The 52,281-nt window shown below is 50.0% G+C and overlaps 1 protein-coding gene across 2 annotated transcripts; it reads left to right on the forward strand.

Moving 5' to 3' along the window:
* Positions 1–8,708: 8,708 nt before the first annotated feature.
* Positions 8,709–51,004, forward strand: Iqgap3 (IQ motif containing GTPase activating protein 3). 2 transcript variants are annotated; one of them, NM_001191709.1, is given in 38 exon segments: positions 8,739–8,775; positions 10,510–10,597; positions 13,568–13,724; positions 14,441–14,518; positions 18,026–18,102; positions 18,912–18,979; positions 19,067–19,180; positions 19,359–19,537; positions 19,935–20,013; positions 20,683–20,846; positions 21,872–21,959; positions 24,546–24,709; positions 26,320–26,477; positions 27,814–27,935; positions 28,180–28,343; positions 29,934–30,024; positions 31,011–31,178; positions 31,264–31,403; positions 31,484–31,654; positions 33,783–33,866; positions 34,011–34,082; positions 34,175–34,244; positions 36,768–36,976; positions 37,626–37,778; positions 38,116–38,279; positions 38,556–38,780; positions 39,694–39,834; positions 42,039–42,123; positions 42,324–42,556; positions 42,832–42,964; positions 43,081–43,183; positions 43,679–43,805; positions 44,654–44,741; positions 45,443–45,655; positions 46,257–46,423; positions 46,678–46,779; positions 47,170–47,278; positions 49,995–51,004. In NM_001191709.1, coding segments are annotated over 38 exon segments (4,899 nt in total). In that variant the 3' UTR covers positions 50,109–51,004.
* The last annotated feature ends 1,277 nt before the right edge of the window (positions 51,005–52,281 follow it).

Consider the following 52,281-nt stretch of genomic DNA (forward strand, 5'->3'; position numbering starts at 1 on the left):
CCATCTGCTACAGGGTGACTGCAAGGTTTTTTTTGTTTTTTGGTTTTTTTTTTTCTTTTTTTCGGAGCTGGGGACCGAACCCAGGGCCTTGCGCTTGCTAGGCAAACGCTCTACCACTGAGCTAAATCCCCAACCCCAAGTTTTTTTTTTTTAAGAATCATTTATTTTATGTATATGAATACACTGTGAACTCCAGGTTCTGTTTGATGAGAGGACAGGAGGCCCTGCAATCACCAGGACTCACAAACCCCACCAACCCAGGAACCTACCACCAATGGCTGCATCTAAATGTAAATGTTCCCATTTGCCTAGGGAAAAAGCTTTTTAAGTAGAAAGGCCATTCCCAGAAACAGACTCCTGAAGTAGATGTGCTGACCACAGTTGCAACACAGGCTTTTGTGCAGGCCTGGTACCCAGGGCCATATCCATGCTCCAGACAGGCTGAAGCTTCTGGTCTGGCTTGGCTTTCAGAGGTGCTAGTACAGCCTGTCCAGGCCAATTAGGCCACTGAGTGGCCCCAAATTCAGCAGGCTTTCCTTGAGGATAATCTGGGGTGGGGCAGGGCCTGAAAGTGTTTTATCCAAGGTCCTAAGGAGGCCCCTCCAGGACCCTCCATCATTCTGAACCACTATCTGGTTCCCTGCACATCCACCACATCCTTACAACTCCTTCCATAACTAATAAAACACAGAACATCATGGGGAGAATACAAACAACACCGACAATCAACGTGATCACAATTAACACATACATTTCAATAATAACTTTAAACGTCAGCGGACTCAATTCTCCAAAAGCCACAGACTTGAACTGATCAAGAAAAGCCAGGGGCTAGAGAGGTGGCTCAGTGGTTAAGAGCACTGACTGCTCTTCCAGAGGTCCTGAGTTCAAATCCCAGCATCCACATGGTGGCTCACAACCACCTGTGATGGGATCTGATCCCCTCTTCTGATGTTTCTGAGGAGAGCTACAGTGTACTCACATTCATAAAATAAATAAATCTTAAAAGCAACCAAAACCCAAAATCCACCTATCTGTTGCTGCCAAGAAATACATCTTAGCTTTTTTTTTTTTTTTTTCCGGAGCTGGGGACTGAACCCAGGGCGTTGTGCTTGATAGGCAAGCGCTCTACCACTGAGCTAAATCCCCAACCCACACATCTTAGCTTTAAGGATAGGCACTGCCTCAGAGTGAAAGGCGCTCCATCAGACGGAACCAGGGAGGAGCAGGGATCGCTAATAGCTGACAAAATGCAGCAAATTAGAACAAATCAAAAGAGATAAGGGGACACTTCCTTCCAGCCAAAGGCACAGTTAACCAAGAAGACGTCCCTATCCTAAACATACATGCACCCAGCTCTGCGGTGCTCAATTTCATTTTTTTTTTTAAATCTACTGCTGTATTTAAAGACAGAAATTACCTTCCATCCATTGAGAGTTGATGTCAGTACCCTTCTTGTGTCCTTTGGACAAAAAATAAACAGGAACATAGTTCACCGACATCACATCAAGTGGACGTAGCAGATGTCTGCAGACCACCCAGACATCAAAGGATACACATTCCCCTCAGCTGGACACGGAAACTTTTCTAAAGTAGACCATATCTGGGGCCCAAGCATTTACAAATTGAGGAAGATGGAATTAACTCCTGGAATCCTGTCAGAACACAATGCAATAAAACTTGAAATTGACACCAAAAAAATTCTAGTCGGTATGCAAACTCATGGAGATTAAACTACTCATTACTGGGGTCAATGGAGAAATAAACAAACAAATATTCCTGTAACTCATCAAACTCTGGGACACGCAGATGGGAGATCTACAAGGGGAATGTATAATGTGCCTATATTAAAGAATCAGAAAGAGCACAAATGAATGCTCTAAAAGTTAGGAAGACAAGAAGAGCTAAATAAAAAAATCCAAGGCCAGATGGATTCACAGAAGAATTCTATCAGACACTCAAGGAAGATCTACAGTCAGTCCTTCACTACTTGCCAGTGATGGGCCACACAGAGGCAGAGGTAGGCTGATCTTTGAATTCTAGGCCAGTCTGGTCCACAGAATGAGTTCCAGGACAGCCAAAAATACAGAGAAACCTTGGCTCATAAAAGAGTAAATAAATAAATGAAAGAGAAAGAAAGAAAAAGAAAAGAGAAAACAGAACTACTCTCAAATTTCTACAAAGTCATTCTACAATATCCTAAGCAGGTAAAGACTCAATTTAAAAAAGAAAACTACAGGCCAATATCTCTGATGAACACTGACTCAAGAAAATACTTGCAAACAGAATGCAGACATATATTAAAAAAGACCGAGTTGGCTTCATTCCCAATGCAGAGATGATTCAGCATATTCAAGCCAGTAAATGTAAACACCTAAGTGGACTTAAAGATAAAAAAAATGAGCTCAGTGAATGCAGAAAAGACTTGACAAAATCCAACATTCCTTCATGACAAAGATCCTAGAAAATGTAGGGTGAGCGAGGACATACAACACGAAAGCTGTATATGAGCAACCCACAGCCAACACCATCCTAAACGGAGAAAAGCTTGAAGCAATCCCACTGCAGTGAGGAACGAACAGGGATGTCCACTATCCTCACTCCTTTCAACATGGGGCTTGAAGTACTAGCTGGAGCAATCAGGCAAGAAAAGGAAATTAAAGAGATACAGGGGTTGGGGATTTAACTCAGCGGTAGAGCGCTTGCCTAGCAAGCGCAAGGCCCTGGGTTCGGTCCCCAGCTCCGAAAAAAAAAAAAAAAAGAAAAGAAAAAAAAAATAAAGAGATACAAACAGGGAAAGAAAGTCAAGCTCTCCCTGCTTGCAAATGACTATACATTAGAGATCCCCAAAAGTCAAAGAAGCAATAAACAGACTCAACGTGGTGGCAGGAAACAGAATCAACTGGCACTTTTCTACACCAAGAAACATACAACAAGATCATGAGTGGGCACCCTCCCATTCATTATAGCCTCAAAGAAAACAAAATGTCTAAGAATACACATAACTAGGGGCTGGGGGTTTAGCTCAGTGGTAGAGCGCTTGCCTAGGAAGCGCAAGGCCCTGGGTTCGGTCCCCAGCTCCGAAAAAAAAGAACCAAAAAAAAAAAAAAAAAAAAGAAGGAATACACATAACTAAGAAGTGAAAGACTTCTACAATAAAAACTTTAAACCTCTGGAGGTGGCAGGGGAGAGAGAGAGAGACATCCCATGCTCATGGATTTGTAGAATTAACGTTATGAAAATGACTGTTCTACAAAAACCCATTTACAGACTCAAGGCAACCCCAATCAAAATCTTCATCTCATTCTTCACAGAAATAGAAAGATTTTTTTTTTGAGGAAGGTTTTGTGTGTGTGTGTGTGTGTGTGTGTGTGTGTGTGTGTGTGTGTAACACCTTCGGTGTAATGGAATTTACTTTGTAGACAAGACTGGCCTGGAACTTGCAGAGATCCACCAGAGTACTGGGGATTAAAGGTGTACTCCACTACACTTGGTTACTTAAATGTTATCTGGAACCACAGAAGACCCTAAACAGTCGAAACAACCCTGAGTGAAAAGAACAGAGCTGGAGGGGAGGGTACTACCATTCCAGATCTTACGATATAGTACAGAGTCATAGCAAAATAAATAAACAAACAAACACACAAAAAAACAAACCAAAAGCCCATAGCAATAAAAACAACTAGTCACAGCTTGCATCAAAACAGGTGCATAGGCGAAAGGAACAAAACTGGAGACCTGAACGTCAGTACAGAGGACTTCAGCCAAAACCACACATTGGAGAAAAGATAGCATCTTCAACAAATGTTGCTGGGATGATGTTAGACCCATGTCTGATATCTTGCACAAAATTTAACTCCAAATGGATCCAAGACCTCCATGCAAAACCCAAAACTGCTGGAAAAAAACACAGGCAGTGCCTGGATGACATAGGCGTAGGAAAGAACCTCCTTAAGAGAGCTCCATTTGCTGGGGTTGGGGATTTAGCTCAGTGGTAGAGTGCTTGTCTAGCAAGCGCAAGGCCCTGGGTTCGTTCCCCAGCTCCGAAAGAAAGAAAAGAAAAAAAAAAAAAAAAAAAAAAAAACCAAAAACAGGGCTGGAGAGATGGCTCAGCGGTTAAGAGCACTGACTGATCTTCCAGAGGTCCTGCGTTCAATTCCCAGCAACCACGTGGTGGCTCGCAACCATCTGTAAAGGGATCCGATGCCCTCTTCTGGTGTGTCTGAAAACAGCTACAGTGTACTGGTATAAATAAATAAATCTTAAAAAAAAAAAAAAAAAAAAAGAACAAGTGACCCATTCAAAAAATGGGTGGGCCCGGAACTTGCATAGAAAGTTCTACAATGAAGGAAAAAATGGCTAAGAAATATCTCAAAAAATGTTCTTTGTCCCTAGTAATTAGGGAAATGCAAATCAAAACAACTGTGAGTTCATCTTAGCCTAGCAGAATGGCAAATATCGATAGCACAACGAACAACACACACTGGAGAGGATGAGGGGGAAGGGACCCCTCATTCATACCCACTGTTGGAGATTGTAAACTGGTACAGCTCCTGTGGAAATCAGCGTGGAGAATTCTCAAATAGCTGAAATTAAATCTACCATGTGACCGAGCTATACCACTTGGTGTTGGCTCAAGGGGCCTCAACATCTTACTTGAGACACTCGCTCAGCTATGTTTACTGCTGCTCTAGTCACAAAGGCTGGAAACAGGAAGAACCCAACCGCCCTCGACCAACACTTGGGTATGGAAACTGCGCATACACCATGGAATACCTCTCAACAGTAAGGAAAAGTGAGATCACGCATTTTGCCAGTGAATGAATGGAACTAGAGAAGTTCTTAGAGGGAGGAAATCGAGACCAGGAGGGACAAATGTGTGCGTGTCCTTCATCACTGAAGGCTCCTACGTCCAGATCTACAGACGTGAGTACAAAGTCTGAAGTGACTGCAGAAACCAGGAGAGTAAAATGGAACCACAGCCAGGATGGGGGTGGGGGACAATAGAGAGAGGGAACAGCAGGGTACAAGAGATCTGAAAGGGGGCTCTTTAGGGATGGAGAGAGAGGTAAAGACACAGGAAGGTGGAAGGAGGCCCTGTTGTTGTAAAAATATAAAAAATAAAAAAAGTAGGGTTCTTTTATCCCCACTAGGTCACACCGCAGTGCCCCAAGGTATCTGCTAGACATCTTGGTGGAAACACATCCTAACTCTCACAGCGGCCTAGTGTCTCCGGCCACCGCACACTTTCCTACACTCAAACCGTCACATAAAAGAACACACAACACAATAATCTTTGACCCAATTGGTAAGATATAATTGCCCACTTAGACATACAAAGCCTGGTGCCATCCATCCCTTAAGAACATTGATAACAGGGTTGGGGATTTAGCTCAGTGGTAGAGCGCTTGCCTAGCAAGCGCAAGGCCCTGGGTTCGGTCCCCAGCTCCGGAAAAAAAAAAAAAAAAAAAAAAAAAAAAAAAGAAGAACATTGATAACAACCTGTAAATACACAGAGCGGATCTGAAGGAGAGTAGTGGGGTATATAGAAGGGATAGGGTGGAGGAAAGGAAATAGATGATTCTTGTTATTATATTACAACCTCAAGAAAGCATTCATATACTTAACACTGGCAACTTAAGCGAAAGATGGTTTATATTAGCTCATGTTTGAGGAATGACATCAAGGCAACAGGAGCTTGACATAGAGTATCTACAACTGGAAAGGGACGAGTACAGTGCTTTCTGGTCAGCTACTCTCCTCCACTTTGTATACTCTAGGGTCCCCTGACCAGGGAATGGTCCCACCCCAAATTAAAAATGAACATGACAAGATAATCCCTCACAGGCTTCCCAGAGGCCTGCTGTACAGGTGACTCTAGGTTTTGTCAAGTTGACAATTAGCAGTAACCATTACAGAGCCTTTTCTAATGTCTGCCATGAGGCTTTGAGTCTTGGCCACCCTGCTGCTTGCACAACGTGTGGAGAAGGGAGAAATGCAGATCAGAAAAGCAGATCTCATAATATGCCCCCCCTTTTCCCACCACAGTTGTTATCATTGTCATTAGCGAAGCCTGTATCATCTCCCCTCTGTGCCACTGTGAGGCTTCCCAATTAGTCTGCATCCAGTCTTCCTCTCTCCACTTCCCTGCTGTCATATTTTCTAAACTGTAAGGCCGCTCTGACCTGCTTCTAAAGGGCTTGTGGTTGCTTGTTAGACCCAGTACCTTAGCAAAGTGCCTAAGATGTGTAGTAGAATGTGTCCTCCCTAGCTGACCTGTTTTTCACATCACTAAGGCAACTTTAATTTCCCTAATATTTTTTTTTCTTTTCTTTTTTTCGGAGCTGGGGACCGAACCCAGGGCCTACCACTGAGCTAAATCCCCAACCCCCTTCCCTAATATTCTTACACAAGCTGTGTCCACTGTGTGGAACGCCCCTCCCCTTTGTCTGGGAAATTCTTCAATCTTCAGCTTCAATTGTCAGGATCCAAAGACACAGCTTGGGCTGGGGATTTAGCTCAGTGGTAGAGCGCTTACCTAGGAAGCGCAAGGCCCTGGGTTCGGTCCCCAGCTCCGAAAAAAAGAACCAAAAAAAACAAAAACAAAAACAAAAAAAAACAAAAAACCAAAGACACAGCTTTATGTTGCCACCTGTAGTAGCCCGAGAGTTTTGGTTTTTTTTTCCAGAAACTTCTACTAAGTGAAACCAGGATTCTGAATTTGCTGCAGAAAAGAATTTCAGGACATGTCAGAATGAAGAATTGGCATTTATTAATAAGAGTTTTGAATATAGATTTAAGCACGTGTATTAGTAGAGAAAAAGAGAACACACACCCAAGCTGGGTGTGAGCTTCTGCATGAGTCATGCTTTCTGTACCTTTGTAGTAACCGTGTATCAGGTTTTCATGGCGTCTGAAGTTATGTCTGAGAAGACTGCCAAACAACCTTAGTGGGATCCTATAGTGGCTGTCAGAGTTCACAGGACAAGATCGTGGTAAGAAGGGGAGGCCATAGGCAGACAGGAAGGTTGCACAAGACGGTAGTTATGTTTTTTACTGTAAACAAAGATATTTTTTTATTGTGCAATTCCCAGGATTGCATATGAGGGTCTGCCCAGAGCACGGCTCTGCGGGAGCACGGCTCTGCGGGAGCCTGTAGCAGTGAGCAGGTAATGTGTGTGTGTCTGCTCTCTTGCTCTGTAATGCCCTCGAAGAGCAATGTTCTTAATTCCCAGTTCTGGGGCTCCAGGATCAGAAGAATGTCGATGACTTAGATGGCTCCTTAAAATTTAGCAGTTACCATACTTGCCAAAGGCTACCACGTGATGGGAACCCTAAGGAACTTGGGGAACCCTAAGTCTTTCATTCCACATTGCTGGTTCATATGGCCAAATCAGAAGGCACACGTGTGCTGCATGGTGCACTGTAATCTTAACATGATTTTCTTTTCTTTTTTCCTTTTGGCAGTTTCATATGTGTATATAAAGTATGGTCATGTTTATTCCTCATATTGCGCGTCATTCTTTTTTTTTTTTCTTTTTTTCAGAGCTGGAATATTGCATCATTCTTATTTGAAATATTTCAGTATAAAAAGAATATTGTCTCTATAGGTAATCTTCACATCATCGACTTTGTTAGTTGTGTAGGAAGTCTGTTGTTTGCTTGTTTTTCGAGACAGGGTTCCTCTGTGTAGCCCTGGTTGTCCTAGAACTTGCTCTGTAGACCAGGACCGGCCTCAAACTCACAGAGATCTGCCTGCCTCTGCCTCCCCTAGTATTAAAAGAATGTGCCACCACCCCAGGTGAAGTCTTTTTTTTTTTTTTTTTTTTTTTTTGGTTCTTTTTTTCCGAACCCAGGGCCTTGCGCTTCCTAGGTAAGCGCTCTACCAGAAGTCTTTTTTTAATGACTTATTTAGTTTCTCTTATTTTATGTGCATTGGTGTTTTGCCTGCATGCATGTCTGTGTGACGTTGTCAAATGCCCTGAAGCTGGAGTTGAGGCAGTTGTAAGCTGTCATATGAATGCGGGGAACTGAACCAGGATTCTCTGGAAGAGCAGCCAGTGGTCTGAACCACTGACCCATCTCTCTAGCCCCAGTAGGAAGTCTTAACCCTTAGCTGGCGATTTCAGTCAGACTCCATGGTGTGTGTGTGTGTGTGTGTGTGTGTGTGTGTGTGTGTGTGTGTGTGTGTGTGTGTGTGTGTGTGTGTGTGTTGGGAGGGGGGAGGCTCCATTTCCTTCCCATACCCTTTTAATTAATCTGTTTTTCTCTCCTGCCTCAAGATTTGCTGAAATCTCTACTAGGAAGGTCTCTACCCTCCGCTGCAGTGGATCTTTCCCTCCGTGCGGCACAGACTTCCAAGCTTTTTGACTACGTCTATCTCTTGTTGCTATAACAGCACTGATCTAGAACATGTATAACCCTGCATTTGTCATCCAGTTCAGAGTATAACACCAAATAGCACACAGGGAGTCCTGGGAATTCTATAGGAAGTGGGACAGGCTAGTGAAAGGAAGGGCAGCGGCAGGGACTATTTGTTAAAAAGCCAGCTGGGCAGCGGGGGCCTTAGAGAAAGAGCAAATCAAGACACTGCCCTAAGCTATGGCCCCCAGCTCTAAGAGGAACTACAAAACCCAGGATTCCCTGCGGCACGAACGGGAAGCGTCCCATCCCAGCGTGACCGTAGTGAGGGGCGGTGTCCCAGCGGCGGGAGATTCAAAACTGGCAGGAGAAGGAACATGGAGTCTTGCACGGCAGGCCAGGCTCGGACAGCCTGTGAGTGCGGGAAGGATCTGAGGGTGGTGCGGGGTGCTGCTGGTGGGGCTTGGTCTTCGCGGGAGTTGCTGCCCGGAGCACAGTTCGCTGGGGGAGTTCGCCGAAGTGTGCGCAGGGTAACCGAGCGGCAGAACCATCAAAGGGCGCTCCCCCTTATTCCCAGGTTCTGAGGCTCTAGGGTCAGGGGAATGTAGATGATCTAGATGACCCCTTAAAATTCATTAATTACTATACTTACTAAAAGTGCCACGGGACGGGATTCCTCATTGAAACATTGCCTCCCAAATTACTTGATGCCTGATCACCTGGCTGTTTAAAATGCAGAACCTGGAGGTCCGGTTTGGCGGTGCACTCCGGTAATTCCAACAGTTGCAAAGTGGAGGCTGAAGGTCAAAAGTTCATGGTCATTCTTAGCTACATAGTACATAAAGAACAGCCTGGGCTACCTGAAACACTGCTTTCTTAGAGAGAAACTCAGGTTCATGGGAAGGGCTGAAAGGATTCCACCCTATCATCTGAATGAAAAAGAAAACCTGCTTTCTTTTTACTCCTTCTCCACTAGGACACAAAGAGCAAAAATCTGTCCATCCACCTCATGAAGGAACGAGAGTTCCAGGAAAATCATTTTGTGGTGGTTGTTTTGTTTGTTTGTTTGTTTGTTTTTTGAGACCCTTTGGTATGTGGACTTGTGTGCGCAGGAGGCATACTCCAGGCCGCTGTCCTTGTTTGCTCGAGGCCCCTCCCATTCCATCTTGCTGAGTCCCCAACTCATAACTCGGAGGTGATGTCACTCACTTACTGGTTTATTTTCCATGCTTCAACAACCAACTCTTGTTCCTTGTAAACTCCCTCAGACCAACCCATGGATTTTCTGCCGTTGGCCAGCACTTTCAAATCTGTATTTGGTTGTGTGTGTCTGTTGAACTGCCAATTCAAATAAGCCCAGCCCTTCCTGAAGTCATACGGCAGGATATCGAAGATGAGGAAATAGGATAAGGAGTAAAAATGACTGGAGTGCCCAGTCAAAGACAAATCGACCATGCTCTCCTGCATATTTGTTTGTTGCTCCTGCAAAAAGTTGTCCCGCACCCTGTGTTTATTTTTATATTGTGTTCCCCGTGAAAAACAGATGGAGAGGTAAAAAGACCATGGCTAAGGCAAAACAGGAATGCTCACCAGCCCAGGGCCTGGCAGAAAGGTATCGCATGAATGATTGACTGTGCTAATGGTTGATCATGTCAGCTGTGCTCCCAAGGGACCACACGTGATAACACAACTTTGAGAAGTTAGCATCTAGTGAAGGCTGCGATGTGAAGCTACACTCCTAGCGGAGGAAAGCTGTGAAAGGTCTGGCTGGGGCCACTGAAGGAGGTTCATGAGGTAGACTTGAGAAAGAGGAGAAAGATGGGAAGATGACTCCATAGGAAAGAAGGAAATGTCTCTGGCACAGAAGGATGCTCCCTGACAGTGGGAAGAACTGGGGCACAGAGAGTGTTTCTGTGCTCTGAAGGGGCTGCTGAGGGAATTTGTTCAGAAGCAGCTTCAGAGCTGAGGTCTTCTTTTATTTTTTAAGATTCATTTTTCTTTACATGCATGTGTCTGTGAATATACACCTTGTGTGTATGGGTGCCCACAGAAGCCAGAAGAGGGCGTTGGTAGTTTCGAGCTGCCCAGTGTGGGCGCTGGGATTCCTATCTAATGCACACTCCTTGCCTATCTCCCCTCACGATTTAGATGATCGTCTCACAGCTGAGGAGATGGATGAGCAGAGGCGACAGAATGTCGCCTACCAGTACCTGTGCCGGCTGGAGGAAGCCAAGCGGTAAGCAGGGTCCACTTTCCCTATCTCTCCTATTCCAGTCACCTGTCCCCAGAGCAAATGCAGACAGGGGCTGTGCTGCAGGAAACGGCAAGTTAAAATGGTTATGTCGAGCTAGGCATGGTGATAAAAAGTTCAAGGTCAGCTGAGAAGGAGGTAGCTCAGTAAAGTGCCTGGCATACAAGTGAAGACCCGAGTTCAGACCCACGGCACACAGAAGAAGCCAGCTGCAGCAGCATGTACCTGGAATCCCAGTCCTGGGGAGGCAGAGGTGGGCAGAACTATGGAATTTATTGGCTGGCCAGCTTAGCCAATTAGGGAACTTTAGGTTCAATGAGAGACTCTGCCTCAAAACCTAGGATGGCAAGCGATCAAGGAAGATACCTCACATCGGCCTCTGGCCTCTGCATGCACGTGCACACACATGCAAAAGGGTTCCCATAAGAACAGGCACCCCACCCCCACCATTCCCACACACAGAGTTCAAAGAAGTCAGCCTCAACTACATAGCAAGTCTAAGACCAGCCTGGACTTCACGTAAACCCTATCTTGAAAAGGCTGGCAGTGGTAGCACCCATTTCTAATTCCAGCACTCAGGAGGTAGAGTCAGGTGGATCTCTGAGTTCGAAGCCAGCCTGGTCTACAGAGTCCCTGACAGCCAGGGCTACACAGAGAAACCCTGTCTGGGGGTTGACGGGGGGTGGGGATAGGGGGTGGGGGAACAAACATAGTCTTGACTAGTTTCAGGTTCAATAGAAGACACCTTATTTTCCTTAGACAAGGCCTTTCACTGAACCTGGAACTAGGCTGCTGGGGTTACAAGTGTAGCTGTGCCTGGGCTTTTATATGGGTGCAGGGGCTTTGAGCTCAGGCCCTCATGCCTATGTGGCAAGCACTCTGACCTCTTGAGTGCTTGCCACTTCCCCACTCTCTTTTTCTTTCCTTAAGAATTTTTTTTTTTTAGGGCTGGAGAGATGGCTCAGCGGTTAAGAGCACCCGACTGCTCTTCCAGAGGTCATGAGTTCAATTCCCAGCAACCACATGGTGGCTCACAACCATCTGTAAAGAGATCCGATGCCCTCTTCTGGTGTGTCTGAAGACAGCTACAGTGTACTTATATATAATAAATAAATAAATCTTTTAAAAAAAAAAGTTCAGCAAAGATTAATACACAACAATCAATTAAAAAAAAAAGAATTTTTTTTTAATTTAACTTAATGCATTTGAGTGTTTTGCCTGCATGTTTGTCTGAGGACCACGTGCATGTCTGGTACCCTTGAAGGCCAGAAGAGGGTGTCAGATCCACTGGAACTAGAGTTACAGATGTTGTGAGCTGCCATATGGGTGCCGGAATCAGACTCAGGACCTCTTAACTCTGAGCCATCTCTCCATTCCCCTTGCGAGAAGCAAGGTCTGCTTGACTCTCCTTGGAAACATACTATTGTAGAGCTCAGTATCTGGAGAATCTACCCCAGGATTCACTGTGCTTGACTTATATGGCCACCAGCAGTAAAATGCATTTATAGTCAAAGTGTGCTCAGAATCAGCCCACTGAAGCCGGCAAGACCATTGATGTTGGCCTCGTTTCTGCAGAATGCAGTTGAATTTCAGAGATGAAGTGAGGGAGATGGGTTGGGAAGTGGGAGTGAGGCTTTTCTGTTCCTTGTCCTGTCCTTCTTCCATCAAACCACAGGGCCCCTAATACTCTTATTATCCTCAGAACTGCATAGTGAGCTGTGGAGGTCATTCCATCAGACATGAGCGTTCTGTACCTAAGTTCTCAGAACTGTAAACAAGGAGAGAAATGGCAGAGTCCATTTTGTTTGAATCTGGTATGTAGCCAGACAAAGTGAGCAGTTACCTTACACAACAGGGTAAGAGTCTGGCTACACCTGTCCTTGAAGACAGGCTGAAGTGACAGTTTTGGAATTTTGGGTCTCCCTCCCTCTCCCCCTTCCCCTCTCTTTCTTTTTTCTTTTTTTTTTTTTTTTTTTTTTTTTTGGTTCTTTTTTTCAGAGCTGGGGATCGAACCCAGGGCCTTGCGCTTCCTAGGTAAGCGCTCTACCACTGAGCTAAATCCCCAGCCCCTCTTTCTTTTTTCTGAGACAGGGTTTCTCAGTGTAACCAACCCTGGCTGTCCTGGACTTGCTTTGTAGACAGACTGGCCTCAAATTCACAGAGATCCACCCGCCTCTGTCTCCCGAGTGGTGGGATTAACGGCGTGCACATGATGCCCAGCTGGTTTCCTTAAAAATACAGAAATATTGTAAGAATGTGTTTTTTTTTTTTTTTTCTTTCTTTTTTTTGGAGCTGGGGACCGAACCCAGGGCCTTGCGCTTGCTAGGCAAGCGCTCTACCACTGAGCCAAATCCCCAACCCCATAAGAATGTGTTTTTGTTTTTAACCCCAGGCGTAGGGATATGAGGTTGCTTTAGACTGCCACAGCGACTGTCTATAATTTGCTCCAACAAAGGCATGGTTTTTGCCAGCTGCAGATAGTTACTGTATGATGTTTGGAATTTTGGGACCTTTTTAGAGGGTATATAAATGTGAGGGTTGTAAGAGGCATTGGTGATGGTTGCTAAGGGGGTGGGTGGGTTTATTGTAGTTTGTTAATAGCCATAGTCAAAAAGAAAAGAAATTAGATTTAGAGATCTCTTTCTCCTCTATCAAACAAGGGATTTAAGGGTTGGATAAATCTTTAAAGGGAGGGGAAAAGAACACATAAAGTAGCAGAGACCAGCTACAACAGGCAGGTATGGGAGCCAGTCAGGGAGGCTTTCCAAGGTGAACGAGGCAAAGGGTTGGCTTATTTAGGCCTCTGTGGCAGTTTGGGGAAAGTGGGGACTCTAGGAAGAGAAGGGAAGTTAGGGATGGCCTGGTGTGTTAAGTCACTTGAGGGATGGGCAGGCCCTGCAGGTAGCAGGACCTGTATTACCTGCCAGTGGGTAAGACATGCTCTCCTGTTCACAGCTGGATGGAGGTGTGCTTGAAGGAGGAGCTTCCTTCCCCTGTGGAGCTGGAGGAGAGCCTCCGGAATGGAGTGCTTCTGGCCAAGCTGGGCCACTGTTTTGCACCCTCTGTGGTCCCCCTGAAGAAGATCTATGACATGGAACAGCTACGATACCAGGTGGACACAGTGTAATTAACCCCTTATAATTTCTCCCTCCCAAGACGCCCCTTCTCACAGCTATGAGGGTTTGGTGACCATGGAATTTAAGTGCCATAGATGGACCAGGTGTGGTACTCGTGCCTATCAGGTGGATATCTGCCAATTTGAGGCCAGCTTGATTTACAAAACATGTCCAAGACAACCAGGGCTGGCTATACTGAGAAGCCCTGTCGCTGCCATTTTTAGGAGGAAAAGTCTATAAATAATTGTACAGACAGTATCTATTCACTGGCATCTCTGCCAGGTGAGTGCTCCCCTAATAGCAGGGAGCCCTGCTGCCTGGGCCATAAGGTGCCAGGGGGTGAGACTGGCCTGGAGGTTCTTCTAGCCACAATGCACACTCCAAGGCTCATGGGCTTTGCCACCTTGAAGGGCCTTACTGGTCCTGTATCTCTTCTCCATGCTCTAACCAGCCCAAGCATCTTGTCCAGCTTGGAAGCCTTACTGCGCTGCCCTCTCTGTGCCTGCCTTTCCACTGTCTAGTTGGATCTCTGTTCCTGGTGGTTTCGGCCATTTTTCTCTTCCATGATGCAGAGGATCCACAGGCTCCTTTGTGGATCCAACAGGGTCTGTTGGCTCCTCCTACCCTTCTTCCCCACTTAAGCTGACATCTGGGCTCCTCCTATAGGGAGCCCTGAGACCTGTAGAAACATTCCCTCTTTCCTCCCTTTCAGGCGACCGGCTTGCATTTCCGGCACACGGACAACATCAACTTCTGGCTTTCTGCGGTAGCCCACATCGGTCTGCCTTCGGTAAGACTCCATTTGATCTAAGAGGACAGTTCTTTGAGGCTCTGTGCCTTTGAACATGGTTGCCTGGTCTCTGCCTTCGCCTCCCTGTGGATGAAAGAAGGGAAGGTCTCCTGGGCCGAGGCACATCAGTACTGTCATGTGGTGGCGCCCCCGTGTAGTATATATGGGGCTTGTTTAAGCCAGGCATCTTTCCACTGGAACTGCAGAGTAAAGCAAGAGCCTACCATATCCCCAGGTGGGAGACTTCAGGCTGGAGCCTTGGGCTGAAGACCCCACAGTATTCATGTTACACGTCCTTTCCCTCTGTGAATCCCAATTTGTTTCTTATCTATAAAGCAAGTATAGTAATTCTCATCTATAGTGTTAGCAGGAGAATTGCATGGCTTATGTAAATTCCCTTTGCAAAGCACTATACAAATTAAGGCCTGGCAGGATTCTACAGTGTATGGGTCCGTTGTGTTTCTTCCCTGTACCAAGGTAACTATAAAAAGATGAGGTAAGGGGTTGGGGATTTAGCTCAGTGGTAGAGTGCTTGCCTAGGAACTGCAAGGCCCTGGGTTCGGTCCCCAGCACCGAAGAAAAAAAGAACCAAAAAAAAAAAAAAAAAAAAAAAAAAGACAGTAACCAAAGATGAGGTAAGATGGCTTAGCAGGTAGAGGAGCTTGCTGCTAAACCTGACAACATGAGTTCAATTCCCAGGCACCACATGGTGGAAGAAGAGAACCAACTCCTACAAGTTGGCATCCATTCACATTTTGCTGGGTGTGATGGTGCAAACCTGTAATCTCAGCACTTGGGACGCTAAGACAGCATGATCATGAGTTTGAGGCCAGCCTGCATTATATAGTGAACCCTTTCTCAACAAAAGAAAAAAGGTTGTCTTGATGCCACATGCCTTTAATCCTAGCTCCTGGGAGGCAGAAGCAGGCAGATCTTTTATAAGTTCAAAGCCAGTCTTGTCTACATAGTGAGTTCCGGTCCAGTGCTCTTCCTGTGGGGGTGGGGCAACTTTACTAAATGAGTGGCTGGATTTGCCTTTTCCTTAGTGGGAGGACAATCAGAACAGGTGCTCTGGGGGCTGGTTCAGATTTCCCCATGGGGATGAGCCCCGATGCCCACAGTGGTTACCAGTCCATGGAAATCTTTCCTCCCTTCATCATGGTTTGCCAACTTTAGCCTCCTGGGGTCTTTTTCAGTATAGTCATGGAGGATAGAGTCTTGGTGACCTGTGGGGACTGTGAGCAGGACTCAGCTGGCATTTGGTGGCACACTGCCCCGTACCTGCAGTCTTGCAAGGCACACACAAAACAGGGTTAGAGAGGAGAGAGAGAGAGAAAGAGAGAGTGAGCCCCACTCCCCCCCCAAAAAAGGAAGGGGTAGGCAGATTTAGAGTGTGGACTGCTCTTGCAGAGGATCCCAGGTTCTATTCTCACAACTGTCTGCAGCTCCAGTTTCAGGGTATTCAATTCCCTCTTCTGTCCTCAGTGGACACTTGCATACAAATGGTGCTCATATAGATATGCACGCACACATACACACACACACACACACACAAAATAAATAAAATATTTTAAATTTTAAAATAAAATAAAATTAAAATAAATAAAAAAGAAAGAGGAGCTGGAGAGATGACTCAGTGGTTAAGAGCACTGGCTGCTCTTTCAGAACCTGGGTTCGATTCCCAGGACCCATACAGTGGCTTACGACCATCTGTAATCCAGTGCTGCCTTCTGCTCTCCATGGGCACCAAACACACAAGTGGTTCACAAACAATGCAGGTAAAACACCCACACAGATTAAAAAAAAAAAAAAAAGGAATAGGAAGGGAGTCTCAGGTTGCGGACACAGCTCAGTGGTAGAGGATTTGCAAGATTGTGAGACCCTGGACTCCTTCCAGTTTTATAGAAGAAAGCAAAAGGTTGAGCTTAGTGGTACAACTCTGATTTTGGGTTCAGGAGGCTAAGGCGGGAGGGTTGGGAGTTTCTAGACAGAGCCTGGGTTACTCAACAAAGTGGATGGCAGCTTGGGTTACGTGGTGGGACTTTTTCTCAAGAGTGAAAGAACAGCAGGAGAGATGGCTTTAAAGGCTCAGTGTACTTACTGAGTCTGCAGAGGATCCAGGTTCAATTCCCAACATCTACTTGGTTCATAACCGTCTGGAAGTCCAGTTCCCGGGACCCCAGTTCCCTCTCCTGATCTCAGCAGGCCTGTGGTGCATAAATACATATAAGCAAGGCATTTGTACACATAAAAGAAATAAACCTCAAGTTTTAAAAAGATTTATTTTATGTATGAGTGTTCTATCTGCATGTACAACTGCAGGCCAGAAGAGGGCGCCAGATTGCTGTATGTGAGCCACCATGTGGTTGCTGGGATTTGAACTCAGGGCCTCTGGAAGAGCAGCCAGTGCGCTTAAAAACTGAACTCTCTCTCCAGCCCCATTTTTTTTCCATTTTTTTTTTTAAAGAAAAAGACATTTTGGTGGGAGAAGAAGCAGTGAAGGGCATATGCTGTGTTGGTGTTGGGACATCCTTAGCTTTGGTCCCGTCTTAAGAAGCTGAATGTGGCATAGGATGTACGAAGCATATGTTTCGGTTCTCTCTCTCTCTGTTTCGGTTCTCTCTCTCTCTCTCTCTCTCTCTCTCTCTCTCTCTCTCTCTCTCATGTTTTATGATTTGTTTTTTATTTTATGTACTCTGGTTTTCTGTCTACATTTATGTCTCTGTGAGGGCGTCAGACCCCCTGGGACTGGGATTACACAGAGTTGTGAGCTACCACGTGGGTGCTGGGATTTGAACCTGGGTCCTTTGGTTGAACCTCTCCCTTTGGAAGAGCATCAAGTGCTCTTAACCACAGCACTATCACTCCAGCCCCAGGTTTCATTTCTTTTTTTTTTTTTTTTGGTTCTTTTTTTCGGAGCTGGGGACCGAACCCAGGGCCTTGCGCTTCCTAGGTAAGCACTCTACCACTGAGCTAAATCCCCAGCCCCCAGGTTTCATTTCTTAAAGAGGTTTTTACAGATCAGAGGCCTTTGGCTTGAAAATGGTGGTGTGCCGGGACCTTTGTGGGCCGTAGCAATGCGTGCCCTGTTGGGGCATCCTAGGCGCATGGTCAGCTCCCTAGTACGTTATCTCTGTGGTGGAAATCTCAGGTCAAGGACCATACTCACTCAGGCCGAGTGCCTGGGACCTGATTTTCCTCCAGGAGACGGTAGCCTGCATCCTGTAGCTCCCGAGGTCCCACCAAGTGGCCAGCTGACCCTGAACACTCTGACTATGTAACTGGCCCTGTCTTGGCTTCTAAGCCTTTTTGGCATTGGTCTGAATGGGAATGGTTATAGGAACTGACGCAGAAGCCTGGGCTTCGGGCACTCACAGCTCTGGTTGGAGAGGGATATGTTGCTTAGTGTGATTCCTCCCTTCCTGGACCAGCTTGGAAGCCTTGTTGCACAGCCCTCTTCTGTGCCGTCCTTCCCAGCGTGCAGCAACTGTGTGGTTTCTCCTCTAGACCTTCCTCCCAGAGACCACAGACATCTATGACAAAAAGAACATGCCTCGGGTGATCTACTGCATTCATGCTCTCAGGTGAGACGGCCCTGACTTTAGTCCACCAGGTTCCTCTGCCAGGATCAGGCAATAGCGATAAATGCAGTAGAAGGGAGGGAGGGAGGGAGGGCAGGCAGCAGCCGAATGAGCAGTTTCGGGAGAGCGAGATTTTATATCTGCGTTTGTATTTGCGTTCATGAGTTTGCAAGCACATTTGTGTGTGAGCCTTGTAAACGAAGGGACAGCACGATAAAGCCCTTAGTTTGCGACTGAGACATGAGTGAGTCAGAACCAGGACCCATCAAGAGATTGAATGCAGGGGTTGGGGATTTAGCTTAGTGGTAGAGTGCTTGCCTAGCAACCACAAGGCCCTGGGTTCGGTCCCCAGCTCGGGGGGGGGGGGGGGGGGGGGAGAAGAGATCGAATGCAAGCCACTTAGTGCTAGCAGGGAGGCTATTTGGTTCTATTCACAGGCAGGCATTACAGTTGGCCAAATCATAGAATGGGAGTGGTCCGTTCCCGGGTCCACCATGTCACCTTTTCACACCTTCCCTTTCGGTGTCCTTCTTTGCCTCCATTCCTGGCCTCAGTGGCTTTGTTTGCCGTAATCTTCCCCTTGTCCATCTCTACTGTGACTTCCACTGCAGTGTGCCTTCCATGGAGCTGTCACAGCTCCAGAGACTTCTATGGCTCTTGTCCCGACTGACTCTTCCTGTGTGCTGGAGTGACTGCAGGGCAACTGCTAAGTGCTCTTCACCTCTGGGTCTCCAGTGTCATTTTGCCTGTTTTGGACAAGGTGTGGAAATTAGTAGACCCCAGTGTGTCCTAATACCTCCCATTCTTCTCAGTCTCTTCCTCTTCCGGCTGGGATTGGCCCCTCAGATCCACGACTTGTATGGAAAAGTGAAATTCACAGGTAAGCCAGCTCCTTCCCCTCGTCCATAGACTAAGCGGGGGCTTAGGGGTTCAGGCCTAATGAAGAGCATCTCTGGTACCTTTGCAGCTGAGGAACTCAGCAACATCGCCTCTGAACTGGCCAAATATGGCCTCCAGTTACCGGCCTTCAGCAAAATCGGGGGCATCCTGGCCAATGAGTTTTCAGCCGATGAGGCTGCAGGTAGGGCTGGACTCTGCCCTGGAGTATGAGGTGGGAGCAGCAAGGGGGCCACTGCAAGCTTTATAGTCCTTGGGTGGCCTCATCCGTAGCAAAGGGGTCAAGCTCCCTGGCGCCACAGCTAACTGCTCTGCTCTGGACCCTTTCTGGCTTCTTGACCTTGCTGTCCTGCCCCTCCAAGTCCATGCAGCTATTCTGGCCATCAATGACGCAGTGGAGCGAGGGGTGGTGGAAGACACTCTGGTGGCCTTGCAGAATCCCAATGCTCTTCTGGGGAATCTTCGGGAACCTTTGGCAGCTGTCTACCAAGAGCTGTTGGCCCTAGCCAAGATGGAGAAGGCTGCCAATGCCAGGAATCATGTAAGAAGAAGCCTTGGGTTATAGGGGCCAATAAGTTGAGAGACCTGGGGATTCCTCAAGGGGAACTAGGACGACAGTTTGTCCTGCCTTGGGTGACCGTTAAGAAGGAGCAGAGGAGCTGGAGGGTGATTTCTGTGAGTGAGAAGGCTGGAGAAGAGGCTGGAGGGATGAGCCTCAGGCAGCTGAAGTGGGTCTGGAAGGAAGCATGAGCTGGAGACCAGACTGCAGAGTCTACAGGCTGACTGGCTTACTTGTTGGAGTCTAGAGGTAAACCCTATGTTCTCCTCAGTCCTAAGCAGGCTGGTTTTGGTCTGGCTGTCGGTCTGCCGAAATGACAAGGATAGGAAGAGATTGCACTGACCCTCGCAAATCTCTCTCTTCATCTCACTTTTTGCAGGACGATGGTCAGGACCAGGACATCTATGAGTCCTGCCTCACCCAGGCAGAGATCCAGGGCCACATCAACCTCGCCAATGGTAAGAGATGACTGAGAGAACCTGGAAGCTTGACTAAGCCCGGGGCCTTATGTGAGCCAGAGCCTGCCGTAGGGAAAGATCATAGGCCAGGGACGCTATGTCCTGCTCTCTGGCCTCAGCAAGGAGGTTCTTACCAGGGAGATCCTGTGGGGATGGAGAACTATTAAGACAGAAGCTAATGGACAAGGCTTTCAGCTCCCAGGGCTGGGGTGGATATTTGGATTCAGGTCTTTGAGGAAGGAAGTATAGGTGGGAGTAAGACCACACACCTGTGATCCCAGCAGTCAGGAGGCCAAGGCAGGATGATTAAGAGTTCAAGACCTTACAGGGTCACATTGTAGGACGTTCTCAAAAGAAAAGGAAAGAGAAGAAAGAAAGGGAAGGATGAGGACAGGTGGGGTAGAGAAGGCGGTGGGCAGAGGGGCAAACTGAAGGCTCACACTGAGGGGACGTTTGTCCGATAGGATCAGAGTGTTCTCAGGGTCTGTGACAGTGGGACAGGAGTGCTAGGAAGAGCAAGAGGAAGATGTAGGCTGTCCCACATGGCCCTCTGTGTCAGAGGTCAAGGACAAGGCAACTTTTGGGAGGCCGGAAGAAGGAAGATTTCCAAGAATGGCGGGGGTTCACAGGAGTAAGCTTCTGCACACTTGGAGATTTTCTGTCTTTCAGTCCAGGGGGCTCTGGAAGTTGTTGATGACGCTCTGGAGAGGCAGAGCCCTGAGGCCTTGCTTGAGGCCCTTCGTGACCCTGTCCTGGCCCTACAAGGGGTGAGACAAGCCTTTGCTGACTGGTACCTGGAACAGCTGACTTCAGACAGGGAGCAGAAATCACAGGTCCGCTCTGGCCAGCACCCCTCTTCCTGTAGGCTGGGAAATGGCCTCTTGCATGCATGTCATCACTGACTCCATGTTTAAATGGCTGAGTCACCCCACAAAGCCTTGTGGACCCAGCGGGCCGTCTGGGTCTGCTTAGAGTCCCTCAGAGTGAGACGGAAGGACCAGGCCAGTCCACTGGGTAACAACAGTATGCTTCCCATTGCTGAACTGGGATCTTGATTTATCAATTTTTTTTTTCTTCTTTTTTCTTTTTTTTGGGAGCTGGGGACTGAACCCAGGGCCTTGCGCTTGCTAGGCAAGCGCTCTACCACTGAGCTAAATCCCCAACCCCATCAATTTTATTTTTAATGCATTGACTCCTCTCCCACATTTTTCGTGTATATGTGTCCATAGTGTGAGTGTATGTATATATGTGTGTGCGCATGAGGGAAAGGCAAATGTATGAACGTGTGTAAGAGGCATCAAGAGTCATCCGCAGTCACTCCTCCACCTTATTCACTGAGACAGGTTCTCTTAAACTGAACCTAGAGCTTACAAGTATGACTAGTCTCACTAGGCAGGAATCTTGCACTTACTTATTTCATGGATGTGGATACCCTGTAGCTGTCTTCAGACACACCAGAAGAGGCCATCAGATCCCATTACAGATGGTTGTGAGCCACCATGTGGTCGCTGGGAATTGAACTCAGGACCTCTGGAAGAGCAGCCATCTCTCTGGCCTGAGGCTAGAGTCACAGGCAAGATTTGCATGGGTTCTGGAGATTCAAACTCCAGTCCTCTTGCTTCTGTGGTAAGCACTTTAGCAAGGAAGCCATCTCTCCAGCCCTTAATGCTGACTTAATGTCTGATGCTCTCATCTTGTCTGTTGTTATTTTAGATGTGTGCAGGGGAAAAACAATTAGAGCGCCCGAGATAGGTGGACCAGGACCTTCTACCTAAAGAGAGGCGGGCTGAGGACTAGTGGTTCCTAATACATGTTCATGACCTGGGGACTCTTCTACTGCACCTCTGCCCTCTTGCAGGAGCTGGGCCTGGTGAGGCTTCTAGAAAAGGAGGAGATCCAGGCTGGTGTGGCTGCAGCCAATGAGAAGGGTGATCAAGAGCAGGCTAGTAAGTCATCTCCAGGTGGGGGCTGGGGGATTTGCTGGCTCTTGGGAGTGTATCTTGGCCCTTTACTAGCATATGCATCGGACAACACAAACTCCCATCCAGCACCAAGCCCAGCAAAGAACCTTTCAGGCCCTCTGTCCTCTGCACCCGCTGGAGGGACACATCGAAGGAAAGATCGTGACATCTTGCTGCCAATCAGGATTTAGCCTCTAATTTTGTTTATGCCTGTTTATATTTCTTTGGCTTCTAAAATGTGATTTCTCAGGTGAGGGAAGAACACACTCTAATTCAGGGTCCTTTACAAAACCATGCAGGGCCGGAGAGATGGCTCAGTGGTTAAGAATGCTTGTTCTTGCAGAGGACCTGGGTTTGGTTCTTAGCACCTGAATGGTGGTTCACAGTCATCTGCAACTATGGTTCCAGGAATTCCAAACTGAGTCTGATGCCTTTTCTGACCTCTGCAGGTACGAAATACATGTGGTATACACACACACACACACACACACACACACACACACACACACACACACACACACACACACACACACACAGGCAAAAAAAATCCCACATGAGTGATAAAAGAAATATAAATAATTAAAACAAAAATTTATGCAAATTTATGTCTCCAGGGTGTAAACAAAGACAACTGCAGGACTTGGGCAGCCATGGGGTCTGTAGCTAGGCCTGACCTGGTTCAGTTTTGTCTCCATGTCAGGTTTGAAGTCACTTGAACAGTTTGCAGCCTCCCTTAGGCTGCTCCTGGCTGCTGCCTGCCCTATAAGCCCTATAAGAGGAAGTGTCATTCCTGATTGCCAGAGTGATCTCTGCAGATCTCTCAGTAGTGCAGCTTCTTCTCGCCATTCTTGGTTAGGTTTTGTTTTTTTGTTTTTTGTTTTTGAGATAAGATCAGCTTAAGCTAGCCTGGAGCACAAGTGAGCTAGCCACACTGTTAGCTGAGCCTCCTGCGTGCTCCTGCTACAGGCGTGAGCCACCACACCCAGTGGGCTCATCCACTCTTTCTCTCTTAAGGTTTATCTATTTGGGGGATGGTGGCCCACGCCTTTAATCCCAGCATTTGGGAGGCAGAGGCGGGTGGATCTCTGAGTTCAAGGCCAGCCTGATCTACAGAGTTCCAGGACAGCCAGGGCTACACAGATATCCTGGGGGAGAGGGGGAGATTTGTTCGTTTTTATATATTTATGTCTGTGAGTGATTTGTTTGCACGTATGTCTGCCCACTGTATGCGTACAGTGCCCGTTGAAGCCAGAAGATGGTATCAGACCCCTGGAACTGAAGTTAGGGATGGCACAAGCCACCATGTGGGTGCTAGGAACGGAATCCTACCCTCCGCAAGAGCAGCAAGTGTTGGGGGCTGCTGAGCTGTCTTTCCAGCCCTGGCTCCTTCCTTTCTTTCTTCCTTCCTTTCTTTCTTCCTTCCTTCCTTTCTTTCTTTCTTTCTTTCTTTCTTTCTTTCTTTCTTTCTTTCTTTCTTTCTTCCTTTCTGATTTATTTTATTTTATTTCAGACACTCCAGAAGAGGTCATCTGATCCCATTACAGATAGTTGTGAGCCACCATGTGGTTGCTGGGAATTGAACTCAGTCAGTGCTCTTAACCACTGAGCCATCTCTCCGCTTCTTCATTCTTTATCCTGCACTTTGGGCTTTCTTTTCATTTTTTATTTGTTTTGTTTTGTTTGTCATGTTTTTCCAGACAGGGTTGTTTCTCTGTGTAGCCCTGGCTGTCCTTGAACTCACAGAGATCTGTCTGTCCCTGTCTCCGAGTGCTGGTATTAAAGGTGTGCACCATCACTGCCTGGTCTCCCTTGCTCTTCCTTGCTTCCTTCCCAGCCCTGGCCTCTGGGCCTCTGGATAACTTTCCCCCCGTACTTCACCTGTCAGAAGCAGGTGAGACATCTGCAATGCTGTCTCCGAGGTCTTTGTAAAGTCATCTGCTTGCTCCCAGTCAGAATCCCCTCACCTCAGCACTGCCAAAACACTGGGGCGGGGCCCACTTCTACCATGGCCTCTAGAGCTGGCCACTGGGTCTTTTCCTATCTTTATTCCTCCTGGGTGCTCCTTGGAGCCAGTATCCATTTCTGCTGGTATTTTCCTAGCCCCCGAGTGTGTAAGCTCTAACCACACTTGTGTGCTATGGCCGCTTTTAGCCTCCACCACCTGCTGTGGTGCAAATGGAGCTGGCTCTTTATTTCTCTGCGCTGTCACTAGGGTTTGGTCCCCAGAGCCCTTTGACTCACTTCATCTTAGTTCTGCACCATTGCCACCTGTCAATCTTGTTCTCGCTGCCTTAGGAACTCGCCTCTGCTGTGACAGTCACTTTCTGCTGCATTCTGAGCTGCGCAGCTCCTGGGCCTAACACATTGCCTTACACAGAGCCTCTCTTTGAAAGTGCCCCATCCCCCTTTCCTCCGGAACATTTAGAAATGCATTTTTGAATCTAGTAGAATGGCTTTCTAGAAGCATCACAAAGCCATTTCCCTTAGAGGTGCCAGCAGAGCCTGGTTGGTAAGGACAGCCGAGATGACAGGGGACACTCAGCCTGTGTGGCTTCCTGCTATCCTCTGCAGTGCTCCGAGCTGTGTGGAAGATCAACAAAGCCATCCAGAGGGGAGTGGCCGCTGACACCGTGAAGGAGCTCATGTGCCCTGAAGCCCAGCTGCCCCAAGTATACCCCTTTGCCTCTGCTGTGTACCAGCAGGAGCTGGCTCTCCTCCAGAAGCAGCAACAGGGGGTAAGCAAGCTCTGGGGGTCCCAAGCAGCTGTTGGGACAGGGGGTTGGCTGGTCCTTTGATGGACAGAAATTAGGGTGTTAGAAATGATTAGAAACCATGCCAACAACAGCTTCACCAGGTAAGCGCCAGCTTTCCTGCTTTAGAGGTAAGAATGGGGGACACAGGCATTGAGTACTTGCCTGCTCAGCTGACTGGCAGGACGTGCTTTAACCACCAGGCTGCCCCACCTCAGCTCCCGTCCACACGGCTCTTCTGATAGCAAGGCATGAACTTTCCTTAGGGTCATCCCTCTCAGCTACAGAAGTTAGAGTGCACCGAGGGGGTCAGACAGAGGTGGAGAGAGAATGATGTAGGTTGAAGATGTTTTCACAAGGGCCAGTAAATTAGAGCAAGCAGTGTTAGAGGAAGTCTGGGAAGGCTTCCTGGAAGAGACTCCACAGTGAATCCCTCCATAGAACATAGTATAGACACGACCTGCACATAGCACTCGTCTTCAGAAAGGGCATGGTGACAGCAGCCGTGTGACAGGAACACAAGGGTTGACTGCAGAGTGCTGAGGGTTGTGGACTTGAGAGTTCAAGTATGACATGTGACACTGGCATTTCGCTTCTTGGTTTCTTCATAATAGTAGCGACCTCCCAGGATTGTTCAAGGACTCTGTGAGTTCTCTATGTGCCTAGAGAAGCACCTAGCCGAGAAGTCTTAGCAGTCTTTATTGCTATTTGCAGCTCTCCTTGTTGAATATAGGTAGAGTGCCCCAGACAAAGAAGAGAGAGAGAGAGAGAGAGAGAGAGAGAGAGAGAGAGAGCAGCCCAAGCAGGTGTTTGAAGAGAAGCAGGAAGAGAAGAGAAATGGGAAATGGGGCCAGGGCCTCATGGTGTATAGCGTAGCATGAGATAGCCAAGCACAGGGCCTTGGGCAGTTCTGTCTCTGTCTGACTCCCTTCCTCTCCCCCGACCCCTCTGTCTCCTTTTTGACCTTTTCAGACATGATCTCACATAGTTCATGCTGGCCTTGAACTTATTAACTTGTTATAGTTGAGGATGGCCTTGAACTCCTGATTTTCCTGCCTCTGCCTCCTGAGTACCACAAGCCCCCATCCCTACAAGTAGCTTAATGCAGTTCTTGATGGGACATGGGGACCAGAAGGGTGCTGGCAGAAGTCATGTGTTGAGTGTGGGCTCCGTAGCTCCATTTAACCTATGTTCCTAGCGATGGGTTTGACTGGGGGAAGGGGACATGAATGGTACCTGCCTCATTTAGCTTGTTATGGAAATTAAGATGATACTATGTGTGAAGTCTTCATGATGGTGTTCACAGTAAACATCCACAGGTATAAAGTATAAATGTTGGTGAATGAATGCATCCTTGGTGTTGAGCAAGTGTACTGTGGGCGGAGAATGTAGCCCAGGTGCGGCCCAGGTGTGGCCCAGGTGTGGCCCAGGTGCGGCCCAGGTGTGACCTAGGTACTGCCCAGGCTGTGAGCATGAATGGTGGTGCGGAGTGAATGGAGCTCCTAGCCCTTGGGAATGGAGATGGGATGTTGGAGAACCAGGGGCTGACTGACTCCACCAGTCCCCCAACTCCCCTCACATCTCTTCCTCTCTAGGAACTGGACCAGGAGGAGCTCTTTGTGGCTGTGGAGATGCTCTCAGCCGTGGTTCTGATTAACCGTGCTCTGGAAGCTGGAGATGCCTGTACCTTTTGGGACAATCTGGTGAACCCCGCAACTGGCCTGGCCCAGGTTGAAGAAGAAAATGCCCAACGGTGAGTGAGAAAGTCTAAACTACAGGTTAGAAGTGAAGGGATAGCATGAATGTGGCTGACACCGGGCAGACAGTAGACTGTGTCCAGTGCCCACTCTTAGTCCCAGATGCCTAGTTCTGCTCAAAGTTGCCCCTCCTGTGTTTCTTCCCCTGTGGGGGAGCACAAGATCATCCCCTTCATTTCCATTTTTTTTTTTTTTTTTTTTTGGAGCAAATGTTTGAGTGCCTACACACTGTCGGGTGCCACTCTAGGTATTGAAAACAGTGACCAAAACCAAGGGTATATAAATGCAGGGATCATAATTGGATGGACACAGCAGTATTGGATGGGCCAAACAGGACAGGATAGAGTGGGTGTGGGCAGTTTTCCTAGCCACATAAGTTATAGATGGCTTTTGAGGAAGAGGGTCATAATGAGCCTGAGTTAGTCCCATGATGCTCTTCAGGACAGGAGAGTGCCCTAGGGGCACTCACAGAACATCAGGAAGGGCTTGGGAGTAGCTCAGTGGGAGAATACTTGCATTACATGCCTGAGGCTCTGTGTTTAACCTCCCAGCGTTGCAAAAATAAAAATAAAAACAAAGACTACCAAGAAGCCAGAGTGGTGAGAAGCCAAACAGAGTGAGGCAGGGAAGGAGTGGGCTAGCAGGAACCAGCATGTGTCCTCAGACAAGGAAGGAAGCTGTGGACTGTTTGGCAAGGAAGGAGCCCTTCTGACCTGCTTTGCCAAGATCATCCTGGCTGCTGTGCTGAGACTCCACCACAGGGCCCAGGCCCAGGCAGAACGGCAAGGATGCCTTTAGTCACGCTGCAAGATCCACAGTGGGAACAGCAGGAGCGGGAAGAAGGTGGCAGCGTGTGAATGTACGCTGAAAGCAGATCTGACAGGGCTTGGTGGCAGAGGGAATGGAGTGGGAAATGACCCAACAGATGTTCATCCAGAAGGGACAGGCTGAAGCACAGAGACAGACCAGGGCGATTGGGAGTTCAGATGTGAGCTGGGGTGTTTCAGATCTCCACTGACATTCAGGTGCGGATCCTTGAGGGTCCCTGGGGGGCTGTGAGGGATGGAAGTATGCTTTTGGGGTTCATTAGCCTAAGTCACTAAAAGCCTGGAGAGTGGGTGAGATCTGGGGTAAGAGCATGAATGGAAAAGGGGTCTGTAACTCGAAGGGCTCCATGTTCCACACAGGGGGCTTGGAACTGTCTGTGAAGGGAGAAGAGACCCTGGAAATTACAGTGGTCCAGGGTGGAACCAACTCAGAGCTTTCCCCACTTGGTGGCTGTGTGCTCACCCCACTCACGTGACTCACATCACTCCTCTTCTTTGCTGCTAGTTACTTTGATGCCCTGGTGAAGGTGCAGCAGCTTCGAGGAACGCATAGAGGCTTCCTGAGCTGGAATGACCTGCAGGCGGCTGTGAGTCAAGTCAATGCACAGGTCCAGGAAGAAACTGATCGTGAGTACCCCCTCAGACACTCCCTCTCAGACAATCCCCCTCAGAGAGTCCCTCTCAGACAGCCTCCCTCAGACAGCCCCCCTAGACAACTCCCTCCTTAGACAATCCCCCTCAGACAATCCCCCTCAGACAACCCCCACCTCAGGCAAGCACACACACACACACACACACACACACACACACACAGACAGCCCAGTTTTTCCCTTAGTTTTCTGTTTGGAGTTCATCTGGCTGTCTTCCTCAGAGGTTCTCGCCATCAGCCTCATCAATGAGGCTCTGGACCAGGGCTGTCCTGAAAAGACTCTGTCTGCCCTGCTGCTTCCTGCAGCTGGCCTGGAAGATGTCAGCCTTCCTGTTGCACCCCGGTACCATCACCTTCTTGTGGCTGCCAAGAGGCAGAAAGCACAGGTAAGGTTAGGGGAGAGATGGCTGAGTTAGGCACTAAAGCAAGAGGATCAGCCTTGAGCAGATCTGTGCCAACATGAGCTCTGAAACTGTTCCAGGCTAGTGGGTACAGACCCTTCCCGGTGAGGCACAAGCAGGATTTGGCCTGTTATGGGAAAGTGGACTTCATTCCAGGACGGGGGTGGGGTGGGGGTCAGACCTGAGTGAGAATCGGGTGACTGGATTCGCCATTCTGGTCCCCAGTAATCACCTGCTCTTGAGTAGTCCCTCAGTACCCCTGGGGTGTGGAGTTATCTGTAAAACACTACATGCTCTGCCCCAGCACCTCGTGATGCAAATCCAGTGAGCTAAGGATGGACCAGGGATTTGAACTGACACACCCCTGAGTTGTGTGGCAGCAGAGTGAGGCAGAGCCATGTGGTTGAGCTACAGCCTGCAGTCTCACCCTGCACTTACTGAGTTTTCATTCCGTCTTAAGTGTTGCTTAACGTGCCTCACAAGTATTGATTTGTGAGGCTAGAGAGATGACTCAGTGGTGAAGAGTGCTCGAACGTGAATTCAGTTGCCAGTGCCCACATCAGGCTGCCCCAGCCACCTCTATTTCCAGATACAGGAGATCTAATATACTCTTCAGGGCACTTACACTCACATGTACACACCTCCACACAGATACATACATACATACCTAATTAAACAGTCTTTTTTTTTTTTTTCTTTTTAGTTTAAGAAACATCTTAGGAACAGTACCCAGTAGCTCACACCTGCAGAGTGAGGTTGGCTTGGGCCACAGACTCCACTAGTAGGATAAGACAGGGCTAGAAAAGTGGCTCAGTGGTTAAGAGCACCGGCTGCTCTTCCAGAGGTCTTGAGTTCAATTCCCAGCAACCACATGATGGCTCACAACCATCTGTAATGTGATCTGATGCCCTTTTCTGGTGTGTCTGAAGACAGCGACAGTGTACTCATATACGTAAGATAAAAAGAAAGAAGAAAAGAAAGATAAAACAGTCACCTGACACATAGTTGGTGTTCAACAAAATGTTAGTTTACATTGTTGGTTTCCGATGAGGAGAGCCGGGAGTTGGGTTGGGTTTCAGACTGACCATAGGAAGCACAGGCTTACTTGACCTGTGTACACACAATTTTCCTATCACTTTTTGGTGATAAGAAATGTGTAGCCAGGAGAAGAACAGTCAGGGCCAAGATCTGGCTGAGGGCTGTGAATGATGTAGCAGGATATGGGGAGGGCTGTGGGGTAGGTGTCCCAGCCATGGCTAAGGCACAAAGGCTAGCAATAAATCGGTTAGAAGGCACTGGATACTGAGGGTATGAATGCCGTAGAGGGCCCTGAGGCCAAGTTGAGTCGACACTCAGGTCTTGGACAGCAGAGTAAGAAAAGAGCCTTAGGTGCCTGGCAGCCATCCAAGGGAGCCACAAGGTCCTGATCCACGGAGCAGGAGGAAGGGAACAGAGAAAGCCTTCCCTGTTGCTCCAGTGTCTGCTTGTACTTTGGTTCCACCACTGGGCTTGCAGGAGCCCAGAGATACCAGTTGGGGGGGTCTTGTCTTTTTTTCCTCTCTTGCAATTTGCCAGAAAACGGGAGATCCTGGAGCTGTGCTATGGCTGGAGGAGATCCGCCAGGGAGTGGCCAGAGCCAACGAGGACACAAACACAGCTCAAAGAAGTAAGGAGCCTGGCAGTAGCAGCTGGGCGCTGGGAGGGGAGGGTGGAGCTCAGCAGCATTGCAGGGAGGGGCCTCCACCCCATCTTGCCTTAGCCATTCGAAGCATATTAGTTAGCTTTCTACTGCTGGATAAACACCATGTCTAAAGGTGACATGGAGAAGACAGGGTTTATTCAGCTTACACTTACATCACTGTCCACCATTGAAGGAAGTCAGGGCAGGAACTCAAGACAGAAACCTGGAGGCAGAGGCCATGGAGGAGTGCTGCTCACTGGCTTGTTCCTCGGGGCTTGCTCAGTTTGTTTGTTTGTTTGTTTGTTTTAAAGACTTATTTATTTATTTATTTATTTTATATATAAGTACACTGTAGCTGTCTTCAGGCACACCAGAAGAGGGCATTGGATCCCACAGATGGTCATGAACCACCATGTGGTTGCTGGGATTTGAACTTTTGAACTCAGAACCTCTGGAAGAGCAGTCAGTGCTCTTAACCACTAAGCCATCTCTCCTGCCCCTCGGTTTGTTTTCTTATACACCCCAGGACCACCTTCCCACGGGTAATACCATCCACAGTGGGTTTCCACATCAATCATTAACCAAGAAAATGCCCCGCAGGCTTGCCCATTGCCAGTCGGTGGGTTCATGGTCTCAAGAGTCCCTCTTCCCAGATATATCTAGATTTGTGTCAAGCAGAAACCAACAAGCACAGGGAGGTGGGACAGAACTGGAGCAGGAGGGTGCTTTGACCATAAGGTAGATTTCCCAGCACACAGCAGGACAGGCGCCCTTCCCTGGCTGCCACCTTTCCTCGGCGCAGCTCCCTGCTGCTACCTCATGTGCAGCCCTGTCACTCTGCACACTCCCCCTCCCCTCCATCAGCCATGGTGTTTTGTGTGTCTCCTGAGTCCAGCCTCACTGGACAGACAGGACAGGGCTCAGAGGAGGGACTCCAGAAGGACTGACTTCTCTCTCCTGATGCCCATCAGTAGCCCTTGGTGTGGCTGCTATCAACCAGGCCATCAAGGAGGGCAAGGCAGCCCAGACAGAGCGTGTGTTGAGGAACCCCAATGTGGCCCTCCGAGGGATAGTTCCTGACTGCGCTAAAAGCTACCAACAGGCCCTGGAAGGCGCAGCGGCAAAGAAGCACCGTCCTGGTAATAGCTCTGGCGTAACCTCCCTGCATGCTGCCTGCCTCTGGCCTCCTCCGAGCCTGCTTGGCTCACTTGAGTTTCTGCTCAGGGGACACAGCCTTCTGGGTTCCACGTGACATGAAGGATGGCACCGCCTACTACTTCCATCTGCAGACCTTTCAGGGGACCTGGGAGCGTCCTCCCAGCCGCCACCTCAACGCCTCCCATCTCACCTGGGAGGAGATTCAGGTTGGCAGGGTTCCTGCCAGGGTGGGGGCGTTGTACATGGGAAGAGGCTCCTTGCCACAGGAGGACTGCTGTCTCCACAGTCTGTCATCACCAAGGTCACCGCTGCCCACGACCGCCAGCTGCTCTGGAAGGCCAACGTTGGCTTTGTCATCAAGCTCCAGGCTCGCCTTCGTGGCTTCCTCGTTCGCCAGAAGTTTGCTGAGTCTTCCCACTTCCTCAGGACCTTGCTGCCAGCCGTCATCAAGATCCAGGTACCACCTTGGCTTCCCCCCAGGCCTGGAAAGATCAGGATTCCTGGGCATTCACCTTCCTCCCTTGCCCTGGATGGGGTTTGGATGGTCCTTGGACCTCTGGGCAGTAGTGACATAAGCTGTGGACTCTGTAGCCAAACTGCTGTGGTTTGAAGCCCGACTCCCTGGCCTGTTAGCCCTATTGCCTTGTAAGCTTTTCTTTCTGTTTGTGCCTCAGTTTCTTCCCCCCAAAAGATGGGAATGGCAGTACTGCTTTACGGGGTAGTAAGGAAGGTTTAGTAGGAATGCTCTAGAATTTCTGTACAGTAAAAACAGGACCTAACTTCCAGTTACTGGTGCCATTGTCACCATCCAAGGAAGCATGAACTAAGATTCAAACATCAGGAAGATGCTTTCCCTGGAGCAGGATTTGTGAGGAGTGGCGTGGGCTAGGCAGAAAAGGGAGTCTACCCTTCCCTGAGAGATGTTAGTAACTAATCTGTGGTCCTCTCCCATGGGCAACCCATTCAGTTCTTCTGGCCTGGGTACCTTTGGAGCTGACCAACCAGTAATTGGAGCAAGAGAGTAGCTAGGAGGGCAGCCAGAGCACTCTGTGAGGTAGAAATAAGGAAAACCTTCCCTGGCCAGGCATGATGTGGAGAGCCTCACAGGGATGCTGACATTGTAAAGATAGCTTTATTTAGTAAGCCTCCCTGGTACCCAGTACCTACAAAGCAGGCCCCAGTACACAGGGCAAGGTTGGGAAATGAGTGTAGAACCCACAAGTGAGTAGCCACATCTGTCCCCTTCAAGAGCTAGAGTATGGTTGGCATTCGATGGGACAGGAGAGACACAAAGATTGGTAGCCCTGGGGGCCCCAAGGGAGAAGCATGAGGCTGTGGGTTGGCATGACCTAAGCCTGCAGTACTATGTAAAGGCTCAGACTCTGGAGTTGGCCTCCTGGTCCTGCTTCCCTCTGGTTAAGGACTGTGCATCCTACTCAAGTCCTTGCAGCACTCACTTCCTCTGTAAGGACACTTGCTTAACGTACTAGCTGAGGAATTAGGAAGTTCCATGTGCCTCGAGTGTGGCAGAGGCTCCCTTAATGCTGGTGTCAGCACTGGCTCAGTCACGCAGTGTGGCCCAGGCCACAGTCTCCTCTGATTCCAGACTAGGGTCCGCATGCACGTAGACAGAGGTAGCCCGCTACCCTGGCCACTTGCCTCAGCTTTGAGAAAGTGAGGCTCAGAAGTGAGGAAGCCTAGATGCCCTGAGACTTTACTCCGTCCATTGTTGGATCCCCACTGTTCTCAGCACTTGTCTATATTGTACTGGGGGGACAGGGCATGGCATGGCATACACTGAGGTCAGAGGATAACTCAATAGGAGTTCTCTCCTCTCACCATGTAGATCCTGGAGATTGAGCTCAGGTTGTCAGACTTGGCTACAATCACCTCAACAGCCTGTGAAACATATTTTTAGGAGCCTTGTCAGGGCTGGCAGTGTATGGGGACATGGTGCATCCTCCGGTGAGCAGGGACTGGGAGGGGCATGGCACATTCTCTGGTGAAGCTGGTGAGCATTTGTGCTTTATTAGTTTTGAGTCCACGTCTCACATGAGTTTCTTAGTCTTTCTCATAAAGCCGGCAGACCTCTGGGAACAAGGCCAATTTCTCTTCCCCATTCTTTTGTCTTAGTTTCTGTTCTATTGCTATGAAGAAACCATGACAAAGTAACTTAGGGAAGCGTTTACCTGGGGCCTTGCTGAGACTGTAAGTTCCAGAGGGTTAATTGATGGTCATCAGGCAGGAAGCATGGCAGCTGACAGGCAGGCAGGCAGGCAGGCACTGGAGTAGTAGCTGAGACTCTTACATCCGTTCCACAGTTTGGAGACAGAGAGAGACTAGACCTGGTGTGGGTTTTTGAAACCTCAAAGCTCACCCCTAGTGACATACCTCCTCGAACAAGGCTATACCTCCTGATCCTTCCTAAACACTCCATCACTGGGAACCAAACATTCAGATATATGAGCCTATACAGGCCATTCTCATTCACGCCACCACAGCATCCGAAAGGGCCTGGAATGAAGCTGTTGCCACTGGCCTCGAGCTCCAGGACATCTGCTAGGGTTTCCTCTTCTGCTTGGCAGGCCCACTGGCGGGGTTATAGACAACGGAAGACTTACCAGGAGCGGCTGCAGTATTTTAAAGCAAACCTGAATGCTATTATCACGGTAACTATGGTGGTTTGGGTAGTTCCTTTCTCTTGAGGGGTCCTTAGAACACTTTTTCATTCTGGCCCTGGAGTTGGCCGCATTGGCTAGGGCCTGAGGGTGGGTCTCAGCCTGAGGTCCTGAAGGTTGTGTCTCTCCTCTCAGATCCAGGCCTGGGCCCGAATGTGGGCAGCACGAAGGCAGTACCTCAGGCGTCTGCGATACTTCCAGAAGAACGTGAGCGCTGCCCCCATCACGCCCATCCGTACTCTCCTAGATCAGATCAAATCGAATAGGACACCCACCCTGTTCCCTTGTGTTCACGATAGGTTGACTCCGTTGTGAAGATTCAAGCATTTTTCCGAGCCAGGAAGGCCCGTGATGACTACAGGATGTTAGGTATGCTGGGAGATAGAAAACCAGAGCCAGACACAGCTCTGTGTCGCCCTTGGGGATGCACAGCAGGAAAGAGTGAGGTCATCATCAGGTTATCTGAGGAGCACAGAGTCGGCACCTCCCGGTAGCACATAGTTTTGTCATAGACAGGGGTCCTGTGTCCAGGTCTTTTCTGAGCAGGCCTAGCATGTCTATTCCCCTGTGGTAGGCTCTTCTCCCCTCCATGAGCTTCCAACTTTGCCATTTTCCTTGGCTCATGTGCTGGCTGTGAGACCCCCAGGATCCTCCTGTTCTTGCCTCCTAGCCTGAGATTACAGGCACGTACCTCCATGCCTGTCCTTTCGTAGTATTCAGGTCCTTATGCATGTGTAGCAAGAACTTTCTGGTAGAGTCAGTTTCCCAGCTTAGTCCCTGTCCTGCTAGTCCAGGATTCCAGCCTTGGGCGTGAACTAGCACTCTGGTCTATCTCTGTGTTCACCTCTTGCTCTGGATTCCTGGAGCAGGAGGGCTCTTTCCTTTCTGTGCTTCAGGTGGGGGCCTCAGGCGGCTCACGCTTAGTCCTCCTCCCTCCGGCAGTCAGCATGGGCTGCTTCCTCTCTCCCCTCCCTGCCGTCTCCTTTGCTGTTACACGGCTCTACGTGTCCTTTATCTTTCTTCCTTCCCTCCAGTATTTCTGGGGGAAAGTTATTCCTCCAGTGATTCCTCCAACTTCCTCGCCCCAGCATCCACCCAGAATCGGCCACGTACTGTATACGGGCGTGGTGACTTCTGCGCTGAGGAGTCCTCCCATCAGAGGTGGTCACTTGTCATCTCTGCAACCATTTTATTCCACTAATCCTGAGCCTAAGCCCACTCCCGTTGGCTGATCCCTGGCGTCCATGAGGTTGGGGTCCTGATTCTCAGGCTGACTGGACCAGATCATCCTGACTTCTCCATGGGGCCTTAGCATCTCCACTGCAGCTGAGCAGTCCTGCCGCTTGCCGTTCTTCTGTTAGCATGCTGGGGCTCCTGTTGCCTGAGGTCCAGTCCACTAGTCACAGCACCCCTCCCGCCCCTTCCTCCCGTCCTCCTGTACCTCCTCACACCTTGTCCCGTTAGGTTCATACAGCTGTGATAAACACCAGGACCAAAAGCAACGTGGAGTGGGGGGAGGGTTAATTTCATCCTCGCACCTCCAGGCCACAGTCTGTCATTGAGAGAACTGAGGCAGGAATATGTGGGAGGGACACCCATGGAGGGGTGCTGCTTACTAGCTTACTCCTCTTGGCTTGTTCAGCCTGCTCTCTTAATGTACCCCAAGACTGACTACCTGCCCAAGGATGGCCCCGGCCACAGTAGACCTGGCCCCTCTACATCAGTCACTAATCAAGAAATGCCCAACAGCTTTCCTACAGGCCAGTCTGGTGGAGGCATTTCCTCAGCTAAGGTTCCTTCTCAGATGATTCTAACTTGTGTCAGATTTACAGAAAGCAAAGACAGCGTGGTGTGCCATGCTCCATGCATCCCCAGGTTCTGACTTCTGCCGCTGTCCTTTGTCACCTCCCCCGCGGACAGTAGGTAGAACCGCACAGCCTCTGGCCACGTTTCTTTGCTCCCTTGTAGGAGTGAGGCTCACTTTTGTTTCCCCAAAATCCCTCCTGCTTGCCCCTCAAAGCAACAGAAGTGCAGTATCTAACAGTGGCTTATTTGCCTAGATTCCCTTACTAGATTCCCTCCGGCCACAGAGTCTAGAATCCCACGGCCTCCAAACACGACTGCCTCTTTCATTACTAGCTGGGGGTCACCTGGGGCACATCACCTACCCCTCTCTGCCTTTGGAAGCTCATCTGTAAGAAAGATGCTGCAGTGTTGGACCCATTGAGGGTTATTTTGGGTTTTTGTTTGTTTTTTTTTTAAACCACTTAGATTTGGGGCTGGAGAGATGGCTCAGTGATTAAGAGCACTGGCTGCTTTTCAAGAGGACCAAGGTTGAATTCTGAGCACCCACACATCCCACACATAATAGCCCACAACTGCCTGTAACTCCAGTCCCAAGGGCTCTGATGCCTTCTGGCCTTTGTTTAAATAGTGCACAGACACACATGCAGGCAAAAGCACACATGTACATGAGATGTTATTGTTGTTGTTTTTGTTTTTGCTTTTTTTTCTCTTCATGATAAAGTTGGCCACTTGCCACATGGACACACCACACAAGTGCAACATGCAGCTAGCAGGGCTGTGTGGTGGCCGACAGTGGGGTGGGGGAGGGCATGAGAGACAGGCTAGCCCAGCAGGAATGGGGACAGGCGGGATAGAACCAGGATGCCTTTGTGGGGCATTGAGAAGGCTTGTGGCCCTGGTTTTGGTGGGAAAGTCACTGGAGAGACCAACATGGGTTGGTATGTGAAGGGCAGAGAACAGCTGTGCTACAAAAGCTCATGGGTAGACCTGGCAGTTAGAACAGGCCTGGGGCACAGGGGATTGTCAGGGGGCAGCCGCTGGCAGAGGCTTGATGTACCCGCCTGATCAATTCTCCCCTCCTGCTAGTGCACGCACGCCACCCTCCCCTCTCTGTGGTCCGGAAATTCGCTCACCTCTTGAACCAGAGTCAGGAGGACTTCTCGGCTGAGGCGGAGCTGCTGAGGCTGCAGGAAGAAGTGGTCAGGAAGATCCGCTCTAATCAGCAGCTGGAGCAGGACCTCAACCTCATGGACATCAAGATTGGCCTGCTGGTCAAGAACCGGATCACCCTGCAGGTGAGATGCCCCCTGAGCCACCCTTCCCCAGGCCTGCTGCTCCTGAGAGGGAGCCCTGCTCCTTCAACTAGTAATTCCATCCTTTTCAGATGTGTATAGGTTACCGCCTGGCTCAGGTCCCTGTGCCTACGGCCCTCTGCCCTTGGTCAGCCATTGGATGTGTGTAGGTGCAGGAGAACGAACCCTGCAGGTAGAATGCGAATGTCTCGCTCTGCCGAGTCCCAGTGCCCAGGCCGTGGGCGATCAGTTAACCGCGAAGTCTGTTTCCCCCTTAGCTCGTTCTGGAATAAGGGGTTGATATCTTCCCTGGCAGAATGCAGAGACAGATACGAAAGCTACTGTAAATGACATTCAGATGTGGAGTAGCAGGCTGATGATGCCGTCATGTCTTCCCCCACGAGGCTGTATAATGATTGATAAGAAATAAGAGAAAAAGCCATGAGTAGGCACAGGGCCTCTGCCTGGTAACCCAGAGCGCTGAAGACCCACATGTGAAAGCAGAGGAGCCAAGCGGAGCTGTGGGCAGTAACAAGAGCTTTCTCTCCTCTCATGAGCCCTGGCTCTTTCAGACACCGAGTCTGGACCATCTGTTTTGTGCTTTGGTACGAGTCCGGCCTCGTTAGTTTGCCCCTACTACACCCATATCCAGGAGGTAGTCTCCCACTGCAAGAAGCTGACCAAGAAGAATAAGGAGCAACTGTCAGACATGATGATCCTGGACAAACAGAAGGGATTAAAGTCACTGAGCAGAGAGAAACGGCAGAAGCTAGAAGCCTACCAGCACCTCTTCTACCTGCTGCAGGTGAGCAAAGAGCTCTTCTCAGGAGGAGCCTAGGGTGGGGGTGGGGGGCAGGGTAGCACAGTGGTGAGTGCTTGCTTGGCACACACAACACTAAAAAAACCCCGAAGCAATTAAAAAACCCAGGAAGGCCCCATCACCTCCTGAGGTGAGGCCTTCTCTTTACCTTTCTTCATGCCCTATTCCAATACCCAGTTTCCCAGGAGAGCCTACCCCTCCCCATTTGTGTGGACTATTTCCAGCCCCCCCTCCCCCAGAAGGTGATACTTTCTCTGTAACTCCTCTGATTGCTAGTGCTCCAAGAACATTCCCTGCCCCCTGTCTCCCCGATCGTTCACAGACTCAGCCCATCTATTTGGCCAAACTGATCTTTCAAATGCCCCAGAACAAAACCACCAAGTTCATGGAAGGCGTGATTTTCAGTCTGTACAACTATGCCTCCAACCGCCGGGAGGCCTACCTTCTGCTCCAGCTGTTCAGAACGGCACTGCAGGAGGAAATCAAGTATGCGCTCCTGACCGCAGGTGTGGGGGACAGGGAGGGCGGGGCAGAGACTGCGGCTATGGTTGTATAGCCTAGAATGGCGTGGGGAGGCCATTCCTCTTCAGCTTGTAGGAAGCAGGTAAGACTCTGCAGCAGCACAGTGGGGGCTGCAGGCTGACCTGTTAGCGGGTAGGATGACACCCAGACAGAGGGGCCTTTCTTAGGGTGGGCACTAGAGTTGGTGTGAACAGGCAGCTAGGTCCTCCAGCATGGGGCCAGTGACTTATTGCACCACAGGTCAAAGGTGGAACAGCCCCAGGATGTGGTGACAGGCAACCCAACAGTAGTGAGACTGGTGGTGAGGTTCTACCGCAATGGGCGGGGACAGAGCGCTCTGCAGGAGATCCTTGGCAAGGTCATCCAGGATGTGCTCGAAGACAGGTCAGTCAGCATCCACACAGATCCTGTCCACATCTATAAGAGCTGGATCAACCAGGTGGAGGCCCAGACTGGACAGCGCAGGTGAGCTGGCAGGACAGGAAGGCATGCTCCGATCTGTAGGGGAGCCTGGGTGACATACAAAAGCAGAGATGATGCCCAGCCTACAGGAGATTTGGGCCTTGACTTTTTCTGTTACCACAGCTGCCAGAGATGATTTTGATAGGAGCATGTGGTATCTGCCTTTGAGTCTGGCCGGCATTTCTCCCTGCTCTTTTCCAGCTGCTCTGTGACACCTGAGTCCTCCCTCCTCGCTGTGTATCCTCACTGCTCAGTCCTCCCTCCCCCCTCCTCATTGTGCATCCTCACTGCTGCAGTCCTCCCTCCTTCCTTCCTCCCCACTGTGCATCCTCACTGCTGCAGCCCTCCCTCCTCCCTCCCCACTGTGAATCCTCACTGATGCGGTCCTCCCTCCTCCCTCCCTGCTGTGAATCCTCACTGCTTTAGTCCTCCCTCTCCCCTCATCTCTCCTCCCTCCTCCCTCCGCACTGTGAATCCTCACTGCTTCAGTCCTCCCTCTTCCCTCCTCCCTCCTCCCTCCTCCCTCCTCCCTCCGCACTGTGAATCCTCACTGCTTCAGTCCTCCCTCTTCCCTCCTCCCTCCTCCCTTCCCACTGTGCATCCTCACTGCTTCAGTCCTCCCTCCACCCCCTTCCCTCCTTCCTCCTCCCTCCCTGCTGTGAATCCTCACTGCTTCAGTCCTCCCTCCTCCCTCCTCCCTCCTCCTTCCTCCCTCCTCCCTCCTCCCTCCCTGCTGTGTATCCTCACTGCTGCAGTTCTTGCTGAGTGCTGCCTTTTTCTCTGGCCCTTCCTCTTGGTCTGGTCTGTCTTGAACCTGTCTGTAGAAGACTATATAGAGGAGTTGATGGGGAAAGCCCGGGAAGGGAGGCAACAGAAGGGGACACCAGCTCTATGGTGTGTCTCTCTCTGCCCACAGCCATCTCCCCTATGACGTCACCCCTGAGCAGGCTCTGAGCCACTCTGAAGTGCAGAGACGATTAGACATCTCCCTGCGCAATCTCCTCGCCATGACTGAAAAGTTCTTCGTTGCCATCAGTTCATCGGTGGACCACATTCCGTATGTATCACCACCTCCCTGGGGATAGACTGGTTTGGCAGGAGAGCAGAACACGTGACATTCTGAGGGAAGCGGGTGGGAAAAGAGGGAGCCAGGGGGGCCTAGCAGGGTTCAGGTGTGTTCAGCCCTTGCCAGCGAACTGAGCTGAGATGCTGCAGGTGGGTCCGTGTGGCTGGAACAATGTCACTGGTCAAAGGGGACTCCAAAATAGCAGAGATACACTTTTATCTGAGAACAATTGGAGAAAAGATAGGATTCTCTGGTCCACAAAGTCAAAAAGGTTAATATTTCAAACTGGAAACATACCTCACAGTTACAGTTACAGTCCTCCCTCCCACACTTTCTTTTTCCTTTTTTTTTTTTTTTTTTTTGGTTCTTTTTTTTCCGGAGCTGGGGACCGAACCCAGAGCCTTGCGCTTCCTAGGTAAGCGCTCTACCACTGAGCTAAATCCCCAGCCCCTCTTTTTCCTTTTCTTAAGACAGGGTCTTTCTACATAACCCTGGCTGTCCTAGAACTTGCTATATAGACCAGGCTGGCCTCAAACTCACAGAAACGCACCTGCTGAAAAAAAAAAAGATTTTTGTTTGTTTGTTTTTTGGGTTTTTTTTTTTTTCTTTTTTTTTTTTTTTTTTTTTTTTCGGAGCTGGGGACTGAACCCAGGACCTTGCGCTTGCTAGGCAAGTGCTCTACCACTGAGCTAAATCCCCAACCCAATTGGGTTTTTTTTTGTTTGTTTGTTTTAGTGTGTATGGTGTTTTGCCTGCATGCATGTCTGTGCACCATGTGTGTACCTGGTACCTTCAGAGGCCAGAAACAGGTGACGGATCCCTGACAGTAGAGTTAGCGGTGACTGTGAGCCGTCATGTGGGTGATGGCATTCTTTCTCTGAAAGAACAGTCAGTGCTCTTAGCTGCTGATCCATCTCTCCAGCCCCCAGTTCTCTTCTTAAATATCAGCCAGTAACCTGGAGGTAGATGCAGGGTGGTCAGAGCTATAAACAAGCCTTACACTACCGAGTTTGAGTCCAGCCTAGGCTATATGAGACCCTGTCTCAAAACAAGCACAAATCATTCAATGTTTGGTTGAAAACTATTTGAAGCTGGGTGTGGTGGTGGATGCTTTTAATCCCAGCGCTCAGGAGGCAGAGGCAGAAGGCTTTCTATGAGTTTGAGGCCAGCCTGGTCTACGACAGCGTGGGTTCCAGGACAGCCAGGACTACACAGAGAAACCCGTTTGGGGAAAAAAAAAAAAGAAGAAGAGAAACTGAGCTGTTAACCTCTAAATCATTCAGCCACTGGATTTGGTTCTTAGTTCTGAGGGCAAAGTTGAGCGCCAAAGGGGAAGCAGCCCCAAACTGAAGAGCTGAACTGAGGTTTTGCAATTGGAAGTAAGAAAAAACCAAAGTCTAAGGAGAGAAATACACAGTGAGTTATAAATCTCCATCTGGTCGCTGGATATAGAGATAGCGTTTAACACAGTCTGATTAGTTTTGTGGTGGTGAACCCATCACAGGACTTGACAAAGAAGTTCAGGCTGACAAAACCCCTGTGTGATCGAGGACCCACTCCAGTCTTCCCATCAGGGGACAGAGGGGCAGCTGGGAAAGAAGTGGCTGAGAGCAGGCAGGCAGACAGGCAGGTAGGTCCCAGCCCAGGCATGCTATTCAGGACCTCTGGGAGCTGGCAAAGTTGGCTGCCTTGGAGCTTCCTGAGCCATCGGCTACCCAGGAGACAGCATAACATGCCTCTATGGACGGTGAGGTATATAGTAAGCAGAGGTGGTCTGGGGGAAATGAGAGAGGGTCGGGGTAAAGGGTTCTCGGGCTGCATGTGTCGGCACACAGCTATAGCAGCAGTCCTTGTAAGGTAGAGGTTTTGATCATGAATTTGAGGACTGTCTGTACTCCATAGCAAGACCCTGTCTCAAAACAAAGAGTTGGAGGCAGGGAGCACTGTAGGGGGCCAAAAGGGCCCTGTGCCTGGTATTAACACAAGGACAGGAGTAAGGGCAAAGGCCCAGGGGTAGAGGGCTGTGGCAAGGAGCACCAGAAGGTGGAGGACTGCCATTGGGAGCAGTAGAGGTGGAATGTATGTGGGCTCAGCTCTAGAGTAGCTGGGATTAGAGGGGAAAGGCTGCTGGTTTCTCATACCTTGAGTCTGGGACGGGATGAGAAGAGCCCTAACATCCCTATTCTGTTCCTAAGGTATGGGATGCGGTATATGGCCAAAGTCCTGAAAACAACCCTAGAGACAAAGTTCCCCAATGCCACGGAGAGGGACATCTATAAGGCAAGTGTTGTGTGTCTTCTGCCATCTCCAGGAGCCTCCTTTGTCTGCTTTTGCCAGTGATCCCCAGACAGGATGACAAACGATATTATAAGTATCCAAGGAGAGAAATGGTCCCATCCTGTAAACTGAGCCTGGCAAACCAGTGGGGAATGTGGGCCTTCGGCTGTCAGACCTTTCTGGAATTTCTCCTCTGCACTCAGGTGGTTGGAAACCTCCTGTACTACCGCTTCCTGAACCCTGCTGTGGTAGCTCCTGACGCCTTTGACATTGTGGCCATGGCAGCAGGCAGCAGCCTGGCCGCCCCACAGCGCCATGCGCTAGGAGCTGTGGCTCAGCTCCTACAGCATGCGGCTGCTGGCAAGGTCTTCTCCGGGGAGAGCCGGCACCTTCGAATCCTGAATGGCTACCTGGAGGACTTGCATCACAAGTTCAGGTCTTGGGTCTTGTCACCCTATTCCTCCCTGGACCTCTCTCCACGTCCCATGGTTCACTTGAAGAAGGGAAGGCCAGAGGCACAGGGTTTATGGGAGGTCTCAGGGGGCAGCAGGAAGCCTCCCAGGGGACAGAGAGGAGCATCAGTGGGCTGGCTTGGGTGGCATACTGAGAGCAGACAAAGCAGGGCAGGGGCCAAGGCTAGCCTCAGAACGGACCTGCCGTGGATGGCGACCATCGAAGTGGTGAGTGTATTGGTGCCCTCTCTCTGGACAGGAAGTTCATCTGCAGAGCATGCCGGGTACCAGAGCCCGAGGAGCGCTTCGCCATAGATGAATACTCAGACATGGTGGCTGTGGCCAAACCCATGGTGTACATCACCGTAGGGGAGTTGATCGGCACACACAGGGTAAGGGGTCAGCGCTGGAGGACTAGGCTGGAAGTCCACACAGAACCCTGACCACTGCCCCCACCCTACCCTTGTCTGGCTCAGCCCTGCACCCTCTTTCCTTCTACCATACACAGCTCTTGCTGGAACACCAAGACCAGCTGGCCCCAGGTCACCAGGACCCACTGCACCAGCTCCTGGAGGACCTTGGGGAGCCACCCACCATCACTGACCTCATCGGTATGTGCCCTCACGGCTTCTGGAGCCTTCAGGGATGGTTGTGCGCTGGCAGCTCCTCATACCCTGCTAGTGTTCCCTATGACTGACATACACAGACTCCCAGCCCCGTGGCCAGTGCACAGATGTTGATGCTAGACGAGGCCAAACTGTGGCAACACAGTCATACAGAAGAGGCATGAGGGGACAAGTCCACTAGGTCTGGTCTAGGTGTCTAGCTCTGGAGCTCTGGAATGAGAGGGGTTTGGCATGCAGTGGAAGGCAGTGTCAGTGGGATGCTCCCAACACCTCTAAACTGCAAGGCCCAGCTGACACCCAGATCGAGATCATACAGAGGCCCAGTGATGGTAACTTAAGCCCATGGCCGTCAAGGCTGAGGGCATGGCCTGGTCCCATGGGACAGTGTGGAAGGGCTTCCTCAGAGGTATACAGAAGGGCACCTCTACTGTGAACCCATCTTTGTGTGCCTGTCCCCACTCATCCCTCAACCCATCACAGGGGACCATGTAGCCACCGATGGGCATGAGGATCTGAGCAGGCTCGAAGTGTCCCTGACACTCACCAACAAGTTCGAAGGGCTGGAGACAGATGCTGACCACAACAGCACCCAAAGTCTGCTTCTGAGGTGGGTGTGGTGGTTCTCCCAGGCAACCCTACTACCTATTCAGTGGTCCCACTCAGAGAGGACATCATACTCCTTGTCGCCACCCCTCCCCAATACCCCGTTCTTCAAAAAGTTCTCCCTAGCCCAGCTCACACTCGCCTTGTCCAGAATAGCATCCGCTAGGCTTTGGCAACCTCTCTGCCTTTTCCTCGGAGTCATGGCTGAAAGCACGGGGATGCTCAGGAGCCTGCTCTGCGTGCAGACCGTGCTTTGCCTTACTTACTTTGGGAGCCAGGACCTCCCATGTGTGTACATGCGTGACTAGGAGGAGCACATGTCATGGCACACGTATGGAGGTCAGGACAGTTCTGTGCACTTAGTTCCTTTGAATGGCTTCCATCTTTACGTGAGTTTGGGGTGTGGAAGTTAGACTGTGTCAGGCTCGCACAGACTTCTCGGACAGCCACCTTACCAAGCCAGGCCAGGAACTCACTTCACACTTCTCAGTCAGGATGGTCCACAGAGGGCTGGGCTGGCCATCTGCACCAGTTAGCGGTACCATCGCCCTGAGCCCGCTCTTCACTCATTCACACACTGTCAACAAGAGTTGGTGACACAGCAGAGAGCTTCCCAGAGGGTGGGGTCAGACGTGGGGGTGGCTACCAGGAGGAAGTGAATCCTTGGGCTGAAGGATCAGAGGAGGCCAGTTTGGGGGAGAGTGTTCTAGGGGACAGCACCTCCCCTGGTCCCTCTCTTTTCATCCTAGGCATTCCTAACAGTCCAAACCTGGGGCAGGATCCACTTATCCTTAGCTCTTTGGCCTACCCTGTCTAGACCTTTCCTGGTCCTCAAACTGCCCTTTCCTGCAGCACCAAACAGATGCTGGCCGACCTCATCCAGTTCCACCCTGGGGACTCCCTGGAGGAGATCCTGACCTCCTCAGCTCCCAGGGAGCATGTGAGTAGCCAGGACCATCCATAACAGCTAAGTCTTTGACTCCACCTCACCCTTAGTCTGCCACAGAGGCCACTGGGTGCATAGAAGACCAAGTGTCTGTCTGACCTTGATACTGGGGCGGTGGGGGGGCACAAGCTGAAGAAGCAGCCTAAGCAGCTCGCTCGCTCTCCCCTCCCCCCTCCCCCTGCTCCCTACACAGTGCTGGTTAGGATAGTGCTAAGTAGTAGTCTGCTCTGAGGACCACATAAGGGAATTGACTGGACATGGAGAATGTTGGGGGGTTTGGAGGCAAGAAAGGATGCCAGGTGGACTCGCTGTTGGGGTTGGAGTAAGGGCAAAGCTAGGAGTTAGTCCCCTGAGTAAAGCTGGGAATGGCAGGCAGAGGCATGTCCCACAACAGCCGGGCAGGCTCCACCTACACTTCCTGCCCACAGAGTGCCATGCTGGGTTAGGAATCTGTCTTTTGGCAGCTGGGGTGGCCATGTCTCCTTGATCTATACAGATCCTTGGGTCACCTGTTATCCATAAGGTTCTTCTATGTCACTGCCTGTGTGTTTTCCATTGTCCCCCCACCCCCACCCCCAGAACCTAGGCAGGGAAGGTAGGAATGTGCATAGGACTCCTAAGCTCTGGAGTTGGTCCTGTTTTGAAGTAGAATGGTAGAGCCTAGGACCCCCTCAGCATTTCTGCTGCCCTCCCAGGAAGAGGCCCATCATCGGTTGATGTGTTGGCGCCAAGCCTGTGACACCCAGAAACCAGAGCCGCTTCAACGACGACACTCACTGATGGCACACTCCCTCCTGCCACTGGCAGAGAAGCAGCAACGCGTCCTGCGGAACCTGCGTCGGCTACAGGGCCTGGGGCTGGTCAGGGCCAACGACTGCTACCAGGGACTTGTGGACGAGCTGGCCAAGGTGATAACCCAAGCCAGGACTGCATGTGGCGGCTGCAAAGCCACTGTGCTGGCCTTCCAAAGGCAGACTTCTCTCCAGTGGGTGATCCCAAGTCACCCACTCCTCCCTTGAGGAGGGCCCAGGGTTTTTTGTTTGTTTGTTTAAGATTTTGTTTCTTATGAATGCAGTGTTCTGTACTACATGTATGCCTACAGGCCAGAAGAGGGCACCAGATATTACAGATGGTTGTGAGCCACCATCTGACTGCTGGGAATTAAACTCAGACCTCTGGAAGAGCAGTCCGTGCTCTTAACCACTGAGCCATCTCTCCAGCCAGCTCTCTTCCACTGGGACATGGTAACCTGGAGAGAGGCTCTGGGTTCGTGCCTGGGCTGTTAGGTGTGTATAGTATCCTTGGATTTTCTCCTAGGTAAACCGGCTTTCCAGGCGGCCATGTCCAGGGCCTGGGAATGGAACCCATAGGCTAGGCAGACATTCTATCCTAAGCCACTCCTGCCCAAGGGCCTCTTCTATTTCTCTTAAGCATCCCCACAGTAAGCCTTGTGGGGGTGTCCCAGGATTTATGAAGGGTGCTGACCTGCTTCCTCACCCCCACCTGCAGGACATCTGCAACCAGCGCAGGCACCGACAGCGGCGGAAGGCAGAGATGCTGAGGCTCCGGGCCACGCTACAGGGCCTAGATGCAAAAACCATCTTCTATGAGGAACAGGGCGACTACTACAACCAGTACACCCAGGCCTGCCTTGACCACCTGGCCCCCAACCCCAGGTACGCGCTGTAAGCCCAACCCTAACCTCTGGGTTCCCTCCCCACCACTCCTCTTCTGCCCTTGCCCTGCCATCTCCCAACTCTGGCTAGGAATTCACCCTGGTGTGGTACGGCCTGCTCCTAACTCTGGTGTCTGTGGCTCCAGATCACCTCCCACAGCAGGGAGGTTTCTTGGGGCCTGGTGTCTTCCTGCCAGACACCCAGAGCCCACAGCCAGTGTGGAAAGTTTGTCTCTGGGGCTTTCTTTCGAACAGGAGTTCTGGGAAGGGGAAGAAGCAGCCGTCTCTTCACTACACAGCCGCCCAGCTCCTGGAAAAGGGTGTCTTGGTGGAAATTGAAGATCTCCCTGTCTCTCAGTATGTGCCATTGGGGACTTTTCCTGTCTCCAGGGAGGGTCATGGCTGGAATGAAGCTCTAAGTGCAAGGCGACAGTTTGGAAGGAGGGAGGAACTTGCTAAAGGGGAGGTGGGGCATCTTCAAGCAGAGCGGAGGAGGCCGTGGGATGCATTCCTGCTCTGGTAAGGGTGCTGGGAAAGCGACTTGGAGGTGAGAACAGCTTGGTAGGGCCAAGCAAGTCAAAAAAGATTAAACAGGCAGAAGTCCAACTAGCGGAGGAGAGCAGGCCCTGGCAGTGATGCGCAGGAGAAGCCTGGCTCTCAGTGGCCGGGTGCTGTCCCAGTGGGCAGCCGAGGAATGGGGGTGGGGCTCTGGAAAGAGGAACCCTGTGTTGACTCTTTCCCTCACAGCTTCAGAAACGTCATCTTTGACATCACTCCTGGAGATGAGGCAGGAAGGTTCGCCGTCAATGCCAAGTTCCTGGGTGTAGACATGGAGAAGTTTCAGCTCCACTACCAGGTAAGATCATTTCAGCACCTGCTAGAGCCAAGGCCGAGCGAGAGCGCAGGTCTGTAACCCAGACACCAAGGAGGCTGAGGTAGGAGGATCAAAACTCCAAGGCCCAGGGCTGGCAATGGCTCGGCTCATGACCCCGCTTACTGAAAAAGCCAATGACTTGGGTTTTGACCCCTAAGGCCACCCACACAGTGGGGGTTGGGGGGAGAACTGACTCCTGTAGGTTGTCCCTGGCCCTCTCCACATGTACTGTGGTGTGCATGACCACATGTCTATATACACGCACAGATAAAGCTGGATATGGTGGCACGCATCTTTGGTTCTGTACTGGGAGGCAGAGTCAAGTGTGTTCCAGTCCAGCCAGGATTACATAATGAGATCCTGTCTCAAAAGAAGGACGCAAGTAAAGATTAAAATTAAAAAAAGAGGTGGGGGCGGGGCTGGAGAGAAGGCTCAGTGGTTAAGAGCACTGACTGCTCTTCCAGAGGTCCTGAGTTCAATTCCCAGCAACCACATGGTGGCTCACAACCATCTATAATGGGATTCGATGCCCTCTTCTGGTGTGTCTGATAAATATATAAATCTGAGGGAGGGAGGGAGGGAGGGAGGGAGAGAGAGAGAGAGGGAGAGGGAGAGAACACTAGGGATATAACTCAGCAGTAGAGTATTTGTTAGCACATGTGAAGCCAAAGGTAAAATCCCAACACTGGAAACAAAATACATCCCTGGTCTCTAGTTTAGTTCCCTGCACTGCCTTGTTTAATCCCTTAGCCTCTCTGTGGCATTTCCCTGTTTCATAGGCTCTAAAGCTAAAAGGCTAAGGAAACTGACCTCAGTTTTAACTAATGTTCAGGGAAACAGTGATTTTGTTTTGACTTGAAACAATGTCTCCTGTCACCTAGGATGGCCATCACTAGCTGAGGGTGACCTTGAATTTATGGTTACCTTGCCTCTGTCCAAATGCGGGGCTGCAGGGAGTGCTGCCACAGCTGATCTGTATGGTACCTGGGCTTCACACATCTTAGACAAGTACTATTCCAGCTGAGCTACACCCACAAGCCATATTTTTAAAGTATTGTTTTTACACGGGTTCTGGGAATCCAACTCAAGTCCCTGATAAGCACTTAGTCAACTGAACCATAACTAAGCCCTATTTTCTGTTGCTGGTGGTGGGGTGTGGGGGTGTGTGTGTGCCCTCGTGGACCTGTGGAGCCCAGATGTTCACATTTGGAATCTCCCTCTACTTTTTTCCTTTTTTCCTTTAAGATGCACTGAGCCTGCCAGCTCACGGTTTTGAGTAGGCTGGCTAGCCAGTGGGCCTCTGGCCTCTACCTGTCCCTGCCTCCCAGTGCTGGCTTATAGTGAACGCCACTGTGGACGCTGAAAATCCACACTCAGGTTCTCACTCCACTAGCACCTCTGCTGAGACACACCCCTAGACCCCCTGTCTGTCTGTCTGTCTGTCTTAAGGTATGTTTGATCTATTTGTGGATGGGTGCCTGAACCTATGTGCTTATGGAGTCCAGAAGAAGGCATCAGATCCCTTGGGGCTGGAGTTACAGTCATTCGTGGGATGTGGGGGCTGGGATCTGAACTCTGCTCCACATGACTGAACAGCAAAGCCTCTCATTCCTGGACTATTTCCGGTCCATCTTTTGTTGTTTGAGGTAGTGTGTCCTCTAGCTCAGGCTGCTCTTAAATTCAAGGCAACCTTCCTGTCTCAGCCTCCTGGGCTTACAGGTTTGTGCCACCACATCCAGTGAATCAGGGCTTTTATATTTGTTTGGGCTTTTTGCTTTTTTTCTTTCCTTTTCTTTTCTTTTTTTCGGAGCTGGGGACCGAACCCAGGGCCTTGTGCTTGCTAGGCAAGCACTCTACCACTGAGCTAAATCCCCAACCCCCATCCCTTTTTTTTTTTTTTTAAGGCAGAGTTTCACTCTGTAGCTCAGGCTAGCCTAGAACACAAAGCTGTCTCTGCCTCCCCAAGTGCTAGAATTAAAGTCATGCATCAACCATGTTCAGCCATATTTACTGTCTGTTTTTCTTAAGGTGTATTTTATTTTTGATCTGTGTATATGCCTGCGCATTTCCATTCAGATGTCCAGGGAGGCCAAAGGGGGCATTGGATCTGTTGGACCTGGATTTAAAGGCAGTTGTAAGACATCTGATGTAGGGCTCTGGGAACCAAATCCAGGCTTTCTGCAAGAGCAGCAAGTGCTCTTTTTTTTTTTTTTTTTTTTCTTTTTTTTCTTTTATTCTTTTTTTTGTAGCTGGGGACCGAACCCAGGGCCTTGGTAGCAAGTGCTCTTAACTGCCGAGTCATCTCTCCAGACCTAGCTGTTGTTTGTTCCTTTGTCTTTGAGAAAGGGTCTTATTTTATAGCCCAGGCTGGCCCGGAATTTGTAACTTTCCTGCCACATTCTCCCCAGTGCTGGACTTACGGGCGTGTACCACCATCGCTTGATTCAGAGCTGTGATTGTCAGTACAGATTTGCTGCTGTTTGCCTGGAGTAGGAAACCTGGTCAAGTCCTGGCTCCACTTGGCTTGACATTTGCTTAAATCACTGGACCTGTTTTTCTCATTTGCAAAGTGGGTTTTGAACGCCCTGCTTCAATGGCCAGTGCTCCTGGCAGCTGTTAGGCTGTGTGACATTAGTGTTTCACAGGCTGGCCACTCCCAGAAGCTCTTAAATCCCCCTCCCTGTTTCTCCCCTCCTAGGACCTCTTGCAGCTGCAGTATGAGGGTGTGGCTGTCATGAAACTCTTTAACAAAGCCAAAGTCAACGTCAATCTCCTCATCTTCCTGCTCAACAAGAAGTTCCTTCGGAAGTGACGGAAGTGACGGGGCAGCCTCTCAACTGACTGGCTGCTGTGCTTCTCCATTAACCAGCTCTGGTCCCCGCTGACCAGAGCTCAGGTCACAGTGCTTGACCCTCCCACCCAAGAGGAATTGTCCTACTTGACTGAAGTGGGCCATGCGTCCCGGTCCAGCTAGGTGGCTTTTACCACATCCCTGTGAACCAGCAACCTGCACTCAGTCCTGGAGAGGACCATGGTTTTGTGTCACTATTGCTTTCGCGTGGTCACCACCGTGTCTGCCAGTACTTCTAGCACTGCCCAGCAGCCTTATCTCCCTTCCTTTTCACAGACTTCCAAAGCCAGGGCCAGACTGTCTGTCCCTCCTCCCCTTCATAAGCCATGGGCGTTGCTGTCCCCTACAGCCCAAGTCCCCCCCATGCTGTGCCCCCCAGCAACCTCTTACCCCTCATCACATCCCAGTATCTGACTTGGGTGCAGCATTTGCTGATGTCCATGATGGCTATGCACACCTCGAATCTCCTTTCTCCATTTGTGCTGTTTCTTATGTGGGTCACCAGAGTATTTATTCTAACCTGATTGTTGTGTGGTCTTAATCATGATTTTAATTCTCACTTTCTGAACTCAGAGAGTTCTCATTCCTCCACTGGAACTACTGCACATTCCACTGTCTCCCTTTAGCTAGAGTCAAGTCTCTTGGGGTCCGAGCAGGGAGGCCCCAGCTGAAGAACTCCTTACCTCAGCTCACTTCAGGACAAAGAGCAGTCTTGCCATCTTCTTGTCACCTCAACTGACTTCCAGGTGGTTCCCATAGATCTGCCTTGGCCACTCTCTGTCCACCCCACATCTTCCATCTCCCTGCCTCGCCACCCTCTAGATTTCCTATTAATAAAATGTCATTTCCTATGTTAACCCCCATGTTGTTCCTATAGTGCAGCCCTCAGGTGCGAGGGTGCAGCTTCTGAGAACTTGGGGATGCATCCTCTGCAGCCTTCTACCAGCCACGGGCACAGGCCCACTATGTCTGCCTACCCAGGCTTGTACACGTGGAGGAAGTAGCATCTCTTCTCTCTTTCCACCACGGGACAGAGAGGAGGAGGAGGGGATGCTTAGGTTTGAGTCTGTCAATCAGGCACTCTGACAGCTCAGGCTGAGAGGAGCCCAGTCCAGGCTCCTTCCACCCATTGTACACAGCTCCAGTGTGTGCCGTGCCTAAGGCTGGACATACCACACGGGCCTCAGCTGCTTATGTCCCCCTTTATTTTTTTAAAGATTTATTTATTTTATGTATATAAATATACTGTGGCTGTCCTCAGCCACACCAGAAGAGGGCATCAGATGCCATTACAGATTGTTGTGAGCCACTATGTAGTTGCTGGGATTTGAACTCAGGACCTCTGGAAGAGCTATCAGTGCTCTTAACCACTGAGCCATCTCTCCAGCCCATGTCCCCTTTCCAAGAGAAAGTTTCCCTGCTTTCAGGAATTTACCAAGGCCTGCCTGTGGGGAATGGGACAGTGGACACCTGCCTGACACTCTGTGGCATCTCTTGGGTGTCCACATTTTCCTGGCACAGCCTGCCTGCCTCTGCTCTGTTCCATTCTGTCACCCAGTATCTGTGTCGTTGTCACATTCAATCTCACTCAAAGCCTCCTCCCCCTTGACATGTCACAGCAAAAACTTCAAGTGCTGCCTCGCCCTGGGTGACAGTGAAATGTACCAGGATCTGAGTCTCTCTGCATGCTCCGTTGTAGGCATGTTAAAAACCTCACACTCACCAAGTGGCTCTGACACTGTCCTGCTGCAGGACCACACCCCCACCCCCACAAATACGCACCAGTCACGAGCTCAGCCACACATACCACGCGGAGAAATGTCACAACAGCTAAGCTGTAAGGGCATCACAGGACTCCATCACTGTCTCCCTCCATCCCTTCCCGGCCACACTCCCTCTTCTGCTAACAGTCCCCAGTAAGCTCAAGGCAATTCACTTGGGCCTGACTTCCAAGGCCCAGTTTGACATACAGAGCCTTTGTGGGTGGGAGTATCAGAAACTTAAATACAAAGTGCCTGCTGGCAGAAAAAGTATTCTATTCCAGGCATGATGGCGTACACCTGTCATCTCTGCACAGGACGGAGAGGCAGCATATTCAAGACCAGTCTTTACTGCACTCCACAGTGTAGTGTGG

The sequence above is a fragment of the Rattus norvegicus genome, chromosome 2 (genome assembly GCF_021556685.1).
Source record: "Rattus norvegicus strain SHRSP/BbbUtx chromosome 2, alternate assembly SHRSP_T2T, whole genome shotgun sequence".
In the NCBI taxonomy this organism is placed as follows: domain Eukaryota; kingdom Metazoa; phylum Chordata; class Mammalia; order Rodentia; family Muridae; genus Rattus; species Rattus norvegicus.

Excerpts from the sequence above, each read along its gene's own strand:
- Iqgap3 (XM_087623345.1), top strand. The coding sequence starts at position 8,739 with ATGGAGTCTTGCACGGCAGGCCAGGCTCGGACAGCCT. Across the intron at positions 21,960-24,545 it reads GGGTGATCAAGAGCAGGCTA|TGCTCCGAGCTGTGTGGAAG; the intron begins GTAAGTCATCTC and ends TATCCTCTGCAG. Across the intron at positions 46,780-47,169 it reads GAAGATCTCCCTGTCTCTCA|CTTCAGAAACGTCATCTTTG; the intron begins GTATGTGCCATT and ends TTTCCCTCACAG.